The 72,089-nt window shown below is 30.2% G+C and overlaps 4 protein-coding genes and 2 pseudogenes across 4 annotated transcripts; 4 read left to right on the top strand and 2 right to left on the bottom strand.

The window, feature by feature from the left end:
- Positions 1 to 11,010: 11,010 nt before the first annotated feature.
- LOC124931163 lies at positions 11,011 to 12,916 on the top strand (annotated as a pseudogene).
- Positions 12,917 to 18,204: 5,288 nt separating this feature from the next.
- On the top strand, positions 18,205 to 19,002 carry LOC124930299 (zinc finger CCCH domain-containing protein 15 homolog; the record flags this gene model as incomplete). Its single annotated transcript, XM_047470656.1, is given in 3 exon segments — positions 18,205 to 18,297; positions 18,737 to 18,829; positions 18,831 to 19,002. Coding segments are annotated over 3 exon segments (228 nt in total), but the record flags the coding sequence as incomplete, so codon positions are not given.
- LOC124931361 lies at positions 18,952 to 19,635 on the bottom strand (annotated as a pseudogene).
- A 7,882-nt stretch (positions 19,636 to 27,517) lies between these two features.
- Positions 27,518 to 29,506, top strand: LOC124931827 (60S ribosomal protein L30-like). The gene is made up of 5 exons (XM_047472400.1): positions 27,518 to 27,650; positions 27,765 to 27,870; positions 27,978 to 28,079; positions 28,751 to 28,819; positions 29,306 to 29,506. Exons 1-5 carry the CDS (start codon positions 27,630 to 27,632, stop codon positions 29,344 to 29,346), a joined length of 339 nt encoding a protein of 112 aa, XP_047328356.1. The 5' UTR covers positions 27,518 to 27,629; the 3' UTR covers positions 29,347 to 29,506.
- A 27,646-nt stretch (positions 29,507 to 57,152) lies between these two features.
- Positions 57,153 to 61,413, top strand: LOC124930298 (protein Daple-like). Its single transcript, XM_047470655.1, has 6 exons — positions 57,153 to 57,292; positions 57,502 to 57,702; positions 58,368 to 58,490; positions 58,615 to 58,652; positions 58,732 to 58,849; positions 59,151 to 61,413. The coding sequence occupies exons 1-6, from the start codon at positions 57,215 to 57,217 to the stop codon at positions 61,269 to 61,271; spliced, it is 2,679 nt and encodes an 892-aa protein (XP_047326611.1). The 5' UTR covers positions 57,153 to 57,214; the 3' UTR covers positions 61,272 to 61,413.
- A 69-nt stretch (positions 61,414 to 61,482) lies between these two features.
- Positions 61,483 to 63,608, bottom strand: LOC124929303 (pentatricopeptide repeat-containing protein At1g73400, mitochondrial). The gene has a single exon (XM_047469631.1). The coding sequence runs from the start codon at positions 63,291 to 63,293 to the stop codon at positions 61,587 to 61,589; it is 1,707 nt and encodes a 568-aa protein (XP_047325587.1). The 5' UTR covers positions 63,294 to 63,608; the 3' UTR covers positions 61,483 to 61,586.
- Between the last annotated feature and the right edge of the window lie 8,481 nt (positions 63,609 to 72,089).

Raw genomic sequence — 72,089 nt, 5'->3', positions numbered from 1 at the left:
AAAATCTGCCATTAAAACTTGAAGCTTTTAGATTTTTCGTCATTAAGGCTATAAGCTTTTTGTTTGAAGACTCGAAGCTTCAATTTGAGCATCCCGAAAATTTCCCTAATGATCAAGGAGTGTTATCCAATCTTTGGTAATGTTCCAATCTCCCTTTAATTCATATTTATAGTTTGAATTTAGAATTTTTATATTTCAAATTACAAAAGCTTGTATGCATCTTGTTCATGTGGTTTTATGGTTGGATATTGATGATCCTAGGATCAACCGACTTAGGAAGGATCTAAATAGCTTCCCTAAGTCATTATGAAGCCAAGGAACCAACACAAAACCTTCAAATCGAAGAAAATCAAAATCCACCATTAAAACATGAAGCTTTCAGATTTTTCAGAATTTCTATTTGAAGCCTCAAAGCTTGGATCTGAGCATCCCGAAATGTTCCTTAATGATCAAGGAGTATTCTCCAATCCTTGGTAAGGTTCCAATCACTCTTTAATTCATATTTATAGTTTGAATTTTGAATTTTTATATTTCAAATTACAAAAACTTGTATGATTCTTGTTCATGTGGTTTTATGGTTGAATATTTATCATAGGATCTTTTAGAAACTATATGGATGGGATAGAACCAATAAATAAATCTAAATAACAAAAATCCAAATTTGAATTTTCAAAATCAAGAAAGTAGGTTAGCTATTCTGGGATTAATTTTGTTGAATCATAGTATCAAAAGTTTCCCAACATGATTGTAAACATGTTGGGAAACTATTTGGATCATTTTTAATTCATATCTATCATGTTTAATCAAAATCAAATTTTCAATATAAATGAAAATTTTGAGTTCTTGAATTGGTCAAAACGAACAACCAATTTTCTTGTTTTGTTGCCAATCAAGTATATATGTGATATAAAGAAGCTATTGGATAGTTCCTTTCACTTCAAAACATCTTTAAAATTAAAAAACCAAATTTTGATCACAAATTGTTTTGAACAAATTGATCATCATCCGGATCGATTGATACTTTGAGATGATAATCAACATGTTCTAGGAGTTTTTGAAGCTACCCAAGCTATTGGATCAAAGAATTAGAGCTAAAAAATGAATTTAAAAAATAGATCATTGTATTCTTTAGGACTGAGACTTGTTAGCCTAAGACCAATTGATCTGGCCGAGGATCCCTAAGCCGGACCGAGACTAAGGATAGAGAAAAGTAAGCCAAGACCGAGACCTAGAACCGGTATTCTTAAGTTAGGATTGAGGCCTATGACTGATGTTTTTGTGCTAAGATAAAGAGATCCGGCTGATTATTCTTACCAAGAACTGATAAAATTCGGACCTGGGACTGAGACTCCCAAGACCCACGTTCGAGAAACCAAAACCTAGGACCGAGTCTACCAAGATATGGGGCCAAGATGTCTGAATCGGGGATTGAGAATATCAAGACCCATGATTGATAGATCTAACCTTGGGACCGAGAATCCCATACCCAGGATTAAGAGTTCCTAAGTCCAAGCCCCATGACCAATAGGTTTTTACACCTAGACTAGTTAGCACCTTGATCGAGGGACACCGGTACTCAAATCGGGAGTTGTTGAGCCCAAACTGTGGGTTTCTGGATACCAATCGATAAAATCGGACCCAAACCCTAGGACTTTGGTCCTAAGGCATGATTGGTTCCACTTTTTAAAATCCAAAATTATTATTATAATTTGGGACTTAAATCCATTTTCCAAAAATCTCAAGAGATCGGAAAATGATTTCAAAATATTTTCCAGATGTTTCTAAAAAAAATATTTCGACTAACACCATTAATAATGACTGATATTCTTCAGGTGTAATCTTCCTTAGCGGTCATCCACAACTAGTACCAGCATTTTAATATTATTGTTTTAATATTTCAAATAATGTTAAAACCTAGAAGGATGACTAGGACCAGAAGAATAATCTGTTAAAAAACAAAACATTAATCAACCGATTTTCAAAAAGCTAAGTTTATAAAGTAGAGATTGTTTTTTTAACGGATATGGAGGACATAGCACTAACCCGTTCTCGAGTATCACAAAACTTCGAACCAAACGAAACTCTAGTGTAAAATATGTTTGTACACGTACACCATTTTTGTTAATCTTCACAATATCAATTGACGACTCTATTTTTAAATAAATAATCATTTATTAATTATGTTTAATTAATTTAACCGGATTTTATAACAATTAAATCATCATTTTATTTATCGAAAATTCCTAGATTATAATTAAAATTTTAATAAAGTTAATTATTTTTATAATTAATTTTAAAAGTTATCAAGTGATATAAAAAACTTTTAGATAATGTTTTAGATTAAAAAGATGTCTAACACGCAAACTATGGTTGAAATTGTCGAATCTCGAGCCACTTTGAGCCCGCATGACACACACAATGCCTACTGTAGGATTTTCGGGGATTACAATCTCCTTTTCTTATCATGTAAAACTATCATTATTAAGAATTATACACAAAAGTAGAAGTTAACATGTAAAACTAATAATTATTAAGAATTAAATGCGTTAATAAATGAAATTATCATGTAAAACTTAGTTCTAATCATGTTTCATATTTTATTCTCTAGTTCTGTTAAATGAATGTGCAAATATTTTTACATGAAGGTATAAATGCTTTTACATTACTTTTTTAATGGTTTTACATAAAATTTACATACATATATTTCAATAGGGTTGCGCTTGTTTCATTTTCATTAGAGCTATAAATACCTAGTGAAGCAAACTTCACTCGTTAACGCTTGTTTCATTTCTAATAGAACTGTAAATAGAAGTGAAAAATCTTCACGCGTTAGCATTTGTTTTATATTTTATTCTCTAGTTGGGTTTAAATAAAGGTGTAAATACTTTTACATGAAGGTATAAATGCTTTGACATTATTATTTAAATAGTTTTACATAATTTTTACATGGATATATTTAAGCTGACACGTGTAACTCGTATGTAAAAGTTGAGATGAAAAAAGAACAGTAAATGGAGTATCAACGTCTATGCTCAAACTTTTGTTCTAGTGTGGTGACTGTGGAGTTGATAATGCAGTAGTTGTTGGCAATGAATTTGAAGACTGAAATAGTAAAACAATTTAAGAGTTGTTAGTAAATAATAACTTTTAATGAATAACAAAATTATTGTTATCTAGAGTGAAACAATGACATACCTGATTTATTATATCTTGCCTTTTTTTTTTTTTTTGATTTCTTTTTTTTTTAATTCTTCTCTAAGCCAAATTTTATTTTCTTATCAAATTCTATTTTCTTCTTAGATTTAATTTATTTGACTTTAATAGAGGTATAGTTGCTAGAAGCTAATCCAAGTGGTGTATGAGTCTTAATATCATGTTGTAACTTATTATTCACCGACTTAGATTGGCTAAGTAGAATATATTTCAAATCCCTATAAGTGTCATCTCTTTCTGCTTCCTTTGTAAATAATGCACACAAATCTTTGTATCGAATATTTTGAAGTTCTCTTAGATCAACATTATTGTTGTTCCCATTGAATTTGTTATCCAATTTTTTTTTTTTGGCAATTCTAGTTCACATATTATATAAATATTAAAATTACACACATATTTTATCTTTACTTCATTTTATAATTAAAATTTATATAATTAAAATTGGAAATATTAAATTAAATAATTTAAATAAATATATATAAACTACATTGAAATAAAATTATATAAATAAAATTAAACTATATAGATAAAATATACATTTTATTTTAATGTTTACCTAAGATATTTTATTTTAGTTTATAATATTAATTTAAAGTACATTTATAATTTGACTATTAAAGAATTTACAACTATAAATTTAATTTTAATTATATATATTATATTTGTAAAATTAAATAAAAATAAATAAATATAAATTATATGAATATTAAAATAAAATGTACAAAGATAAATTAAGTTGTATAATAAAATTGAATTAATATATTTATAAAAAGAAATCATGTCTTATAATAAAAATAAATATAATATATTGATAAAATTAAGTAAAGATAAAAATGAATAATTCAAATAAATATATTATATATATGGTATAAGAATAAAATAAAATTGTAAGAATAAATAAGATGTATACAGATAAATAAATTTTATTATTTATATAATATATTTTATTTTAATTTATAATATTTATTTGAATTATTTAATTTAATATGTTTAATTTTAATTATATATATTATATTTATAAAATTAAATAAAGATAAAATATGTTAATATTTATTTAATATATTTTATTTTAATATTTATATAATGTATTTTATTTTAATATATAATATTTAAATTTTATTTTAATTATTTAATAAAATGTTATTAATTTTTATTATATATATTAAGATTATAAAATTAAGTAATTATTAAATTTAATAAGAAAATATGTAATTAGTGGGTTAATTAATAAATTTCACCAGAAAGGAGAATGAATGGAAATGGGGTTATTTTAGGAGAATGAATGAAAAGGTGTGTATATGCTTAAAAAAAAAAGTTGGATATACAGGAAATGGTTCAGCTTATTCAACCCTTTATTTTGTAATTTTAGAGCACGCCAACTTTGACTTGTTCATCTCTTCGTAATTATTCATATGATCAATTAAAACACTTGTACCCTCTCCCTTCTTGCAGCTCTATCATTCAATATTCTCTCTAGTTACTAATTAATTAATTATGGGTAAAGGCAGCGGAAGCTCCTCCGGTGGATATTATTATTCTTCAACTCTTTTCATTCTCCTTCTCCTAATTGGATGTCATGCGGATTCGAGCTCTTCCTCCTCGTACTCCTCTTGCGGGGATATTAATAATATCAGTTTCCCATTCCGATTGAAGAGCATCGACAGTAAAGAATGCATACATGACGAATATTTCAGTCTCTCATGCGAGAACAACCAAACATATCTCTCCTTAGGGTCCGCCAATAACAAATTCCAGGTTCGGTCCATCAACATGAGCATGAACTCAATCCGTGTTTCTAAGACTCCGGCCGGCGATGACTGTTCCTCTCTCCTCCACTTTGATCATCAATTCAGATCAGATAATTTTATAGATTTTTACCGCAGAATACAAGTAGAAGTAATGTTGTTGAGGTGTGAAGTTCGGTAAAAGGTCGAAAGGACTACATAGACGTTTCAGCTTCCTGCAATCATGAGTTATCATCATCAATAACACTGGCAGATTTCATGTGTACGCTCTGGTACGCAGCACATGGATAGAGTTGAGCGACATCGAAAACTCTTGTACGGTTGAAAGCCTGAGTTATAGCTCTGATCCCAGATTATTCGACATGGTAACTGGTAGCAGCAACATGACTAGTATTTCCTACCAAGACATACACAACGCTCTGGCCTTTGGATTTCATATTCGTTGGTACTTCTACTGCGGAAATTGTGAGAAAAGGGCGTCTTGTTTGGGTTATCATGATCCTAATATTTGCTCCAACTACAATGACATGTGCCCCGACGACCAACTGTCAAATTCTGGTGAGTACATTTTATTAGACTTATGTATTTTTCTAAAAAGCGATAATTTTTTTCTAGCAATAAATAACAAACAAGTATAATTGGTTTTAAATCATGACAAGAGTCATCAAAAATTAATAAATAACATTTCAAAAGAGCCATAAAATTCGACATTATTCCTTAATTATATATTCTCCAGGTTCTTATGCAAATGTAATATGATTCTGGATACCCATATTTTGATTCTACTTTTACTTTGAGAATTTATCTTCCATTTCTCTTACATAAACCAGTCACCATTTCCCCCTCCCCCTCCCCCTCCCCCTCCCCCTCCCCCTTCCCCTCCCCCTTCCCCTCCCCCTTCCCCTTTTATAATACATACTATATAATAGAGAAATAATAGGGAACAATTAAATATTAAAATATTATTTATTTTAAATCATTTAAAATTAATTTATCACACATAATATTAAAATATTCTATATTTTTAATTAATTCTTTACTAAAAATACTAAAATACTAAATATTTTAAATTATTATATTAATATTTAAATATTTTTATCAAAAACAAACTCAACTCAAAATTATCACTAATGATATAATCTCCATCCGAATAAAGACGTACATACATGTTAGAATCCAAACCACCAATAAAAGAGAATAAAAGCGATAAAGAAGAACGAACACCAAGATTACGTGGAAAACCCTTTACGGGTGAAAACCACGGGCATAAGAGAAGTTTCACTATATCGAAGATTGTACAGATTTTGGTGAACAGCGTAATAAACTGAATGAGAGAAAAGACGGGCAGCATTCTCTATATATTGTCTAACCCTAGAATATGATGTGAATTAAAAGGGGTTAGACCCATTAAGACTACAAGTCCATACAGTGCGGGCAAAGCCCGCTGACCCAACAAGAATTCGGGCCACAAACTCTAACAATCTCCACCTTAAAACGAATTACAATCTTTGATAGCATAACCACAAAAATCAAACCTCTTCCACCAAAGCCCTTAAGGGCATAGCTCAGCAATGAAGACCAACCAAGTTCAAGCAATGCTCAAACTTGGTAATAGGAAGTGACTTGGTCATCATATCTGCAGGATTATTGTGTGTACTCACCTTGCTCACAACAATATCACCACGAGCAATCACATCACGCACAAAATGATATCGTACATCAATGTGCTTAGTCCTCTCGTGAAACATCTGATCCTTTGTCAGAAAAATAGCACTCTGGCTATCACAAAAGATTGTAGAAATCTGCAAATCATCACTAAGTTCGCCAAACAAGCCTTTCATCCAAATTGCTTCTTTGCAAAGCTTCTGTAATCGCCATGTACTCTGCCTCTGTAATAGACAAAGCAACTGTAACCTGCAACATAGCCTTCCAACTAATAGCGCAACCACCAACACAAAAAAATGTAACCAGACAATGATCTTCTCTTATCAAGATCTCCAGCGTAATCTGAATCAACGTAACCGACAACTCCATCTCTACTTTTCCCAAACTGTAAACAAACATCAGTAGAACCACATAAGTATCTGAGAATCCACTAAACTGCTTTCCAATGTTCCTTACTAGGGTTTACCATATATCTACTAACAACACTAACTGCATATGCTAAGTCAGGTCGTGAACAAACCATAGCATACATAAGGGAGCCAACGGCACTAGAGTATGGCACTCGCGACATATAATCATCATCACTATCTGACTGTGGTGACAAAGAAGACGAAAGTCTAAAATGAGCAGCTAGTGGAGTACTTACTGGCTTGGCACTTTGCATGTTAAACCTATTAAGGACTTTCTCGATGTACCTCTTTTAACTTATGTACAATTTACCAGCCGGTCGATCTCTAAGAATCTCCATTCCAAGCATCTTCTTTGCTGCACCTAAATCTTTCATCTCAAACTCGCTACTCATGTGCTTTCACCTTTCTGACCTCTCTTTGATCTTTAGCGGCAATTAGTATATCGTCAACATACAACAACAGGTAAACGAACGACCCATCATCACATACTTTAAAATAGACACAACTATCGTAATTGCTCCTCCTGAAATTATGAGTGGTCATAAATGTATCAAATCTCTTGTACCATTGCCTCGGTGACTGTTTCAAACCATAAAGAGACTTTTTCAGCTGACATACATAGTCCTCCTTTCCTAAGGCTACGAATCCCTCTGGTTGCTGCATGTAGATGTCTTCCTCAAGTTCTCCGTGTAAGAATGCAGTTTTTACATCTAATTGCTCAAGCTCAAGATCGTGGTATGCCACAATACCTAGTAAAGCCCGAATAGAACTATGTTTCACAACTGGAGAAAATACATCAGTAAAATCAACACCTGGAGTTTGAATATATCCTTTGCAACAAGCCTGGCTTTATACCTGGCTTCTTCACTCCCATCGTACCTTCCTTTCTCTTATACACCCATTTACAGCGAACAGCCTTCTTGCTCTTTGGTAACTTCACTAGATCCCATGTAGCGTTCTTGTGAAGCAATTCTATCTTTTCCTGCATAGCGATTATCCACATACCAGAGTTTTTGCAGGTAATCGCCTCTGAATATGTCGCAGGTTCTTCTTCTGAATCAACTCTCTTCAGCCATATTTAATGCATACGCAACTAAATCAGCCTATGCATATCTCTGAGGGCGTCTAATTTCTCTACGAGGCCTATTTTTAGCAATTGAATGTTGTGGAGGTGCTTCTGAGGAGCTAGCATCATCCATTAAAACTGGAATAGGCTCTGGAGTTTTCTCTGGTGTAGGTTTCAACCCAATCTCAAGCTCCACCTCAATACTTGACTTCTGTTGATTTCCCTCGGAGGGAGTTGAAGACGGAGACCCCTGAAGCATGCTAATCTCATCAAAACAACATCTCTACTATGACGACTTTACTAGTCTCAGGACACCACAACTTGTATCCCTTCACACCTTGCTTAAACCCTATGAACACACACTTCACCGAACGAGGCTCTAACTTTCCCATTATCCACATGAGCATACGCAGGACATCCGAAAATTTTTAAATCAGAATAACTAGCCGGAGAACCAGTCCATACCTCTTGTGGAGTTTTCTTATCAATAGCAGTCGAAGGAGAGCGATTAACGAGATGACATGCATACGCAAGCGGTCTCAGCCCAAAACGACATCGGTAGCCCAGCATTAAGGCAGCATACAACGCACCTTCTCCATCAAAGTCCTATTCATCCTCTCTACAACTCCATTCTGTTGAGGATTATGTCCGAACTGTATGATGCCTCACAATACCTTCAGTTCTACATAAAGTATTAACTCATTAGAACAAAACTCCTAAATCGTTATCAGTTCGGAGATGCTTCACTTGCCTCCCTGTCTGCTTCTCAATCATTAACTTCCACTCTTTAAAGGTAGAAAACACGTCACTCTTTTGTTTCAAAAAGAATGCCAAACCTTCCTGAAGAAATCATCTATAATAGTCAACATATAGAACGCACCACCTTAGATGGTACTCTAGAAGGCCCCCACAAATCAGAATGAATGTAGTCTAGTGTCCCCTTCGTATTATGAATACCAACCGAGAACCTAACTCTTTTCTGCTTACCAAAAATGCAGTGTTCACAAAATTCAGCTTCGTAATACCCTGCACATCAAGAAGTCCTCTCTTGTTCAATTCGAACATGCCATTCTCACTCATGTGACCTAGATGCATGTGCCATAATCTTGTTGCATCAGAATCAAACAAAGACGAACTAGCAACAGCAACATCACATGTAATCGTAGAGCCTTGCAGAACATATAAATTGGCAGTTTTCCTGAGTTCCTTCATCACAACAAGAGACCCCTTGCTGACCTTCACAACTCCACCTTCACCGGTATATTTGTACCCTTTAAAATCAAGAATACTCAATGAGATCAAATTTCTCTTCATGTCAGAAACGTGCCTTACATCACCAAGTGTTCGAATAGTGCCATCAAACATCTTAACTCTAACCGTACCAATACCAACAATTCTGCAAGATGCATTATTACCCATCACAACGGTACCTCTAAAGACCACTTCATATGTAGAGAACCAGTCCCGATTAGGACACATATGAAACATGCATCCAGAATCAAGAATCCATTCGTCGCTCTGTTTCGAATCATATCAGACGTAACGAGGAGTTCTCCATCATTGTACTTTTCAGCAACATCAGCTTCGCCATATTTCTCTGGTTGATTGATCTTATGATCCTCACCAGCCCTTTTATTCTTATTCTGTAACTTATAACACTCAACAACAATATGGCCTTTCTTCTTGCAGTACCTACATGTCTTATCCCTGTTCTTGGATTTTGACCTACCACGGTTATTGCTGCTAGAATACCTCTCCTGCTGTCTGCCTCGTGCAACAAGCCTTCAGCCATGTTATCTGAACCAACAGTTTATGCATCTTCTCTTTCGAGAAGAGTGCATCATAAACCTCATCCAGAGTCAAAGTCTCACGACTATAGAGAATGGTATCTCTAAAATTAGCATACGAAGGAGGTAGTGAACACAATAATATCAGCCCTAAATCTTCTTCATCGTACTTAACCTCCATAATTCCAAATCAGAGACTATTTCTTTAAAACAGTTAATGATTTTCTAAAGAGTGTCAGACATACGTTGGGAATACAAGCGTTGCTTCAAGTGTAGCTTGTTAGTCAGCGTTTTCGTCATACATAATTGCTCCAATCTTAGCCAGAGTGCAGCAGCTGTTTTTTCCTTCAAACAGTCTTGAAGAATCTGATTCGACAGATGCAGATAAATCTGCGATAGAGCCTTACGATCTGCTCGTTGCTTTCTCTCATCAGTCCACGAAGACATGCATCTTGTCAGCCGCCATATAGCGCATCTTCCAGATTCCATCTGTGCCAAAATAGCTCGCATCTTCACTTGCCATAACGCAAATCTGGTGTTACGATCCAGCAAGCGGAATATCGTATTTCATCGTGGTCATGACCAAAAAATAAAACAAACAAATTTGGCTTTGATACCAATTTGTTAGAATCAAACCACATAAAAAAGAATAAAAGCGATAAAGAAGAACGAACACCAGATTACGGTGGAAAACACTTTACGGGTGAAAACCACGGGCAGAAGAGAAGTTCACTATATCGAAGATTGTACAGATTTTGGTGAAACAGCGTAATAAACTGAATGAGAGAAAAGACGGCAGCATTCTCTATATATTGTCTAACCCTAGAATATGATGTGAATTAAAAGGGGTTAGACCATTAAGACTATAAGTCCATACAGTGCGGGCAAAGCCCGCTGACCCAAGAAGAATTCGGGCCACAAATTCTAACGATACAGTTTTAGCAATAATGAAAGATCATGTTATACATATAATTCTGGAAAGATCGCAACAAATAAATTGACTTGAAAACTATGCGACATTCAACCCGGCCAAAGCCTTTTTACTCAAATCACACAAATGAGCTTTATTTATTAATAACATTTTACTTCAAGTATTCATTTGTAAATTTAAGGATCATGTTGTTATGGGATTCTTAATTTATTTATTTACTGAAACAACAGAGTTCTTCAGGATTTATATCATTGAGGCCTGGATTTTTTTCATTGAGAGTGTGGTTCTATGTTTTACCGCAGGCAGGCAAGGTTGGAATGGTAAGTGTAATTTTTTTAAATAAAATAATTAAACATCATCTCATCTATTTTATCAATTATATTACATTTAATATTAAAATACTAAATTATCATATATTTTAAAAATATAGATTTTATCATTATATATTAATATTTTTCAAATCTTTTTCATAAAATAATTCAGAGTAACTCAAAATTTTTAATTAAATCAAGGTTTATTTAATTTACTTCAACCCAAACAGAGTTTTATATGAAAAATTAAGTTTGTTAGTGTAATGACATGCTAATTTATAACTTACTCAAATTTTGCAGAATTTCGAAGTAAATGGCAGCAACCTATCAAATATATCATGTGTAAGTCTATTATATATATTTTATCTTAGACTTTAGAGTTTTATGTTTGAGAGAAAGACGACCTGAATTTTTTTAGTCTAATTATATGTTATTCTTCTTCAGATGACTTGTTTATTCTTCTCACAGTTATAATCATGGGTAAGACTTCATTTCCTTTCAAAATTGTTACATGTGAACAATATCATAAAACATGCATAATATATTTTCTCTAACAGGTTTAATCTTACTCAAACTTTTATTACACAGCTCAATTCCTTTTAATGAAATTATGTTGCATGCCCTTTGTCTTCGGTTTTCTAATCTACAAATTCAAGAGAAGACATTTCTCAACATTCGACTGCATCGAAGACTTCTTGAGGGGTCAGAACAATTTGGTGCCTATAAGATACTCTTCTTGGGAGATTAAGAGGATGACTAATGGATATCGCCATAAATTGGGAGAAGGAGGATACGGTTCTGTCTACAAAGGAACTCTTCGTAGTGGAACCCTTGTGGCTGTAAAGATGTTGAGCAAAGCTAAAGCAGATGGACAAGATTTCATTAACGAAGTCTCTACCTTAGGAAGAATTTACCATGTCAACGTGGTTCAACTTATTGGATTTTGTGCGGAGAGGTCTAAACGCGCTCTAGTTTATGACTTCATGCCCAATGGATCTCTCGAGAAGCATATATTTTCAAAAGAAGTGAATGTATCCTTGACAACCGAACAAATTTTCAAGATCGCCGTAGGAGTCGCACGTGGGATCGAGTATCTCCACCGAGGCTGTGATGTGAGAATCTTGCATTTTGACATCAAACCACACAATATCCTTCTCGATAAGGATTTCATCCCAAAGTGTCTGACTTTGGTCTTGCAAAACATTATCCCACACAAGACAGTATCATACCCTTAACTGCAATTAGAGGAACCATGGGTCTACATTGCCCTGAATTATTTTTATAGAAATATTGGAGGGATATCATATAAAGCAGATGTCTATAGTTTCGGAGATGTTGTTAATGTGAAATGGGCTAGTAAAAGAAAGAATATGGAGTCATCAGCCGATTGCTCAAGTCAAATTTACTTCCCCGCTTGGATTACAAGCAATTCAATGATGGAATATTTATAGAAATGAGAGAAGTGAATGAAGAGGGAGGCAGTGATTGTGCGTAAAAATGATGTTGGTGGCCTTATGGTGCATTCAAATGAAGCCAAATGATCGACCATACGATTCAAAAAGTTGTCGGAGATGCTTGAAACTGATATAGAGTTTTATCGTTGTTCCCCCCAAAACCTTTCTTAGTTCGGTGGAAAGATATGTCAACTCAGAATAATATAAATCTATCCGGTGCTGGATGGATGCCATACTATGGATATAGTGCACCGGTTAAATACTTCTTGTCTCAAAATAATTGTAATTTGTGTACTTTGTTGTCATTAATATATCTACTATTATTTTTATTTTTGGATGATCAATTTTATAACTTGATATTTCAAAAACATCTTTGCACTTGTACTGTTATTAATGTCAACATTTCTAATACTCTTTATTACAGAATTGAAATGGGTCTATTTTTCCATAAGAATGACTTATTGTGGCAGATTGGTTTATAATATGTACTAATATAAACTTGCAAAAATTAAATATGGGTCTTCCATGAATTTCAATTTTAGGTGTATATTTAAATGAAATTTCAGCTGACATTTCAGTTTTAAGCATGAAATTTGGATGTAAATTGACTGCCCCATCTGATAAGGTAACATTTTATTTGTAGCATTATAAGCAGTTTCTTCTCTCTCAATCCATATGTCTGTACGTGTAGAAAGAAAACCATTTATTTTTATTTGGTTCTTACTTTAAATAACTGATTTGTACATGTGATAGTTTGTTAGCAACAAAATCAAGATGAGAGAGGAGGAAAAGAGCAAAATTGACATTTGTCTCAATTTTTTAATTGAAATTTTTGTGACATACATCTCTTTCCATAGAATATGATATAGGGGAAAATAGTAAGGTCCTTTCATATTGGGTTATGCTCACCATTCAATCATACATCTCCTTATAACATATAGTTATTTGGATATAAACTAAGGCATGTTCTTTTCATTTTTTAAAAAATTCATCCAAAATCAATTTTCTAATCACTTGTCAACAATCACATCACTCATTTCATTAACCAAAATACTAAAATACCTTCAATTTTAAATTTTTTTTATTTATTCATATATATCAATGCCCTTTAATTCTTTTTACCAAAAATAATCATCACCTTCTCAAAATTATCACCAATCATTACTTTTTTCACTCTCTAGGTTTTTTCAAAAACCCAATCCGAACAAGGCCTAAGTTTGTCCAAATAACCTTAAGACCAAACAAGTCCTAAGTGTATACTTGAATTTTTTAGTTCATATTTTTATGGCCCAAGTTTTGGGTTGCCCTAATCCTAGTAGAACAAAAAGTGATTTTTTTTTCTAGATTTAGTTTAAATTTTAAAATAAAATTGTTTTTTATGAGATTTTATTTAACCTATGACTAAACAAAAATATCTTGAACTATTAAGTTACAACCTTCATATTATGTGCTAATGAAAATATTTTACTTAAATTTTAAAAAAAAACTTTAAATTCTTTTAATAAATTTGCTGCCATGTAGAGTGGGCTGCACTGTGCTTACCTGCATATTATGTGCTAATGGAAATATTTTACTTAATATTCCACTAAAGAATAAATTAGTCCCTCTAAAATGCTTGTCAATTTTCATGGAATCTTTGCATAAAAGATATACAGTTGACTTCAAAGATGTTGAATTTTATGTTTATTATCTTTTACATTGTTTTATGTTTACATATTTCAGCAAAAAATTTAGTAAAATAGATTTGTAACCTTTTAAGACTCACTCTGGTGAGTTTTCTATTTGTTTCATTAAAACATCGTGTTTTGTATTAAATAATTAAGTTTATTGCACTTTATTTAGATTGACATTACAAAAATTATATACAGGCAATAATATTGAAGGTATTTATTTGGGGTGAATATCCCATTTATTGTTTGTTATATGAACAACTGTGATTTTGCCTATTTAGTGTTGAACATAGATATACTAGATGTAATTACCAAGTAAAATTTACAATTAGAAGCTCAAAATATTTTCAAGCTCAATTATTTTTTTTAATACTTTATACCTGTATCTCTTAATCATATACATAGGACAGGGCATGCAACCAAATAACTAATCATTAAGTTAAATTATTTATAGTGAGTTTAAACATTAAACTATTATACATTTTTAAAAAGTGATAAAAATAATATATAATAACATAGGGCACATTGATATCAAACCTTTAAGGTCGGACCTAACCATACACAAGATATATTTTTAATTTAAATTAACTTGCAAATTAATAATTTTACTAGTTATTACGTATTTAAGAGTTGGTGCGTTTCATTCTAGAGGTGCTTTCTCACCCCCTCCCATATTCTCATCCCGCCTCTCACTCCTTAGTTACTCCAAAATTACTTTATTTATCTCTATTATTTTTCTATATTTATTTTTTATTTTTTTTATTTTACTTATTTTATTTTATTTAATTATTAGTTTTTTATTAAATATAATTAATTAATTAATTTTTAATATGTTTTTTTAACTTTTATTATTTAATTAAAAATAGTAAAATATTATTTGTTTTTATATTATAATTATTTAAAATATATAAATATTGAAATGTGTACTAATTTAATAAATAATATTATATATTAAAATTATTAGTTAAAAATATTATGTTTGTCTAGATTATAATATATAATATTATTAAGTTTTTACTAATTATTAATATATAATATTATTAATTAAATATTATGATTAAACTTAATTATTAATTATTATTTAATAGATAATTTTTATTTATAAAAAATTGAATCATTCAAATTTTTATAAGTATTTTAAATATATTAGTATATATATATATATAATTAATATAATAAAATATTAAATATTTATATTTTATTAAATCAAGACACACTTTAATATTTTCTATATTTTAAACAATTATAATATAAAAATAATAATATTTTATATTTTTAATTAAATAAATAAAATAGAAAAAATATTAAAAATAATTATATTTAATGATAAAAAATTTAATAATTAAATAAAATAAAATAAGTAAATTAAGATAAGATAAGAAAGATAAATATATAAAAATGATAGGGATAAATAAGTAATTTTAAAAATTAATTAAAGAGTGGGGCGAGGTAAAAATATGAAAGAGGGTGGGAAAAGCAATTTCCTTATCTATAGTCAAGTTGGCATTATAAATTTCAAACATCTTTATTCAAAGATATTTTTTCTACAACTTGTATTTAACTTCTACAATCAAAGCACAAAGAATTGGAATATTCTTTTATTGCTTAAGCAAATTTTAATAATCACATAAATTCTAAATAAATTGCATATTCTTGTTAATAATTAGCAATGTTAATTTAGTATAAGTAATTTAAAAGAATGAATTAATATTATAATCCTGACCAAAGATCAGATGAGAAAATGCATTCTCTCCTCTCTTTTCAAGATTCTAAACTAATAATACACACGGATAAAAATATAAAAGAAATAAATAAAAAATTAATAATAATATATATTTAATGTTTAAATTTATTAATAAATCATTAATAATATATTAAAACAAAAAATTGAACAATTTCGTTCCATATTTATTCACTTCAATAAAACAAATTATCTTCACACATATTTCATCACATATTTTTTCCGAATAATCTCTCATCGCGTAATATTACACTTTCACTTTGATCAATTAAATATTTGATTCATATTTTTTAACATTTAGCATCGTAAAATCACACTTTGGTCAATCAATTAATTGATTAATATTTTTTAACATTTAGCATCGTAAAATCACACTTTGGTCCAATCGCTTAGTGTGATTAATATTTATTAACCATTTTCAATTGATACAGACATTATTATCCCTCGGCAAACCATATCACAATCACACTTGGTTAAAGGGTTATACTTGTTTTGTTAGGTTGTAAGTTCGAAACATACCTATAACATTTTTTTATTTTAAATTATTTTTAAGTTTCATGAGCGGGTCAACCCACAATCCGACGAAAGGTATTCATTTACTCTTCAATAGATATCTAACTTAACCACAACTCTCGACTCGACACATCCAAAGACCTTGTGAAATTAAGCATCAATATATATAATATATTATATTTTTGAAAGATCAATAACTTAAAAAAAAATTATTCTTTTAATGATTGAGTGTGAAAACTCAAACTAATATATTTATGACATGAGCTAGTGTGCTTCACCACTAAACTATGAGTCTTCACTAGTAACTGCAACTTAGTAGTGTAACCCTAGTGAATTTTGCAAAAAAAGTTGAGGGAAAGAGGTTATTCTGATTATGGTTCTTCTTACAAAAAAAAAACCTATTTAGTGTAACCCTCATGGTTGTAAAGATGTTTAACGAAGCCAAAGTGGACGAACAAGAATTCATTAACGAAGTTTTAACTTATAAATGTTGTGGAGATGCTTGAAACTGATATTGAGTTTATCGAGATTCGTGTATTTTTTGTTTGGTAAAGATATCTCAATTTTAAAATAATATTAATTTATAAATATGATTTATTATCTTTAAAGTTTCTTAAAATTATTTTTTATATTAAGGAATTGCACTGTTGAGAGTTTGAATAGGATTGACAGAAACTTAGCCGATCTGAGAACCGATTGAGGAGAATTTTTTCGCTTTGACTAAGAGTCATAACGAATAGAGGAAAATCCAAAAGACGTGGATTGAGGATCGGGGCTGAAATGGTAATTATTACCCTGTTTCGATCTCATCCCGAAACCGTCGTGAATACATTATATAAATAAATATATTGTTTTATAATTTTCAAAAAAATAAACAAAATTGAAAATATGCATCACAAACTAAATAAATCAATTTACCTATCTTATTTATTTATAAAAAATATAGTATGATTTTTTTATGTCCCTCTTTTCCATAGTCTTTTTTTTAAGTTCAAACATTAAAAATCAAGTAAATATTTGTTGGTTATTCAAAAAAATATTAAAACATATAAATTTATATAATTAAAAAAAATTAATATTTAGTACAACACGAGATACCACGTCCTTGAATCTTGAATGATATATAATAAAAATCTTCGTGGAATCAAGTGTCTAGAGAGAGATTGGGAGCGAGATGGAATATCACTTATAAAAAATTTAAAAGAATTTTTAAGGTTTAAGCGTCATATTGGAGACAATATTAATATGTTAAACACTAAGATTTGATTCACGATCAAATCGAGATATAAGCAATGACTAGAGATATGTGCTTGATCGAATTTTACTTTCTCACTTTTCTAATAAATATTCATCAAATTTTTCAAAAATCATTAATTCATTTTAATTTAATGATTTTAATCTCGCATATGTCGTTATGTACTTATGAAAATATTATGTTTTATGTTAATATTATTACTTTATATATTGATGGTTCATGAATAAGTATCATCAATTTATTGCACTCATATATTTTGTGTAAAATTTTGGGCAAAAATATAACTAAAATAAACTATAAAATCACATCTCTTTATCTATTGTGTAAATTGCATTAATAATGAGGGACTGTAATAGTATTTTGACCATAAACAAAATCTTCCCGGACATTTGGTCAAGGGTAAACCAGGGTCGCGCCAAAGAGAGAGAACAATGGGTTGCTGAAGAAGAATCCTTCATGGAACGAATCAGCGATTGGAGACTAACAACAAAAGCCCCTTGAGTAGAGATCAATTCCTCTCATGGAAACGTCAGAAGGTCCTCCTTTTTATTCATCTAGGGCTTCTTCATTTGTATTTAAACATTCGCTTTGTTTTCATGATCAAGTTGCGATTAACATCCACGTAATCATTTTCTCGATTAAGTAATTGATGGTGGTTATTCTTGTGGTTGCTTTAAGGTGTAATTTGAATTAAATCTGCTACCAAGACAGACATATCTGGATTGACAAGCATCACTAGGGTTTAATTGAGGATTTTCTTTTGTGTAAATTCATGAGAATGTAATTGTAAGTCATATCAATGAAAGAATGTTTTCTATGGGATATATTCTTGTCAATGTTCCTTATGGTGGTAGTAAGCTAATTTGACATGTTTGCATATGTAATTTTGTATAAGCTCGAACCTGTAACTTACTAACTAATTGTATTGAGTTAAACTGTAACAAATAATGGATTCTATTTATCTTCTTACCATAGGATGCTGATGCCTCTTCCAGACAAGCAGAGGCTGCAAGGAAGCGAACAGAGGATATAGCTGCAGGGGTAGTGCAGATGAATGGTCGAGAGCTTTTTCTTGCATGAGCCTTGGGTGTTCGACAATTCCCAGTATTGAGGTTCTTTTATATGTATTTCCATTGATTTAATTTGCATTTGAATGTTTAATGATGTTTCTGATATTGTGTAATTAGTTGTCAAACAAATCAGAACTCCTTATTTATTATGTTTTTCAGTACTTTTCACTACATGATAGAACAAGCGTATGGATTATCATCGCTGAACATTGTAGAAAGTTTCTCCTCCCGAGGGCTTAGGGTGGCAACAGACTCATCCTCAGTTTGCCCTCACAAATCCGGGAGGTGCTTCTTGTCGTAGACTTGAGGCACATACGGATGAGCTATGAGGTTGTGAGGTACATAAGGCCATGGTTCGGCCTTCTTCCCCGTTCCTTGAACTGCCTTCATTGCCTTCTTAGCATCTATAAAACCCGTCACTGTCACCTTTTGTTCCCTCATGTTCACGTCCACTGATTTCACTCCTGTATATATGTAAATCGGTTAGGATTGCAGAGGATAAATGGATTATACCTTTGAGTTTAGCCCCACAATGTGAGGTTTCAAGTTTCTTGTGCTAGCCTCCTACAGGGAATACTTTTGGTCTTAGAAAGAAATTTACCTTTAAGTTTGGAAAGAGCTTTGCGGACTTTGCGTTCACAGCCCTCACAATCCATCCTCACTTTGAGGAATACATTCTGCAATGGCTTCTTTTTCTTTGGCTTCTTCACGCTTAGTTTCTCTGTTAAATAATACTCCAGTGTGTCTCCAATTCCCATGATCTCTTCTTGATGTGAGATAGAAGGTTATTTTAGTTTCTTATTCGGTAACCTGAAGACTGTTGACAAGAACAAAAGTGGTCTAATATAGGAGAAGAATATAATTATTCTAAATGTACTTGTATTACTACTGTGGGTTTCTTAGGTGGAAACTGCAAGAAGCTTCTCCAATCTCCCATTAATGGAACCCACAAAATAGAGAAAAGAGAGAGGTGTGTGGCTAATTCTTTCTTGAGTTTAGAAGATAAGCTAGACAATATATCATTTGTTCTATATGTACAACTGCAAGATCTTCTTCCTCTTTATGATTAGGTATATATCATTTTCTTCTCTTTTATACTCTCTTAAAGTATAAAATGACTAATTTATCCTTGTTCAATCAGATTATACGAGGATGAAATTTAAATAACTGAGGGCACTTGGTATTCCATTATGAATTTATTTGTGAAGGAATGTTATACTAGAATTTTAAAGAAACTAGACTTGGATGTTTTTCTAAAATAAATAGGTTTAATAACACATTATAATCATATAGACTGAAGTGAAAACACTTTAAAAATAATGAACTCAAATATAATTATATGAGTAATATATAAATGTTATAATAGTTTTAAATTATTTTTTCAGATATTAGTTTTAATATTATTAAATTAACTAAAATATTGAATACTTAAATTTTAAATGTTTCAGTTTGTTAATTTAATTTTTTATCATTTTTAAATCATTAAATACTTAAAATTCAATATTCAGATCTTAATTTTAAATTTTATCAAACACAGGTCAATCAATTTTTTCTTATTTTCATATAAAATCTAAAAATTCATTTTAAGTCTAAATCGGAACAACATAAAATCATTCCAAAAGCAAGTCCAATGATCAACTCTTTCTTCGTTCTTCTCGTTTGGGATTTTTCTTACTTTGTATTCCCTCCTCATTATTTTTATTTTCCTGATTTTTTAAATAGTGAATTTCATCCTACTCTTTTCTTCTTTCCCTTTATTCTCTCTTTTTCAAAAAAATGAATAAAAATAACAAAAATTGCAAAGTCCCCAAAAATATTATAATAATGTTTAGTTTGATTAATGGTATTTTTTGAATAAAAAATAATGTGCTACAAAGAAAAAATTTATTTAGACATATGTACAGTAGAATTAGTTCACTCAACCTATGAATTAATAAAAGATATTTAAATATGTACTTTTAAAAATAAGTTCATTTAACTTAGGTTAATAAATAGCCTACCAATCTAGTTAATAAGGACCCCCGGAGACTGTCTGTAACTCACTAGAGGCCCGGGAAACAAAGAGAACTCCTTTGAGTGAGATTTTGAGAAGAGTGCCCGTTGCAAATCTAAGCAACTCTTCTACATTGAAGGGGAGTTAATTTTTATTTTTTTTCATTATATATTTGTTGATTAAATATTAATATATTTTTATTTCTCTTTCTTTTTTTGATGATTAGGTGAGGGAATTTGGTGAGGGAATGACGTGGCATAATCTTTATTCGCTGAAGAAATCAAATAATTCTCTCTTTTCTTTCTTTCTCTTGACTTTTACATTTTACAACCAATGAAGGTGATGACACGTCATTCCCTCACCAAATTCCCTCACTAAATTCCCTCACTCTATCACTCTTCTTCTTTTTTATTAATTAAACCATCTATTTTTATGTCATTCTAATTTTTTTTATTAGTTTTATATTAGTTTATTTTTTTTTCTTTTATTTTAAATTTTTTATCCATTTTTATTTATCTTAATTTTCAAATTCTCATTTTTAAAGAGATTTTAACAACTTATTTTTGAATTTATTTTTACTGTGATATTTTTTTTATTTAATTTAGTATAAACAAAAATAAAATTAAAAGTTTTTATTTAATTTTTATTTCACGAATGAGTTGCTATTATTATTTAATTCTTGATTATTTAATTTTTTATTCATGAACAAAGATTATAAAAATATTATTTTGTCTAATATTTGATTATTATTTATTTTATTTTTTGATGAATGAGATTTTATTATTATCTAATTCTTGATTATTAATTTTTTTGGTTTAAAGGGTTTTTTTTGTTGTTGAAAGCATGACTCACTATTATATGATATTTAACCCGAGATCAAATAATTTTAAAATAATTAATAATTAATACTATATCGAAAAAAAGACATAAAATAAGAAATATAAAATTAAAATAAGTACTGATAATGAAAATTATATATAAAAAAAAACATAAAAATAAAGAGTTGATTATTAATGGAAATTAAGAGAGTCCGGATCTAATGTCCCAGGTGGGACAACAACTTTATGTCCCACAACCAAAACGACATCGTTTATCTGTAATTTTATTTTATTCCTTTTATTTTTTATTTGCATATTTACCTCTCTCTCTCTCCTTTCTCCATCTTCTTCCTCATGTCTCTCCAATAACATATCAGACTCTCTATCTAATCAAGGCATTCCAAACACTGCAAATTTACTTGGAAATTCTTAAAAGGACATGAAGAACTCAACACTCCCGATTCGATGTTTCAGTCTACTACACTAGGCCCAACTTTATGGTTACAGTCATTTGTCTCGACCAATTGGGCTCATCGCTGCTATCCAACTGAATGATTTCAACCCATTCTAATCAAATTATCAAAATTTTAACCTATTCAATTTTCTGCTTCCAACCCAATGTTTCAGAAAATCCAAAAGGGAAATAGTTTAACTCGACTATTGAAAATGGAAGGTTAAACATTAAGCAGAGATTATCCTAATAGTGGAATATCAAGAAGACGTCTTATGATATTAAGTAAAGTGTTTTGTTGAAGTATTACACATTACCCGTTTAACTTTTTGTTTTTGTGCAGAATAAGCAAATATTTATCAAGTCACGTTAATTTGTTTATCTAATAGTTTATCGTAGAAATCACCTTCAAAGTTCTCAAGAGCATGTTTTTCTGGTGTGTTGCATATGAGAGAGGAGAGAACCTTACCTGATATCTTATGAATGAGGCAGTACAAGGAAAATAGATAGAAAAAGATAGATGTAAAAGAAGGAAGCAAGCCCAAGATTAAAAAAAAAAGAAGATTAAAACGATGTCGTTTTGGTTGTGGGACATAAAGTTGATGTCCCACGACAGCAGATCCGGACTCAAATTAAGGACGACAAAAATATTAATTTTTAATTAATAAATATATAAATAAAAAAATAAAACTTAACCTAGTTTATTAGTATAGTTTTTTCATGCATCAGGGATCTATTATAAAAGTAAATGATCTTATTTTGCTAAATGATCTTATTTTGCTAAATGAACTTATTTTTTTTTTTTATAGTATGTATGTTTAAGATCAATCTCAACTTATACCTATATTCTTAAACTCAAAATACATTAAGGACATGCTTGGTACGTGGTTTTGTAGTCAGGAATGGGAAAGGGAATGAAATGAGATGTTTGGTTGATGGTTTTGATTCCAGGATATTGATTTGATTCCCGGATACTCAGGAATCATCCAATCCTCTCTATATTGGGAGGAATGAATCCCATTCCGGAACGATTACACTTTCTCTCCCATTATATCCACTCTCCTATTTTCTCTCTCATAATTATAATTATAATTTTTAATATCATATATATTTTATAATTATATTATACGTTATTTTATAATTAACATAATAATAAATTTTTATTTATTTATGAATAAATAATTTCAATTATTTAAATAATATTAAAGAATTATTTAAAATAAATTTTAGTGATAATTACAATAACTAATAATAATATAATTAATTTTAATATTATATATTAATAATAAAATTAAAATAAATTAATTAAAATATAAAATATAAACTAAAAATAAAATAACAATTTATATAAAAAATATTTAAAAAATTAAATATGAAATATTTTAATTAAAATTATTATTAAAAAAATTACACCATGTTATAATATATTATTAAATAAAATATTATATTTAATTTAAAATATATAATATTTGAAAGACTTTTTCTATATTATTATATTTAATAGATAATTATTTATTTATAATTAGTAGAAAAATTGAAACATTCAACATTTTTTTTTGTTATAAGTATTTTATTTTTATTTTGAAAAAATATAATTAATATGAAAAAATATTAGATGTTTATATTTTATAAAATTATGTCACTTAAATATTTTATATATTTTAAACGTTACAAAATAATAATATTTTATTTTTTTAATTTAATAAAATAAAATTAAAATTAATCATAATTTTAATAACAAAATTATATTTATAACTTTTCTCTTATAAATACAAACGTTATTGGGAATGAGAATGATTAAAACTCTTAACCAAACACTACACTTCTATCAATTATACCCATTCTCATTCCACACATCTATCAATCCCAATCCTATTCCCATTCCCTTATTTGAACCAAGCACCCCCTAAATGTCACAGTAATTTATCTGTATCTCAAAAACTCATTTTCAAACTCAAAATAATATTTTAGGAATATTCTATTTTATACAAACTTTTTATAATTTTCAATAACTACTTATATATTTATCAACTTTACAAATTAAACTTTAATACTTTTTTCAAACACACTCATTAAAAAAAAATTATATGCATAAAAAAATAATAGAAACCAGAAAATGATTCTAATTTATCATATTATTAATCATATTTGTATTGATTATCGATAATTTTTATTATCTATGTTATATTTTTAATTATCGTGGAAAATGTAATTTTTAAGTACGGTAAGAGATGTATTTTTAATTATGATAAGAAATGTAATTTTTATTTTTAAATATTTTAAAAAGATATAATTATTAATATTTAAAAAATATAATTATTGTATTTGGTTGTTTTTAGTTTTTTTTATTAATATTATTTATTATTGTAAATTTATGATATATAAAATATTAATATAAATATATAAGATAAAACAACAAATTAAACTTATAAATAAATTATATACAAAATTAAATATAAAATTTAATTAAATTAAAAATTAAATAACTAAAAATAAATGTTAATAATAAATAATATAAAAATATTAAATATCCAAATCAAAACATTAATAAATTTCAAGTTTTTTTTTGAATTTTCAATTTATTTATGCGTAATGAACAGTATAAACTCATATTTGAGTTTTTTTGGAGAGAAAAAATAGTGTATTCGTATTTTGAGTTTAAGTTTGCCGTTAGTTGGGTTGGAGGAGAAAAATGGGTTTGGATATGTGAATATAGTACCGTCTAAGTCTAAATGAGTTTTTTTTCCTAAAATATATTCATATTCTAATAAAACATAACCATAATAAAGTATAACGATTTATCATCCATTTTTCAAGACAAATGTATTTTATAACATTGACCACCAAAAAATCATATACTTACACAGATCAAGTAAATAAAATATAAATTAGTTAAATGTGAGATAGATACATTTCAAAGCAAATTCAATATAATAAATTAATTAATTTTTTTTTTTGAGACTCACCAGATTTTCTTACAATTTTTTCAACCATATAATATTCTCGCGCTCGTACATTTAATGAAAAGTGTATCGTTTTTTAACCGGATATATACACTTCTTTCAACTTTTCGTTATTTGAAAGTACTAGTGGCAAATTGCAATTATTTTTTACTATTAATTCTCAAGATTAACAATTAATTCTTCCTTCGTCTTTCAAAACTTCAGATTTTTTTCAAGTTGTTGAATCACATTTATTCGAGAATTTTGTGTTATTGTCTTCATTTAACAGAACTATGATCATCATAACTGTTAGTGATTCTTTGATACTCACGTTTCACATTTTTTTGTCATCGATCAATAATATAGTTTTCAGAAATCTCAACCACTCATTCATTATCAACTCAAATATCACATTCATGCATAAAATACTTTGAAACTCAAAAATTCGACAAAAACAACTAACTTGACAAACTAACATAGTATAGCACACCACAAATCAAACTTTTCTTAGCAGCTTTTTTATTTGTTGTAAAATAATCTTCACTATTTCGTTGTCTTTTTTTTGGTTAATGTACACATCTTCAAATTGTCTCTAAATAGGATAACTATTTTTTACGGGTTTACATAATTGAAAGAAACAAAATCTAAAACATTTTCATTTTCAAAATTCCTTTTTAAATCATGATCACATTATTCAACAAATTGATTCAATAATGTTTTAGAATGCACGTAGTCATAAAAAAAATATTTATACTTTTTACTTCTCTGAGATATTGACATATCTTTCCAAAATTTATCATTTACATATATATGAGTTCATTTATCACGTTATTCAATCAAAGACTTCAACTAACTAGACATTGTTCTCAAAGTTCTCTTCAATCATACTTATTTATTCTCATCACACTCATTAACCACCATAAATGAGTTATATATAATGTTATTCATTTGTTTCTTTATAATTTTATACTGCACAAGATTATATAATTTAGTTGAAATCTTTTTTTATGATATGTCAAAGGTTATTTTTGTCTCTTTTAGTAAATTATAGTTAATTTTTTGATAGTAAGTATGTTTACTATGATTTAGTAAAAGAGACTAAATGAACTATTTTTTATAATACATATGTTTAAATTATCTTTTATTAGTACATACAGCTAAATGAGCTAGTTGTACAAGTACGTATGAACTTATTTTTTTCTAAATATAAATAAAAAATAAAAAAAATTGATTAATGTGGTGAAAATTAACAACAAATATCATATTCTTATGGGATTTTAAATTTTAACATTGTTTGGGATGAGCCTAAATTTAAATATGTAGATTGTGCAGAAGGAACAAATATTAACCTTTTCTCAGGCTTGTTTATCATTAAATATTACCTTCTTTTTAGTTGGGCATTGGAAGCACAAGTTGAATCCTTTGTTTCGATTTGAGTCCATTGAGACACTTCCGCCTCCCTAGCTTGGCATTCGATCAAGTATCCTAGCCCCGTGACCGGTGCCCTACGCGCTTACTATCTGTCCTTCTATTTGCATGGCTCAATGGTCGGACCCTGCACTTTTAGCTAAGGGCCTGTCCTAAATTGGGTTTATTAGTTTATTTTAGCTAAAATAACAAAAAAAACCTGTATGAAACCATAATTTTGGTTCCACTCGTTTACGGAATTCAAGAGAAGGTAAACACATGAAGTTTGGAAAAAATCGACATTTCTTTTCTATTTTAGTCGCGCCTACCATCTTGATTTTTCGTTTATTTTTTACGCAATTTGTAAAAGGTTAAGAGATATTGACTCTCGAGTCACAAAATTCTCATTTTTGAAAGGACCAATTTATAAACGTTTGAATTATAAATAAGTAATTTATAGAAGTTTCATTCGTAATCTCTTAACTGACATAAAATTTATTACAAAATTTAGTAATTTAATTAGTCTGAAGGCATAATATAATATATATGAAAACATGTTTTTAGTCTGGTTGAGTTTCATTTATACTATTAAATTTATTAAAAAATAATTATTCAACTTTTTTTAAAAATTTTAAAGTTAAAATTTATATATATTATATTAATTTAATTTTTTTAAAAATTAATAATGAATAAAACTTGCATAGAAACCCAACCCAAGATGAAATAATACAAATACTATTCTTTATTTGTGATTTATTTATCTTTAAATATTAAAATATGCATAAATAGATATATATTGAAAAAGAATTTTAATAATACAAACAAAATGCATAAACTATTTGTTGAAAAAATGATTGAAACACCTTTTAGCAATTTTTTACAAATATTAAATTTGTATTAATACTATTATTATTTTTTTCTAAGCAAATTTTATACTAATTGTGGATTATTTTAATGAGATTTAGAATTTAGTCTTGTTTGGGATGGGCCTGTATTTAAATATATTGATTGGGCCTAAAGAACAAATACTAATCTTTCCCGGGCTTCGAAACTGCCCATATTTCCTTTAAATCTATTAAAATTGAAAACCCTAGGTTTACCATTAAATATTACCTTCTTTCTAGTTGGTCGCCGGAAGAACAATCTGAATCCCTTGCTTCGATTTGAGTTCCACTGCGAAGGCGAAAATGGTGGCCGCAAAGAAGACGGTATTTCATCTTTTTCCTACTCGATAGTTATATCTATAGATTCATGTATTATGTTTGATCTCTTTCATTCGTTAATGCGGCGCTAATGATTCTGCTGCTATATTTGTTTCACAGAAGAAGACTCATGAGAGCATTAACAACAGACTTGCTCTTGTGATGAAGAGCGGAAAGTACACGCTTGGATACAAGACCGTTCTCAAAACCCTCAGAAACTCCAAAGGTGAGTAGATGATTAACTTACCTTTCTTTCAGTTCTGCTGATTTGTGAACTTATGAAATTAATTCGATTCGTATGTTTGATCTCATATATTTGTTTATTGTTCATAGGTAAGCTGATAATTATTTCAAACAATTGTCCACCGTTGAGGAAGTCTGAGATTGAGTACTATGCCATGCTTTCCAAGGTCGGCGTTCACCATTTCAATGGAAGTAAGTGTTGTTTCTCACCAACATTTGCATCTCTTCTTTGCTATAAGAATGTTGATACAGTTCCTTTATTTGGGTTGTGATGATTGTGAACTGCTGCTTCACCAATTTTTAGAATCTTATTAGTGGAAATATGATATTTATTTTACCATTTGAAAAAAGTCTTAGTTTTATGCTATGAAGGAAATTGGATTGTTTTCTTGTACATTCTTTACCTGATTTCCTTTCATGTGATTGCAACTTGCATCTTTTTTCATTATTGTTGTTTATCGCCTTCTTCCATTGCAAATGTGCATATTGGGACAGATGTGTAGATTCATATTATCTATCTTGGCAATATTTATCCTGGATCATGTAGAACTCTATGCTGTGTTCTTCAATCTTTAATTCTCTGTCCAATATCCATTCTTTTTTAAGTTGGGTTTGTAAGAATAATGTTATTTTGAAGAACACTGTAATCAATGATAAAGTAAAATAACATTGAGATAATCTTCATTTACAGATATGAAACTTTCTTTCTCTAATTCTTATGATTCAACTTCAAACCTTTTCTTCTTAATTTAGACTTGTGTACTTTCATACCTATGTTTGTTAATCTTAATTCAAAATTTTCCTTCAAAGTATGATGATTGTTGCAAAAATTTGTTTATCTAATGTTGTTTTGGTGTGGACAGACAATGTTGACCTAGGAACAGCATGTGGAAAGTACTTCCGGGTTTCTTGCCTAAGCATTGTTGATCCTGGTATGTTATTTATTAAGTTTTCTATATTCCTCAACTTTCTGTCTGTCTAGCATTTGGATTATATTCTGATTTTGATATATAGGTCCATTTTGAAACACTTCTTCATTCATCTTTATATGAAAAAATCAATAATTATTTTTAATGTGTCTACCTAGGCCTTTTGTTCAAGATTCGGTTACTCAAATAATCATGTCCCTTTTGAGTTATGCAAAAGTTAGTTATTTGTGTAAAAATATTTTAAAAAGTATAAATATACAATTCTTCAAAAACCCAAAATCCTAATCAAACTTCTTGATGAAGTGTATATGATATGTGAGTCATTTGAGATTATTTTCAAATAACCCAAATTGAACAAGTCCTGTTCTAAATCCAAATAAGACAGTTGATTGGAAAAATATTGTTTATAAAGAAAATTAACTGTTTTTCATCTAGAATTTGATCTATATCCATATTTAATACTAAATTGATGTTATAACACTATTACAGGTGATTCGGATATCATTAAGACACTTCCTGGGAATCAGTAGTTGATATCAATATCACTGTTGCACTATTTGTTGAAGGGAGAAATCTAGTTCTTTTTTTAGGACCTAATCTTTGATGTATGGTTTTACTCTTTTTGAAAATATTGTTATTCAAATATGGTTTTGTTCCAAACTTATTATCTTACCTGATTTTGGTTTGACATGTCTTTGATCTTATATTTTTCATTTTCATGTTTTGTCATTTTCTTCAATTATCAAAAAAATTTAAATTCTTACTTTATAAACAGTAGTGTGTTTTTCATTAAAATCGAATTTCTACTATTAATCTTAAAGAATTGTATCTCCTATTTTTATAAGTTAAAATAAAGAGAGCTATGGAAAATTAATGGTTAAATTGGGTTTGTGAATTATGTGCTTAATTTGTCCTATTTTAAAAAAAAAATTAACTAGTTTTTTTTAGGTTAATACCTTGTTTATGAAAAAAAATTAATAATATTGTTTCTGGTTGCAAACCTTAAAATTTAAATTTAAGGTAAATATTATCCATTGATATTTCTATAAAAGAAAAATAATATAATTTAATGTAAGAATAGTTTTTCCAATATATGTTATATATTTGAAAGCTTTTATATGACTTCAAGGTCATGATCCTAACTGGTCACCTTACATTCTTAAATTGTAAAACATTTGGAAGCAATGTTTACTAGTTAAGAAAGGAATAAAAGATATCTAGAAGTAAAATCAAATCAACAAAGGTTGCCAAGTGCGTATGTAATATCGGCTTATAATCAAAGACAATTTCAAACACGCCTTTATAATTTCAGACTCCACAAATTTTACAAAGCATCTCAACAAAGAAATTTCAAATGAAGCAACAATTTACACTAATAAAAAAAAATGAGTAAAAAAGAGTCAATATATTTTATATACCTATCAAAAGTTGGGACCTATAAAAAATTTGGTGGGTATTGTCTAATAAATAACCAACCATCCAAATAAATTTGGGTGGGAATACGGTAGATGAATACCTTTAAAGTTTAAATTTGTTTTTATTTGCTTAGAAAAAAAATATAACTTTTAATATATTTTGAATATAATATACTATGAGCTTATTTATTAGAATAATTCTGGCCACTTGATCTAACAATATATGTTTTTATATTATAATCAAGATTTATTAATTTTAATTTATATTATGATCTTTAAAGTTAAAGAAGGTATGTTACATTTATAAATGATTTAATTATATTATATATTAGTTATAATTAATCTAAATTTAATTAAAATTAAAATGTTTTAAAAACAATAACTATAACCACTATTTATGAAATTTACAGTTTTCTTTTTTTTAAAGTTTGAATAGCTATTTATGCTATTTGATAAATTGAAACTTTGTGATATTTTAATATGAAATGAGAAGCTCAGGAATATGATTGAGAGAAAGGAACATGGAAAAGATTAGTTTCCTCTTATCATACCTAATTCTAGTTTATAAACAAGAAGACAATATTGAAATGAGTATACCCATTCTCATTCTAGCATATTGTCAAACTCATTCTTAGTCCGATTCTAACGACCAAACCAAACATCCCCTTAAGGATTTTGGGCTCATTCTGTTATGCACCTAACATTCTACATATTTTTAAGATATCCTAAATATCAAAAAGGATATATATTATTAGAACCTGAAGAAGTTTTAGTGTCTACAGTTGTTTTCTATGAACATATATTGTCTTATAAATATAATAACAATGGTTCTAAGATTAATCAACCTCTTGGCTCTTGTTGAACCTCAAGCAATATTTGAATAAAATGTTTTTCAAAATCATGAGGGAGAAGAAACAACAAATACAACTTCAATTGATACAACTGCCTAGCAAGATGAAAACCGACAAAGCGGCGATATAAACATCAACACAACCACAGTCGATGAAAATACATAAAGTAAATCAAGCCAATCTAGAAAAGAGTCCTAGAAACAAAAGTGGAGCGATATGGAAAGAAATTTGGGAGAGAATGACATATCATCACCTTAAAAGTAAAGTGGGAAGAAAGAAAAAAAAAGATAAATTATTTAATTTTTTCACCCAATTCATTCAATATCTTTATCATTTCTCAAACAAAAACATTCTAAAATGAATGGAAGACTATGTTGTTAACAACATAGAAATAGAAAGATAAAAAACAAAACTTATAACTATATTCCACAAAAATTCCCTTTTAAAACTAATTCAACAAATAAGGAATATATCAATTTCCTATCAAACATAAATCTTCATACAAATCCTTCTAGTTTCAAACATGCAAATGTACATCCATAATGGATTATAGACATGGAAGCAGGGTCGTCCTTAGGGTAAGCCCGACAAGACTAGGGCAGCTCATTTATTAAAATTAGTTAGGTGTAAAGTAAATATATTGTAATTTTGAACTTGAGGTATGGTAGTCTAGTGGTTCTAGATAAAAACTTAAATTTTTTGTTTTGGTTATGGGTTCAAACCTCACTAAAAACCATTTTTTTATTAAATTTTTTAACTCGACCTAGGGCAACAATAAAATATCGAGCATTTTTCTAACATGGCTGGGGCAGCCCAAAACTCGGGGCCGAATCTGCATAGAAGAGAATTAAATAATACTTTGAATTAACCAAGCTGCCCAAAGAAAAAGAAAGCCTTAGAATGTAAATAGATATATAAGCCAAAGTTATATCAAAATGGGCAATCTAAAACATAAAACTATACTAGTAGATACAGAAGATCAACGAATTGATGATATAGATTTTCATCAATGTTTTACACCATGGAAAAATTGTATCAATTAGAATCTTATTAACCATAAAAGCTTAACAAAATTGGCATTTACATTTAAATAGATATGAATAATGTTTTCTTATATGATGCCTTATATGGCTAGTGTCGGTCCTAGGATAAGCCCAACAAACTCTAGGACAGCCTATTTATTTAAAAAAAATAAAAATTATAGATAAATTTAATATTTATTTTTACAAGAAAATGTTTAGTTCAGTCGTGAAAGATGAAAACAAAAAAAAAATTAATTATGAGTTCAAACATCACTAGAAACATATGTTTTAACAATTTTTTAAACTAAATTTAGTGTAAAAAAACAAATTTTACATTTTTCTATGTAGACTTGGGCAATCAAATTCTCAGAGCGACACTTTCTATGTGTTATAAGAAAGCTAAACCAATGTAAACTAAATTGAACTGTGTTGACAAACAACTTCTATCAAAAGGTATTCCTCAAACTTGCACCAAAATGGAAATAAAATCCTGATGTAGCATAAAGCTGATTTCTACTGCTACCGGAATTGTATTTGTATTTTGAGAGGCAGTAAAACTGATTTCATCTGCTAACAGATGCACTTCCTAGAAACTGAAATCTGCTACCGATCTGAGAAACCGATATCTGCTACCAATCTGAGAAACCGAAATCTTCTACCGATCTGGGAAACCGATGTTTGCTACCGGTCTGGGAAATCGATATCTACTACCGGTCTGAGAAACCGATGTTCACTACTAGTCTCGCTTCTTGCCGAACCAATATTTTCTACTACCGGTTACGTTTCTTGTCGAACCGATATTTTCCGCTACCGGTTCTACTGAGACCGATGTGTAGAGTACAAATAATTTAGATAACCGAATTCCTTAAGTGTTGAAGTAGAAAACTAAGCCGGTTTTATAAAGTACTGATCGACTTTCCTTCCGGTTTCTGTAATCTGCACAAAATTAACTTAATTAAGTTCTTATTTAATAGTTAATTAAAACTAATAATTAATTACCTATTTTTACCTAACAACCTAAGTTTTTTTTTTCCATTTTTGAGATCGAAGTTTTCCTTGAATCCAGGTATTTAAACTTAAATTCTTAGGTCATAGTTGAAATTGCTAATAAAAGATTATGTGCATGATTTGATGTTGGAATTTGGTTTTGATAGATATTGATTTATGACGTTTTGATATGATATTGATTTAGGTTTTAATTTTGATTTAGGTCTTGAAATTGATTTAGGTTTAGATGTGGACATCCTTAATAAAAAATTGATGATGTATACGGAAAAAGATCGACATCTTTCGGAATACATTCAAGGAGTCGATTCTTTTCTTAGTTTTGTTGTGAGTTCTGGCTGAATTACCAACATTGCATGTCCATGCATTAAATATGGTAATAGAGTATATTTAGACAAACAAGACGTAAGTAAACATTTGATTTTGTATGGAATAAGGAAAAGCTACACATTTTGGAATTGTCATAGAGAAAAAGGGCGACGCAATGATAGGATTGCTACACAGATTGATAGTAATTCTAATGTACCAACTGATGAAGATAATTTGGGAAAACTTCATATCGATGCTACAGTGGATGTAAACTTGGAGCGTAATGATTTTGATGGGGTGTTTGTATGAGAAATATAATAAACGATTTATATTCACGTGGTGTTGATGCATCAAATGAGCAAGGGACAAATGAGGAAGGGGCAAATGATGAAGGGACAAATGAGGAAGGGCAAATGAGGATGCTAAAAAATTCTACAGACTCTTAAACGAATCAAATGAAGCATTGTATGAGGGCTCCCGAGATTATAAGGGGTCAACATTACTAAAATTACTCCACCGCAAGAATGTTGGACAATGGACAAATTCTACTTTTAACATGTTAAAATTGTTAAAAGGAAGAAATATTGTCGGTGAATTATAATCTTCCCGATTCTTATTATCATTGTAAGAAATTTCTTACAGATGATGGTCTTTCTTATGAGAAGATAGATGCTTGTAAAAATAGTTGTATGTTGTATCGAAAAGATGAAAAGATTTTGAATTCTTGTAAGTGTGTGGAATTTCTCGGTGGAAAACTGAAGAATCGAGTGGAGAAATTAAGAATAAAGCGAATGGAAAAACTATCCCCAATAAGGTGTTACGTTACTTTCCACTAATACCGAGATTGCAAAGATTATATATGTGTTCTAAAAATGCTCCTTTAATGACGTGGCACAAAGATACAAGGGTTGATGATGAAGTTTTGTGATATCCCGTTGATTCTTTGGCATGGAAATCATTCAATGAAGATTATCCAAATTTTGCAATTGAGCCTCGTAATGTAAGACTTGGTCTCGCAAGTGATGAATTTCATCCGTTTACAAATTGAAAGATGTCGTATAGAATTTAACCAGTGATCCTCATTCCTTATAACGTTCCATCGACACTTTGCATGAACTCTTCCAATTTTATACTATCCATGTTAATTCCGGGTCTAGAGAGTCCAGGCGATGCAATTGATGTATTTTTACATCCATTAATTGGCGAATTAAGTGAGTTGTGGAGTACCAACGTAGAAACTTATGACGTCTCAACTTCTCAGAACTTTAAATTGTGTGCTAGTTTAATATGGACAATAAATGACTTTCCTAATTATGCAAATTTGTCTAGATGGAGTACGAATGAAAAATTGGAATGCCCATCTTGTAATAAGAACACTTGCTTCATGAGATTGACAAATGATAATAAAGAGTGTTACATGTGTCATCGACAATTTCTCCCACAAAATCATAAATTTCGTAGACAAAAGGAATTGTTCGATGGCACTATCTAATCGATAAGTGCGCCTCAATTATTATCGGGATGTGAGATTCTTAGACATGTACGCAATTTGAAAGGTAGAGTTCTCACTCAAGATGCCACTAGAAAGGATATTATGAATCATCAAAATCGGGGTGACAATTAGAATAAGATGAGTATATTTTTGAATTACCTTATTGGAAAGATTTATTGCTGAGACATAATTTAGACGTGATACATATTGAAAAAAATATAAGAGATAGTATTCTTGGAACCATCATGGATCTAAAAGGAAAGACCAAAGATAATTTAAAAGCACGTTAAGATTTGGAGCTCATGAATATACGTACAACAGTTGATGTGAGGGGTGTTCTTAAATATCCAGTCGGTCCTTATACATTGTCTAATGAAAAAAATTGAAGTTGTGTCTATTTTTAAAATACATAAGAACGCTATAAGAGTTTTGCTCAAACATTGAAGAATGTATAAATGTCAAAGATTTAAAGATTTCCGGATTAAAAAGTCACGATTGCCATATTTTACTAGAGTATCTTATTCCGCTTGCGACACGTGGTTTACTTGAGGATGAGGTATATGAAGCTATTGTGGGCATTTCAAAATTCTTTCAGAAGTTGTGTTCAAAATCACTATTGAAAGCTGACTTAGAACAACTTTAGAATGATATTGTTGTAACATTGTGCAAGTTAGAAAAAATATTTTTGTCCGGATTTTTTGACATTATGATACATTTGCCTATTCATTTAGCAATGGAGGCTTTGATTGGAGGGCCGGTTCAATATAGATGGATGTATTCAATATAACAATATATGAGAACTTTGAAATGATATGTTCGAAATAAATATCATCTTGAAGCATCAATTAGTGAGAGTTATCTGGTAAGTGAAAGTATTAGCTTGTGTTCTACGTATTTTCAAGATTCCTCGGTCCACAAGTCACCCTAACCACCGAGTTCTCTTTCCATATTTTCATCTGTTGAGGAATTATCATCAGGGAGAACATACATTTACGAATAAGATGAACAAGAATTGGCTCATTTATATGTGTTAAAAAATTGTGAAGAAGCGGAGCCATTTTAACGGTATGAATGTTCTCAAGTATTTTTATATGTATGAATGTTATCAAAAAATTGATTTTGTGTTTAAAATGCAGCGAGTATATCCAAGAATGCTCAAGTGGTCGATGCGATGAACAATATAACACATTGTTCAAAAATAGAGTTCAACAACTTTCTGACAAAAGCGAAAGAAGTTTTGAGCTACAAATGTTAGGAATTGGTCCCACACAATATGCGTCAACTTTTATTTGGTGTAAAGTAAATGGATATAAATTCACCACTACAAGACATGACCTTAAATTGAAGACTCGGAATAGTGTAATACTCGTGATTGGTTGTCATGGAACAGAAACATGAAATTATTATGGTGTGCTTATAGATATAATTGAAATGCAATACCTTAGTGGTAAACAAATTGTTGTATTTAAGTGCATTTGGTATGATGTGCATTCCGGAGCTACACGACTTCAAACTTATAAATACGGATTTGTTAGCCTAAATCGTCACTGGAAGTCTCAATATCAAAATGAGCCGTTTATATTGGCAACCTAAGAAAAACAAATATTTTATGCCAAAGATATTAGTAATAAACCGGGTTGGGATATTGTAACAAAGACAAATCCTAAACAGTCAAATGTATGATATTACTATTGCTACTTTTCTTCATTATTCTTCGTTATTGTTTACATGTTGATGTTAAATATTTCTTTCAGGTATAAATGGAACCTCCAAAGAGTTTTCAGCCTGAATTTTTACAATCACAACTCAATGCCCTCAAAAGAAAAAAGGAATTCGGGTGAGTCTTCATCACATACTCGAGTGGAGGATATCCCTAAGGAGCAAAATCTTGAAGAACCTACACGGCCATCCACTGATGATGATGTGCAAAATCTAGATGAACCCACACAATTGACGGATGAAGGCACAAATACAGAGTCTTCAAACTCCTAGAGAAGGCGAGGTAGCAAAAGAAACTTTGAATTTGCCAAATTGACGGCTAATGGAGAAAAGATGCATGTCACATTTAGCCCAATTGAAAGAAAGTCGTTCTGCAAAAATATGGGCATGTGGAGTCGGCATTTAGGGGCCATTGTTCGAGAGAATAATATTATTCCACATTGCATGCTCCATTGGCGCCACCTCACCCCCACCACCTTAGATACTCTATGACAATCCGTTATTGTAAGTTAATCGTTTTTAATACATTTCTATTTGAAATTCATCATTTTTTTCTTATAAAATGTTTTATTTTAAGATAAATTTGATTCAGATGATATTGAGAGTTATCGAGACGACGCCTTGAGACACATTAAGGCGAGGTGAGAGGATTGGAGGTACGACATAAATCTCACTAGGATAAGGAAGCACGAAGGAAATGTGGAAGCAATCAGGGCGGATAAGCCTGATGAAATGACCCAACAAGATTGGGAGTGGCTTCTTGAAAACCATTACTTTACCGAAAAATTACAGGTTCTTCTTTGTTATTTTGTACTTAATATAACATTTTGAATCTAACATTATATATTAATTGCATAAATTAAGTGCTACCAGCATAGAAAACAAAGAAAATCAAAATATGTACATTGTTCTGGTAGTAAATCTTTTACACAGCTACAACGAGAAAAGATGAGACTTATTTTTAACTTTGTTTTCAAATGAATTGAAATTTAACTTATATTCTCAGGAAGTTCATGAAGGATCAGTTCCAACCTATAAAGATATATTTTTGGCGACTAGGACCAAAAAGGCTAAAACTATTGATCCGCACATACTAGAGAAAGTGGTAAGTATATAAAATATGTTTACTTTACATTTGATCTATTATTGGTATTATCATATTTTGTTGTAGGATGAATTAAGACAGTTGCGAGTTGAACGTCCCGACATTTCTGATGTCGATTTGACTGAAGGAGTTTTTGGTCCTTAATACAAGGGAAATATTATAGGAATGTGATCAGTTTTAGCTTCCAAAGTTAGAGGGTCTGTAATGTCCAAAAAAGAACTACGTAGAGAGAATGTGATAATACAAAGAAAATTCGATGATATTGAAAACAAAATGGAAGAGAGGTTGAGGATGGAGAAAGCTCAAATGGAAGAGAGGTTGAGGATGGAGAGAGCTGAGATGATGCGTTTTATGTCATAGTTTATACCCAGCGGTGCATCAATAGATCCTACATTATTTGCCTAGTTTACTAATCTTGACGGTCAATCATCAAGTCAAGGGTCATCAACCGCAATTCCACCAGTGCAGCCCCAACAACAAGACGACGATGATTATAGGGAAGACGCGAATTAAGTAAGAACTTTTGTTATATAATTTTGGTTAGATTTGAAATGTTGGTGTAATACTACTTTAATTTCAAATGTTGATGTTTGTGTTAAGAACTTCTTTTGTTATGATCTTGGTAATATTTTGGTTGTGCGTTTGTTTAATAACATTGGTTATGATGATATTGGTTCAATTGAGTATTTTGTGTTTATGGTTTAATTATGGTAGTAGTTAAATTTTCGATTTTATAGGTATTATTGTAATATTATTAAATTTAATACTTTTATTTATATTGCATATAGTTCATAATGAGTTTATGGTAATTGTTGTTATACCAATCGTTATAGATTCATTAGGAAATTATGATTGGTCCAATAACCAATCTCTATACACTCATAAGGAAACTACGATTGATTTAATAACCAATCACCATAGACTAAATGTAAACTGCGATTGGTTTAAAGACTAGTCGTCGTAGACTACATGGAAATTGTGATTGGTTTAATAACCAATCGCTACAAGACTATAGTGATTGGTCATTTACCAATCGTCGTTGCCAATTAAGGCAATAACGAGAAGACTTCTATCGATTGAAGGCGGTTGGTTTATGACCAATCGCTATAGGCTTATAACGATTTGTTTGGAGGTTAATAGCGATTGTAAACCAATCGCTATGAGGTCTTTTTTACTAGTGTAGACCATCTATTTTTATAGAGATCTGTAGTTTCCTTAGTTTGTCAGGTTATTATAAGAAATTTATTAAAGGGCATCACCACTGACCAGACTAACTCAAAAATGCGTGAAATTTGAATGGTCAGTAGAATGTGAAGAAAGTTTTGAAGAACTCAAAAGGTGATTGATCACGGAACTAGTGCTAACCATATCATCGGAAAGTAAATACTATATTGTATATTGTAATGCTTCATATAAAGAGCTCGATTGTGTAGTGGTGCAAAATAATAATGTTATCGCTTATGCTTCTCGATAATTGAAAACACATGAATAAAATTATCCAACCCATGATTTGGAGCTTGCAACGACATTTTTTCTTTGAAAATTTGGCGTCATTTTTTATATGGGCCAAAAGTTGAGATTTTTATTAATTACAAGAGTTTGAAATATATCTTCAGTCAAAGTGAGTTGAATATGCATCAAATAAGATGGTTGGAACTAATTCAAGATTATAACCTAACTATAAATTATCATCCTAGAAAACCAAATATCCAATTTTTGATTACAAACTATTTTGAACGATTTGATCATCAGCCAGGTCGATTAATACCTTGAGATGATTATCAACATGTTTCTGGGAGCTTTGTGAAACTACCAAAACTCTTGGACCAAAAAATTTAAGCTTTAATCAAAATTGCAAAACTTGTAGCTTTTGTGTTCTTGAGACTAAGAGGTCCGACCTAGGACCAAGAGGTCCAACTGACAATCGTCGGTCCGGACCGAAAACTAGGACCGAGAGGTCTGACTGAGAATTTTATAGAACCGACAGGTCCGACAGATGTTCTTGATCTAGGACTGAGAGGTCCAACCACTGTTCTTCACCTAGAACCAAGAGGTCCGACCGAGGATTTTTACATCCGACCAAGACATCAGACCTAGGACCAAGAACTTCCGAACCTAGGACCGATGGCTTCCACCAAGGACTGAGAGGTCTGACCTAGGACCGAGGAATCTCAACCCCGACAAAGAATTTTCTAACCTAGGACTGATGGCTTCCACCTAGGACCGAGAGTTCTAACATAGGACCGAGAAATCTCGAGCCCCGACCAAGAACTCCCTAACCTAGGATTGAGAGGTTTAATCCAGGATCGAGGGTTTTTACACCTTGACCAAGGATTTCAGCCAAGGACCGAGGGCCCTTAGCACCTCGGCTGAGGGACTTCGGCACTCCAACTGAAGATCCCGAGACTCAACTAAGAGGCTCCTCGACCCGAATCGAGGGTTTTTCGACCACGACCGAGAAAAACGAACCTGAGGCCTAGGACTTTGGTCCTAAAGTCTATTTGCTTATTATTTTCAAAATTAAAAATTGTTTTTGTAAAAATTGTTTTGGAACCTCAAACCATTTTTTAAAAATCCCCAAAAAAAAATAGAAAATGTTTCCAAAATATTACTGTGATATTTTCACAAAAAATATTTTGACGATGGCTCATTTGGGATATATGTTTAAACTTTAATGCGTTAAAAACTTATATTATTAAAGTATTTTCTTCTTAAGTCAACGTCATTTGTAACAAGTACCATTATTTAAATATTCTTGTTACAATATTTTAAATAACGCAAAAAAATTATGCATTCTTAGGACTGGAAGAATAATCGGTTAAAATAAAACGTTAAAGAACTGATTTTCAAAAGCCAAATTTATGAAATAGAGATTGTTTTTAAAACGGGTACGGAGGATGAAGCGTAAAAGCCTTTTCTTGTGTATTACTAAACTACGAACTAAAAAAAACTCTAGCTAGTACGTTTATACACGTATGTCACTTCTATTGATTTTTAAAAATCAATTGGCGACTTTATTTCAAAACAAATAATCTTTTAAATTAATTATGTTTAATTAATTTAAATAAACGGATTTCTAAACATCAAATTTTAATTTGATTATCACAAATATCCGAATTATTTAAAATTCCTCACACATATTATATTATTTCTCACACGTATGGTCTAGTTCGTCAAAAAAATTCCAATGTAAATTACAAAGACTAATTTATTTACAATATATCATTACAAACCTGTAAATAATGTATTTATAGTATATGAATAAAAGAATAATGTATTTATAGTATATCAGATAAGACTAATGTATTTATAGTATATTAATAAATAACAATTCACTTATGGTTTTATAATTTGGTGGAATAACCTTATTCCCCACTTCTTTCTCATAAAAAGCATGTGATCTGATATCACATTTAATACATCACAGTTAGTAGTCAGGTACTCTAGATACATAAGTAAAAAAAACACCACAGTCTTCACGTGATTTTGTTTTTGGGACTTCTAAGTGTGAGAAACTATTACATTTAAAATTGGTCAAGCTCATCTTAGGATGCCTAACTTTTTCCACATCAGACATTGACTTATCAAATAAATAGGGAAGTATTTCACAAGAGAAATTTGACCATCCTAATAATAGGTCAAATTATAAAAATGACCCAAGGTTGATGATGTTTGCCAAATGACCTTTTGGGCTTATAAAATGTCTATAATGCCTCGTGAGTGACGAGTAATATGTATTTCTCATCACGAATAATACATATTAGTCGTCATGAGTAATATATATTACTTGTGACAAGTTATACGTATAGAGTGTGTGTCTGCACGCGCCAAAGTCTAATATATAAGTGGTTGGCGAGGGAAATTTGACAAGAAACCCTACCTCATTTCATTTCAAATTTATAATGTGGTTGTTAAGGGTGTTCAATATTTGGTCTGAACCGAATATCATACCAAATTTGAATAAACCGAATTCGAATTATATTTTCGGTTTTTGAATCAAATTTTATAAATATCATCCTGAAGCATCAATTAGTGAGAGTTATCTAGTAAGTGAAAGTATTAGCTTGTGTTCTACGTATTTTCAAGATTCCTCGGTCCACAAGTCACCCTAATCACCGAGTTCTCTTGCCATATTTTCATCTGTTGAGGAATTATCATAAGGGAGAACATACATTTACGAATAAGATGAACAAGAATTGGCTCATTTATATGTGTTAAAAAATTGTGAAGCGGAGCCATTTTATCGGTATGAATGTTCTCAAGTATTTTTATATGTATGAATGTTATCAAAAAATTGATTTTGTGTTTAATATGCAGCGAGTATATCCAAGAATGCTCAAGTGGTCGATGCGATGAACAATATAACACATTGTTCAAAAATAGAGTTCAACAACTTTCTGACAAAAGCGAAAGAAGTTTTGAGCTACAAATGTTAGGAATTAGTCCCACACAATATGCGTCAACTTTTATTTGGTGTAAAATAAATGGATATAAATTCACCACTAGAAGACATGACCTTAAATTGAAGACTCGGAATAGTGTAATACTCGTGATTGGTTGTCATGGAACAGAAACATGAAATTATTATGGTGTTCTTATAGATATACTTGAAATACAATACCTTAGTGGTAAACAAATTGTTGTATTTAAGTGCATTTGGTATGATGTGCATTTCGGAGCTACACGACTTCAAACTTATAAATACGGATTTGTTAGCCTAAATCGTCACTGGAAGTCTCAATATCAAAATGAGCCGTTTATATTGGCAACCTAAGCAAAATAAATATTTTATGCCAAAGATATTAGTAATAAACCGGGTTAGGATATTGTAACAAAGACAAATCCTAAACAGTCAAATGTATGATATTACTATTGCTACTTTTCTTCATTATTCTTCGTTATTGTTTACATGTTGATGTTAAATATTTCTTTCAGGTATAAATGGCACCTCCAAAGAGTTTTCAGCCTGAATTTTTACAATCATAACTCAATGCCCTTAAAAAGAAAAAAGGAATTCGGGTGAGTCTTCGTCGCATACTCGAGTGGAGGATATCGCTAAGGAGAAAAATCTTGTAGAACCTACACGGCTATCCACTGATGATGTTGTGCAAAATCTAGATGAACCCACACAATTGACGGATGAAGGCACAAATACAGAGTCTTCAAACTCCTAGAGAAGGCGAGGTAGCAACAAAAACTTTGAATTGGAGAAATTGGCGGCTAATGGAGAAAAGATGCATGTCACATTTAGCCCAATTGAAAGAAAGTCATGCTGCAAAAATATGGGCATGTGAAGTCGGCATGTGGGGGCCATTGTTCGAGAGAATAATATTATTCCACATTGCATGGTCCATTGGCGCAACCTCACCCCCTCCACCTTAGATACTCTATGGCAATCCGTTATTGTAAGTTAATCGTTTTTAATACATTTTTGTTTGAAATTCATCATTTTTTTCTTATAAAATGTTTTATTTCAAGATAAATTTGATTTAGATGATATTGAGTGTTATCGAGACGACGCCTTGAGACACATTAAGGCGAGGTGGGAGGATTGGAGGTATGACATAAATCTCACTAGGATAAGGAAGCACGAAGGAAATGTGGAAGCAATTAGGGCGGATAAGCCTGATGAAATGACCCAACAAGATTGGGAGTGGCTTCTTGAAAACCATTACTTTACCGAAAAATTATAGGTTCTTCTTTCATATTTTGTACTTAATATAACATTTTTAATCTAACATTATATATTAATTGCATAAATTAAGTGCTACCAGCATAGAAAACAAAGAAAATCAAAATATGTACATCGTTCTGGTAGTAAATCTTTTACACAGCTACAGTGAGAAAAGATAAGACTTATTTTTAACTTTGTTTTCAAATGAATTGAAATTTAACTTATATTCTCGGGAAGTTCATGAAGGATCAGTTCTAACCTATAAAGATTTGTTTTTGGCGACTAGGACCAAAAAGGATAAAACTATTGATCCACACATACTAGAGAAAGTGGTAAGTATATAAATATGTTTACTTTACATTTGATTTATTATTGGTATTATCATATTTTGTTGTAGGATGAATTAAGACAGTTGCGAGCTGAACGTCCCGACATTTCTGATGTCGATTTGACTGAAGGAGTTTTTGGTCCTCAATACAAGGGAAATATTATAGGAATGTGATCAGTTTTACCTTCCAAAGTTAGAGGGCCTGTAATGTCCAAAAAAGAACTACGTAGAGAGAATGTGACAATACAAAGAAAATTCGATGATATGGAAAACAGAATGGAAGAGAGGTTGAGGATGGAGAAAGCTCAAATAGAAGAGAGGTTGAGGATGGAGAGAGCTGAGATTATGCGTTTTATGTCATAGTTTATACCTGGCGGTGCATCAATAGATCCTATATTATTTGCCTAGTTTACTAATCTTGACGGTCAATCATCAAGTCAGGGGTCATCAACCGCAATTCCACCCGTGCAGCCCCAACAACAAGACGACGATGATTATAGGGAAGACGCGAATTAAGTAAGAACTTTTGTTATATAATTTTGGTTAGATTTCAAATGTTGGTGTAATACTACTTTAATTTCAAATGTTGGTGTTTGTGTTAAGAACTTCTTTTGTTATGATCTTGGTAATATTTTGGTTGTGTGTTTGTTTAATAACATTGGTTATGATGATATTGGTTCAATTGAGTATTTGGTGTTTATGCTTTAATTATGGTAGTAGTTAAATTTTCGGTTTTATAGGTATTATTGTAATATTATTAAATTTAATACTTTTATTTATATTGCATATAGTTCATAATGAGTTTATGGTGATTGTTGTTATACCAATCGTTATAGATTCATTAGGAAATTACGATTGGTCCAATAACCAATCGCTATACACTCATAAGGAAACTACGATTGATTTAATAACCAATCACCATAGACTAAATGTAAACTGCGAGTGGTTTAAAGACCAATCGTCGTAGACTACATGGAAACTACGATTGGTTTAATAACCAAGCGCTACAAGACTATAGTGATTGGTCATTTACCAATCGTCGTTGCCAATTAAGGCAATAACGAGAAGACTTTTACCGATTGAAGGCGGTTGGTTTATGACCAATCGCTATAGGCCTATAACGATTTGTTTGGAGGTTAATAGCGATTGTAAACCAATCGCTATAAGGTCTTTTTTACTAGTGTAGACCATCTATTTTATAGAGATCTGTAGTTTCCTTGGTTTGTCAGGTTATTATAAGAAATTTATTAAAGGGCATCACCACTGACCAGACTAACTCAAAAATGCGTGAAATTTGAATGGTCAGTAGAATGTGAAGAAAGTTTTGAAGAACTCAAAAGGTGATTGATCATGGAACTAGTGCTAACCATATCATCGGAAAGTAAAGACTATATTGTATATTGTAATGCTTCATATAAAGAGCTCGATTGTGTATTGGTGCAAAATAATCATGTTATTGCTTATGCTTCTCGACAATTGAAAACACATGAACAAAATTATCCAACCATGATTTGGAGCTTGCAACGACAGTGTTTGCTTTGAAAATTTGGCGTCATTTTTTATATGGGCCAAAAGTTGAGATTTTTACTAATTACAAGAGTTTGAAATATATCTTCAGTCAAAGTGAGTTGAATATGCATCAAAGAAGATGGTTGGAACTAATTCAAGATTATAACCTAACTATAAATTATCATCCTGAAAAGACTAATGTCGTGGCTGACGCTTTGAGTAGTAAGCCAACAAGAGATGAACCTGCTTTGATTTCAATTCTGGTGATCCGTTCTACTCTAGATGAAAGAATCAAAAGTTATCAACAAGATGACTTATCTTTCAAAGACTAAGAGAGAGTTGACAACGAGAGTAATAACATAATTTTAACTTGATAAAGATGGAAATTATTTGTGAAATAACATGAAAAGAGAGATAGATGAATTTGTGTCTCAATGTCTAACATGTGAACAAGTGGAAGCAGAACATCAAAGAACAAGAACTTTTCTACATCTTTTACCCATTCCACAATAGAAATGGGAAGACATCTAATGGATTTTGTGTCGGGGCTACCGAAGACAAGAAGAGGTAATACAGTTTTGTGGGTGATCATGGATAGATTAACAAAATTTGCTCACTTCTTGGCAATTCCAATTGGATTCTTGTTGGAAAATTTAGCATGACTGCATATCAAAGAAATAGTGTGGATACATGGGGTACCAAGGACTATTGTTTCAGATAGAGATATTACATTTGTCTCACATTTCTGGAAGAGTTTATATCGATGTTTGAGTACCAAACTGAATTTTAACACTGCATTTCATCCTAAAACAGATGGACAAACAGAAAGGGTCAACCAAATTATGGAGGATATGTTGCAAGTATATATGTATTATAGATGTAAACATATCATGGGATGAACATTTACCTTTAATAGAATTGGCGTATAATAACAACTATTAGTCCAACATACAAATGGAACATTATGAAGCTTTATATGGTCGTAAATATCGTTCTCCAATATGTTGGCATGAGGTAGGAGAGAGGGACTAGAGATAATAAAAGAAACTGTTGATAAAATCTGTTTGATCCGAGAAAAATGCTCAATCTAGAAAAAAGAGTTATGTCGATAATCGTAGACGGAAATTAGAGTTTAATGTTGGAGAGCACATATTTCTCAAAGTGTTTACTATGCGAGATGTGAAAAGATTTAGGAAATGTGGAAAATTAAGTCCCCGATTTGTAGAACTATTTGAAATACTAAAGAAGCTTGGGATGTGGCATATGAAATTTCTCTACCACCATCATTGGTAGGAATATATAATGTCTTTCATATTTCTATGTTAAGGAAGTATGTTCTTAATGCTGATCACGTAATCAATTATATACGATTAGAGCTCGGGACAAAATTAACAAATGAAGAAGTTCCAATACGGGTTGTAGATAGAAATGAACAAGTACTTTGATGACGAACAATTCTCTATGTCAAAGTTCAATGGAGCAATCACTTCGAAAGAGAAGTTACATAAGAATTGGAAGAGAATATAAAGTCGAGGTATTCCCAATTATTTAAGGAGTTTTCCTTGTAAAGTTTGAAGGACCAAACATTTTGTAAGGAGGTGAGTATTGTAATAATTAGATATTATTATAGGAGGTGAGTATTATAGAAATTTTCTCTCTTCTACACACGACATGCCACGTCGATTTGTGAACTTACTTTCTCTAATATTTTTGCTGAGTTTATCATTTTTCTTAAATAAATACTACCTCCACAACTTCATTTTTTCACTGATTCATTTCTTCCTCTGCTTCAATTGCTCTCTGTCCCATTTCTTTACGTATTAGAGCAAGCTAAAATGAAGGTTATTTGGAATACTAACCAGGTAATAAACTGGAATGATTGGTAAGAAATCCTTATCTATTTACGGTTCAACTATATATATATTTATTTATTTATATAAGGTGGATTTAATAAAAAAATCATTTTGTTTAAAAAGGATGATGATTGAAAATATGGATCAAGAATACATGTTTAGTTGTTTTATTGATTTGAAAAAATTATATGATAATTATGTTGAAATAGAGAAAGATTATTTTTAAACAAAGAATATTTATTTGAAGATAGAGTTGTCAATTGATTTTCGAAAATTCAATACAAAAATGTACGTGTACAGACGTATTTTACACTAAAGTTTCGTTTTTTACTCGATGTTTGGTGATACACGGGAAATGACTTTTACGTTATATCCTCCGTACCCATTTTAAAATGATCTCTACTTATAAACTTGGTTTTTAAAAATCAGACGTATAACGTTATAGTTTTAACCGATTATTATTCTGGTCCTAGGAATTCATAGGTTTTAAAATTATTAAAATGTTGTAACAACAATATTTAAATGCTAGTACATGTTGTTGATGACAACTAGGGAGGAAAATACCTAAAAAATATTAGTCATTCAAAGACATTAGGGTTTAAACATAAATCTCAAAAATGTCTTTATCAAAATATTTTTTGTGGAAATATCCCAAAATTATTTTGAAATCTTTTTCTAATTTTTTGGGATTTTTAGAAAATGTTTTGATGTTCCAAAATTACAAAATTAATTTTTTATTTTGAAAATGGAAACCAACAAGCCTTAAGACTGATGTCCTAGTCCATGAGTTCATTTTCATTGGTCGGGCTTGGGATCCTCGGTCGAACCCATCAGTCCTAGCTGAAAAGCCTTGGTCGAGGTGCTAAAGATTCTTGGTCTTTGGCTGAAATTCTCAATCGGGGTGTAGAAACCACTAGTCTTAGGTTAGCCCAGGATAACTTCATCGGTCCCAGATTTGGGAATTCTTAGTCGGGGTTGAGATTCCTCGGTCTTGTGTTAGATTTCTTGGTCAGTTGTAAAAATCATCGGTCAGACCTCTTGTTTTCTAGGTGAAGAACATCGGTCGGACCTCTCCGTCCTAGGTTAAGATTTTTTAGTCGGACCCCTTGGTCCTAGGTCGGGCTTCTCGTTCTCAAGAACATCAAAATTGTAGGTTTTTCAATTTTAATGGAGGCTTGGATTTCTCGATCCAAGAGCTTGTGTAGCTTCACAAAGTTCTCAATAACATGTAGAACATCCCCCAAGGTATCAATCAACCTGAGTGATGATCAATTCATTCAAAATAGTTTGTAGCCAAAATTGGGTTTTTGGTTGAAGTGTAAAGAGCTAGCCAATAGCTTCCTCATACCTTATATACTTGATTGGTACCAAAACATTAACACTAGCTATTCAGTTTGACCAATTCAAGTGCTCAAAATTTTCCATTTATTTGAAAATTTTTATTTGATCAAACATGATCTAGATGGACTAAACATGATCCAAATAGTTTTCAAACATCATTAGAAACATGTTGGGAAGCTTTATAGGTGGCTGTTCTTGAGGATTATCCCAAGAACAACAAACACGATTATTTAATTTTTAAAATTCAAATTTGGGTTTTCTGTTTATGGTTGATTGATTGATTCTAACATAAATAGAAAGCTTGGATATGATCATAGGATCGATTTCCAATCATAAAATCCAACAAACAAAGTAGTATACAAATTTGTGAAAAATGAAATATAAAAATTTCAAATTCAAATTGGAAGTATGAATTAAAGAGTGATTGGAATCTTACTAAGAATTAGAGAACACTCTTTAGACCTTAGGGAAGTTTTGAGGATGCTTAGATCCAAGCTTTAAGGCCTTAAGCAACAATTTCAAAAATACGAAAACTTGAAGATTTATTGGCGGATTTTCTAAAAATTCCAATTCGAAGCTTGAGAGTGGATCTTTTGGCTTTAGAATTGTTAATAGATACTATTCATTGCCACTCGAAGTCAGTTGTGGGCTTTCAATGGATCAAATCAGCCAATTAAAAGTCATTAATTGTGTTTTATCTGTTCTTGGATCAACTTGTCGGAATAGGCAGTGATTGTGCCTAAACTTATAGGGGAAATGATCATTGTCGTAGTGTAATCATTCCACCTTTAGAATCATCCAATTTGGTTGACTATCGGCTGAATTCTATCTTTGAAAAATAAAAGATGGGATTTGATCTTATCCCTCCGGTGATCGCAACGAAGAAGACGACCACAAGTTGAAATGACGTTGTTTTAAAGGTATTTGGCGAACGCGGATTGCATCGTTGGTGCTCTGTTGCATTCCGTCTACGATCAGGTGCTCCATAAGCGCTTCGGCTAACGGGAGTTAGTCGATCGCCTGCTTCACGAATGCGCGCTCCTTTGGCTGTAGCGGGCTACACGGACGCGTCTAGGGCGTTGGATGATATTCCAACATCTATCCGATGGACACAGTTCCGACTGTAGCTTTCCTTCTAGGTTTCGGCTACACCGGATTGCAAATTTATTTTTTATTTAAACCCTGTTTGTTTGAAATCGATTTTTTTCACCCTTTTACCTTTAATTTTGATCTTTTTGAAAACACAAAATATTAAAATAAATATGAAAAATATTTTTCTAATTTTATTTTTTATTGTATATTTTAAGGTTAAATAAATAATTTTTGGGGATAAAATTGGTACCACATTTCATCCTAAATTATTTATTTTGATCCCTTGATTTTTCTAAAATTATTTTAAGATAAAATTAGTACAACATTTATTCCAAATTTTTTTTTTGTTTTATTTTCGCCATTACCTTTAACTAATTAGATTAATTATTACAATAGTTAATCTTAATTAATTGATTATATTGAGTTTTTAGTCTTGGGTTAGTTATTTTAATTTTATTTATTAAAATTAAATCAAAATAATTATTTTAATTTTATAAATTGGTGTTTACAATTACTTTACCTGGTCAATAAATTATTTAATCGACATCTTTATGTGTATATTGTAAAATATTTTAAGAGACCGTTATCAAACTTTCAAGTTGAGCTGCAGTATGATAATTATATATATGATAATTATATATATATATTTTTGATTTAAAAAGCTCATTATAAAGTGAAACATAAATATTTTAACATCAATTATCAAACTTTCAAGTTGAGCCGCATTGTCTTTATGTACAAGATATTATTAGATATTATTATGTACACCTTCCATTTTGTTTATATGATGAAAACTTTATAATTAAATTATTAGATATTGCCTTATAAAATTATAAACTCCTAATCAATAGTCTTTAGGTTTTCACATCATTATCATTTTTCGACCGAAAAATATTTTAGTTTTTACGAATATAACGAAGAGAAGAGACGATTAAATAACTCTAATTATTCATATATATATATATATATATATATATATATATATATATATATATATAAAAATAAAGTAATATCACCTTGAGTGCTAGTTTATGAAAGTGGCTCGCCAGCACAACTAATATTCATCATTCTTAATAATATATATAACTCTTACTTATGACCCTTTATTGTTATCATTTTTTAGTTCCACAAATTTTGCACTTAATATTAGATTAAGTGAATTAAACAATTTCAAAATAAGAATGCTAATTATATAATTTGAGACCCCAAAATATATTATCATGTTTATCAATGAAATCATGTTTTTAATATTAAACCTAACTACAAAAACTTGCAGGTTTTCATGTGAATTAAAGTTTTATTCAATTAGATATATTTTATAAAATCATATTAAAATTATCGAACTTCGAGTCACTTCGGGCCCACACCACGCGCTTCGACGCGCGTGCGGGTTTCCAGGGGTTACCGGGTTAAATTTGGGTTGGGTTAAATTTAGATTAAATTTAATTGGTTATGTTATGGTTACCCAAATTACACAAATAAAATAATTTTAATTTTAAACTATCATGTTACTCCCTTCCTTTGTTTAAGCTTTATCATTTTTTCTCTCATCTCTCTTTCTTATTTCTCTTACACACAAATATAATATTAATTTTTTAATTAATTTTGAAATAGAAAGAAGAATATTAAAGTTAAATGTGATTAAGTAAAAAAAAAATTAAACGATTAAAAATTTTTAAATAGATAAAAACATATAAAAACATGTCAAAAACGTATTAAATGAAATTAATGGGTCACATACTTATTAAATAGACTAAAATATGTTAAATGAGTTTAAATGTGTTAAATGACTAAAAGACATGTTAAACATAATAAAAACGAGTAAGATATTTGTTAAACGGACTAAAAATGTATTCAATGAGTCAAAATATGTTAAACGATACAAATATGTGTTAAATTGATCAAAGACGTGTTTAACGGGATATAACATGTCAAATATTTGTTAAACGGGTTAAAAATGTGTTGATCGAGACAAAAATGTGTTAAACAGGTTTAAAATGTGTTAAGTGAGACAAATATGTGTTAAACGAGTCAAAACGTGTTAAATTGGTAAAAAAAACATTTAAATAGGGTATAATGGGTCAAACATTTGTTAAACGGATTAAAAAATATTAATTGAGATAAAAATGTGTTTTTTCCAGCAATGGGGCTTAGGGACCGATATGATGATTGGTTTAGATAGGGCGGTCGGCCTACCATAGGGAACTTGTAGGGATTAATGCAACTAATTCTTGTGTTTGCAGCCCTGTCTACCTAGGAGAATGTTTTTTTGGGCATAACGAATAAAACGTGATAAACGAGTTAAATATGTGTTAAACGAGACAAAAAAAATATATAAAAAATTAGTTTTGGTTACCCAATTCATACTCGGCTCAACCCATACTCAACTCATATTAGTGAATAATATGAGTTGAATTATGAGTTCAAAAATTTAATTTGAGTTGAATATGAGTTAAGTTTACCCGTTTTGCTCACCGCAACTTTATTGTTAATGAATGAAAAAAATATATTTTAAAACAATAGATTCTTTGTGGACATAAATTTTATAAGCATTTTTTAATATATTTTATTAGAAAATTTCATATATTATTTACCTCCAGCTATAACCACAATATGACCCATATATGCATTAACTGTGTGGATGTATGATGGAGCTAGAGTAGGTTGCTACAAAACAAAGGAATTAAAATAAGAAACTTGACAATCATGTCTCATTGTGAAGTTTTTCAATGATGATGAAAGTCACGTGTGAACTGAATTTGGCCATCATAATTCATAATAACAAGTTTTCATATTCCTAATTCCCATGCAGAATCACTTCATTGATGAGTTTAATTTGATGTTGATTTATTCATGTACTTTATATTATGATAAATGATAAAATGAAGGAATTTGCAAACATGAAAAATGAAATGAAAGTGTTTTAATTTGATTGATTATAACAAAAAAAAATTCAGTCATTCCTCTTCCGTTCTTTTCTCCCAATTTATTTCCTAAATCACTCCTTGTATTATATTTTTAAAATTTATTTTAATCATGTTACATATTTTACTTTAGTTTATTTGTTAAACATTTAAATGTGTTTTATAATCTTTAATTTATTTGAATAACTAATGTTGAATATATTAATTAATATGCTAAATCACTCTAATTTATATAACATGTATATTTGATTTTATTTATTCACGTTAACTTATTCATTCAGATTATTGTAACTAGAGACAGGTCCAAGACTCTTAGCTGGGTGTTTAAAAAATTTTTGAGACGAGCTTAAAAAAATAATAAAAAAATTATAGATAAAGATAAATTTTGTCATTTTTATAAATTAGATAAACAAACTATAAATTAAATTAAAAAATTTAAGAAATTAAGAGGTAATTTCATACTTTTACCGTTATCCACCCGAGCCCTTATTATAGATTCGCCTATGATAATAACTCGGTATTTAAATAGTCGTAAACAATTGAAAGTGATGATAAACGTGAATCTTGGTGTAGAAGACAAAAGAAGATTTCAAATGCACCCATTTGTGACTTATATGTAATTATGTACTTATAATTTAATAAATCACCAATAGTAAAGTCTTGAGTCAAACATGTGAGGATGCGACATGAATATAATTGTTTGTTGAGATTTGAGGAATGCAGATTGAGATTATAAAATAGAGTAAGAGTAGTCAAAAGGAAACTCATAATAGAATCAAAATTTTAAAATTATAGGTCTTGTATATTTTGTTGTTTATTACTGTAATCTTTGTTAGTTGGTTTCTAATCAAATACTTTAAAGTTGTTGATTGTTATCATTTAATCAAAGTTAAGGACTATTTAGTTTTAATTTTGACAATTTCTCACTTTTGTTTTTTTTAATAAAATGTTGCTAATTTGTTTTTCAAATAAGAAAATTTATTTTGTGCTTCTTAATAGAAAAAATTATTATTCTTCAAAATAAACTTGTTTGGGTGTGTTGTTTTTTTTCATTATTATTATCTGTTTTTTTAAAATAAATTTTGAAAAACAATTTTGATGTAAAAAGTAACTTATTTAGTAAAATAGTTAAATATTTGAAATATTTAAAATTTTAGAATTTAAAAATCTTAAATATAAAAAATAGAAGTATTTTAATTAATAATATAATAAAAAAGAGCCATTAATATATTATGATAAAGTGTTAATTTATTTGAATTAAATCACATCAAATAAGTCGTAATGAATTTAAATTTGAATTCTAATTTTACAAAATTTAAAATTAAATAATAATTTAATGAATTAGGTTTGAAAAAAATATATAATAAAAATAATTTAAATATATATAATTTATATTATTAAAATATTAATTTGACCTAACCTATTATAATAATATGTAATAAAAATTGTATATAGTTTGATTCTTATTAAAAAATAATATATATATATATATATATATTTAAAAATTAATATATTAATTCAAACAGTAAACTTTTGAAACTAAAAAAATATTGATATTTAATTTTTAAATTAAAATAAATATTTTTTCAACACTTAATTTGTGTTATAAATAATAAAATAATAAGAATTGCTTAAATTTTTTTTATATTTAAATTATAATTCTAAACTCAAAATAATTAAATTTTAAAATTATAAATTCACATTTGTTTGAATTTATTAAAATTTTAATTATAATTATAATTCTTAATTTTAAATGGTTACAAAACCTAAGAATTAAAATTGTATCTATTTTAATTCTAATTTCATAATTAACAAAGCATCCATATTTAATATTAATTAATTAATAAATTAAATATTTTTTATTTAATTTTTTTAACAAATACTTTTTTATTAAATGTTTATATATTTTTTAAATCTTATCATTAATAACTCAATTTAATATAATTTAAATTCGAACAATGTCATTATTAATATAAAGTTATTTAATATATTAGTCTGAAGTTTATTTATATATTTGAAAAAAAAATCTATGTTTTTGTCCTAAATAATTTAACAAGTGCTCGTGAGAGTGTTAGACTGATCAGGGGACTGGGAGTGTCCACGTAACTGTCAACATTTGACCACTGACACACTGAAATAAATTGGGATAAAGTTCTTTATTCTTTTGTTTATTAAACCATTTTTTTTAACGTAAATAAAATAATTAATTCCGTTTTCCACAGTACACTCTGAAAAAACTGACTCCTTCTATGAGGGTCATAATTGAGTTTAAAAAAATTATTGAACTTTCCTAGTATTTTTAAGTAATGGAAATGGTCTAAATTGATTGTATAAATAATTGTTTTGTGTTTAATGCCAAAAATAAAATTGAGAAAGGACTGGGAGGAAATTGGGGAGAGGGAATGATGTGGCCCAATCTGATTCGTTAAAAAAAAAAAAATTTTCTTTTTTCACTCTTTCCTCACATTTTATCTTTTTTTCATTGATGCCATGATATGTCATTCTTTCTCAAATTCTCTCTCCTATCGCTTCTCAATAGAATTGATGTGTTTTTCAATTATTTGAGTTAAAAAAAAATCATTTTTTTATTGTTATATGAATATAATTTTTAAATCATTTTATAAATATATTCTTTACAAATATTGTAAAATTATAATAAAAATCCAACCAAACTTATTCAATCAAGTTATGATTAAAAATAATCATTAGTATCTAACAAAGTCAAAATCTATGTTTAAGTGAAATTGAGACTATATTTACAAAACATGGATGTGTTCGGATTAGATTGTTACGTGGATAATAATATTTTTGTGTTCGGATTCAAAAATATTTTTGTAATTAATAAAATAGTAAAAAGATAATAATAAAGTTGATTTAGAATGATATCCTTGTATTACTAACTTATTTATATATACCAACTATGAAAAATTTATATTAATGTATATATTAAAAATTAGTTCTTTCAACATTTTATCTATATATATATATATATAAATGGTTTAATATAAGATTGGAACCATTACAATTTTAATATTTTTTTATTGAACCAAACATTGTTTACTTTTATGGCAGTATTTTCTCTTTTCTTAATTATTTTATAAAAATATAGTAATTTTTTTTTCTATTTTTCCCAATTATTCCACACATTACAAATTTGTTAGTTTTTTGAAAAATAAACAACAAATTTATATATTTTTGAATTTCTCAACTTTTTTCACATAATAACATTTCTTTAGTCACCCAAATCATTTTTTGACAACTTAGAAGGTGTAGATCTAAAAAAAACTAAATTAAAAAAAAAATGTCAAATATTTGTAAATATAATGTATTTACAACCACAATAAATTAATTAGAAAAACGATAGTATAAGAATGCAAACGTTTTATCAGAAAAAGTTTCAAATAATTAAAATTGTGATATTTCAATCCTTATACAACACAATTTAAAATACAGATTAATTTTATCAAATGCATTCGAGCTCAAATAACAATTAGGTCATAGTATAAGTATATAAAATTTTAATAATTCATATATCTACATGAAATGAAATAGTAATAAAATAAAAACAAAGTGGTCACATTTAATGTCATGTTATAAAATACATTATTCTCCCATAAGGGCATTAAGCTCATTTGACATGAGTTTTAATGGTATATTTTTGAAAATTTACTCAAATGTTTTTTACATTAATTAAAAAATTTCTACTTTAATTTATTAAATTTAAATAAATAAATAAAATTATTTAATAATTAAACTAATTAAAAATTCAAATAATATTTTTACTTTTCATTTAAAAAAAAAAACAACTAAATTTTGAATAATTCCAAATAAATTCCCTATATAAACAAGTTTAAGGACATTAGATAAATAAACATGGGACAGAGGTGGGGACCGTCAAATCAGAGTTACTTCCAAACAAGACAGAGGGTAGGGGACCGTCAAGTCTAGTCACTCTCACATTAACGGCGTCCAAACTAATCTAATTGCATGCAAATTAAACGCCTGACCTCTCTTGACTAAACTGATCATCATTTCAATGGCAATAACTCCATATTCTTCTTCTTCTTCTTCCCTTTCTCCATCTTCTACGTTTCTCTCCTTAGATCCTTCAAACTTAAGCTTTCCAAAATCCGAAATTAGGTATGTATATCTGTTAATTATGCTTATACAAGTTATATGCTTATTTTGTTGTCTTATAATGTCACTTGGATTCAATAATGTGACTGTATCTGCACTGGCTTCTGAATTCTTTTTGACGTTTAGTGGTAATTAGGAAATAGTAATGTACAGGATACAGTGTGGGTTTTAGTCGGCTAGGCTAACAAACGACAATTTCATTTCTGCTTCAGCTACTATGGAATCTTTGGTTGGGAATTGTATTTCAGAATTCCTTGGATACCGCTTTTTATACTCTCTTTCTCTTCAACGCAGGATTTGAGGGTTCCAGCTTGTTGTTTGTTATATATGTGAGACCTTTGCAGCATTCTACTTTATGGGTAATGTTGCTTTTTAATTCTCTGGTTAGATTCCGATTGCTGAAATTGATAAGATTTGAGGTCGAGGTCTGCTGGTTTAAATTAAGCTTTTCATGTGAATGAACCTTCACTCTCACTTGTCAATTTATTTGAAATTGAAGGTACTATTTTCTTTAATTGTTTGGTTCTTTTGCACTCTTGAAGGTTTTATGTATTCATGGCAATTAATACATTCTTCTTGATTCTTAGGGATTACAGCAGATAGTAGACTTGTTTGTGCAGAAATGTCGAGGTTGAATAAGTCGAAGTTTGAGAAAGAAAAACTAAAAGTTGTTTTCAGGCTGCAATTTCACGCAACTCATGTATGTATTGTTTCGCTATTGTTTTCCTTTGAAGCAATATTTAATGGTGTCATTATGCAGAAGGCCTTTTTTTGGGTCTTATCAGAAATTCAAATAGAACTATTCCTATTGTTCATAATCATGTTACTATAGCCTGTGATTTTTATATCTGTAAGACTATGATTTCTATGTGATTGATTTAGTTTGACATTTGTTTTTTCAATGTTCAGGTTCTACAAGCTGGATGGGATAAGCTATTTATATATTTCATTCCTGTTGATTCAGGAAAGCCAAAAGCAAAGACAACCAAAGTGAATGTGAGAAATGGGCAATGCAAATGGGCAGATCCTATTTATGAAACTACAAGACTTATTCAGAATAGCAAAAGCAAACAATATGATGAAAAGATTTACAAGTTTGTTGTCGCTATGGTATCTTGTCTATTTCTTCCTACTGTTCTAGATGTTATACATTGTTCTAGTAAAAGTTCTACTAACACAATTGCATGATATTTTTTCCCTAAACACCTTGGTTTCTCATCCATGTGTGGATTCAAATGAGGTGTTTCTGAATTGAGTATGGCACATATTCAAAAACTAGTTCACTATTTCTCTGTCAGGTCCGTATTTAGAAACAAAAGTGTTGCCAAATAGAGACTAATATAGTGATAAAAGTCAAGTCAGAAGCCAAAGAATAGACTTCTTTCAATATGCATTGTACTAACACTTTTTATTCCTACTTCTTTATTTGTTATGATAGTGAACTGTCATAAAGCTGAGGTTATAGTTAAAGCAGCTAGTAAGAAACCGAAATAACTAGCTAGAGTGGTAGGCATGAACGAACTAAATGAGATAAATTCTTTTTATCCATATGTTGACAAAGCGCTTACCTAATTTTTCATTTTTGCAAGTTAGGAAGATAAGCAAAAAGTACCAATTCAAAGAAGTAAATATCGCTTATTGTGCTGTTTATTAGTGGTGGTAAACAATAGGTTTTGGCACTAATGAAGAACTTTACTTGAGTCCTTTCCCCATTTTATGCCAAAATTTTCTGTTTTTAGAATTCTGTGCATTTTCATGGAATCTCATTCTTTCAGGGTTCTTCTCGATCTAGTATCCTTGGTGAAGCCACAATAAATCTTGCGGATTATGCCAACGCATTTAAACCTGTAGTTATTCCACTTCCTCTTGATGGGTGCAACTGCGGAGCTGTTTTATATGTAATGTCTCAAAATTCAACTCTTTGCTTCTTCAAGGCATACTAATATTTCAACATGAATTTCTTTCTGAAAATCTTTATAGTTCCAATATGATAATAAATTTGGCTTTGCTTCTGGTTTACAGGTAACCATTCAGCTGCTAAATTCAAAAACTGGATTCAGGTATCTCAAACTTGTGTCCTCTACTAAACGTTCTTCTATAGATGTAAGACAGTACATAATTATGTTAATGTATTCACAGAGAATTTGAGCAGCAGAGTGAAATAAGAGAGACCGGTTTGCAGAACAACGATCTAACTGAACATGATACGCTTTGTTATGGAAATGTATCGACTTCAGAAACTCCCATGATTCATCAGGTTTTGTTTCTGTCATCTTATTATTTTGTGAAGTTCAAGCCAAAATATCCTAGGCTATGGTTGAATTTGTATAATTGGCTAGGAATTGAAACTTACAAAAATCATATACATTTTGGAATTATAATTCTAAGTCCAATTCTGTCCAAAGAAAACATAGCCTTACTGTATTGGACAAGATCTTCAATTAAAATTGTTTCTTTTTACTATCTGCTATCTTCATAAAGAATGCAGCAATTGTTCCTTTTAATAATTCAAATTTGTAACTTATTTTACAATTCTTTTCTTGAAAAAAAAATAACAGGATCATGCAAATGTTAGGATTGGATCAGAGTTAGAAGATCTTGTTTCTCACGAGGAAGAGGCGGAAGAAATCTGCTCTAGTGCAAAAAATACAGCAATTGAAGTGGCAGATTCATTCAATCATCTAATTTTGGATGAGGAAAGAAATGATTGGATGGATAAATGGGATTCTGAATACTCCTCTAATAGTGATCCATTGCCCGTGATCAAAGATAATGGCAGACATAGATATGAGTTGGAGGAATCTGAATCTGTATTTCTGCAGCAGCTTAAGATGGAGGTTAGTTCTTTGCAAATGTATGCAGATGAAATCAGTAATGAAGGACAGAGGTTCTCCCAGCTTCTTATTGCTGAGATTTCTTCTGTCGAAGAACTGGCAAACGAAATTTCCCTTGTGAAATTAGAATTTTCTCAGTTGAAAGGAAGAATAGAAATGGATTCACAATATTCTTTAAGGAATGGCTTAAATCTTGACTTCATCACTCAAGAACAGGATACTCTAGATGCTACAGGATTCCTTAAAGGGAAAATCTTTGATCTTTTGAAGGAATTGGACGAGGTAAAATCCGATAGGGAAACCCTCAGAAGAAGAATGGATCAGATGGAATTCTATTACGAAACACTCATTCAAGAGCTCGAAGAAAATCAGAAGAAAATAATCGGAGAGTTTATGACCTTGAGAAACGAGCATTCTGGCTGCCTACACGATATTGCATCTACCAAAGCCGAGATGGAATCAATGCAGCATTGTTTTAATGATGAATACTTAAAGCTCGATTCTATTAACAAGGAACTCAATAAGAAAGCTGCTAATTCAGAAGCAGCATTGATAAGGGCTCATCTGAATTACTCTAGAAATGAGGTGGATGCCAAGTTTAACGACAAGTTTCATAAAAATCAGTTTCTCGAAACAGAGGTGGAAAGACTCTCAAAAGAAAACCGTTTCCTTTGTGAGAAGATCAATGAGTATGAAGATTTACTTTCCGAGAAAATGGAGTTGGAAAGGTTGTTAGATCTGGAAACTCTGAAGAACAACGATCTTCAAGGTGAGATACGTAGTTTGAGAGATGAGTTCAGAATTTCCAAAAATGAACACGACAAGTTTACTGAGAAATTGAGATCAGTGTTGGTATTCTATAACAGACAATTCAATCAATACTTTCCATCTGATGATATTCGTCAGGATTACGATTCAATCATCCAATTGGAGAATTTCTTGTCTAATGTATATGAAGGATTTTATCATCTGTCGGAGGAGAAGAAAAGAATACTCGATGACAAGGAATCAGAGATTACGATAATGAGAGAGGTCTTCAAGGATGAGATAAACGACTTATTTCATAAGCTTCACACTTCTGATGCCCTCTTTGACAAATTTCAGTTGAAAATGGATACTCTCGAGGAAAGACTACAGATCGAAATCTGCACTGAATCTGAACTTCAACAGAGGTATGTTAATCAGAACAAAGAAATTCTAGATAATCTGGAACATTTTCGCATAGACCTACAACAACTCACGTCTGAAAATATGGAATTAGCTGCTGAAATTTTAGAATTAGGCAGTTTATCTGAGGAACTTGATAGATGTAAGATGATCATGAGCAAATTGGCACAGGAGATACAGAATCTAAGGATGGATTTAAAGAGCAAAAATGAGGAATATGTGAAATTAGAATCAGAAGTTGAAAGATTGAATCAATATAAACTAGAGGAATCCATATTCGAAGAAGCTATGGATCGCGTCTTACTTCAGAATGAGGAATCAGAAACAACTGTTTTAATACTGAAATCCAGATTAGAAGAGCTGCATGAACATGTAATCTTATCTAGGGAAGGGGAGAAAGGTAAAATGATCTTGCTAGAGAAAAAATGCAATGAGCTTAACCAAAAGCTTTCTGAACAGACAGTGAAAGCAGAGGAGTTTAGAAATCTTTCAATTCACTTAAAGGCGATTATAGACAGTTCAGAAAGGAAACCCGAGGGAAGATCATCGTTGAGAGTTGTCTTTATGAAGGAACAGTATGAAACGAAGATTGAAGAACTGAATCAACAACTATTGAAATTGCAGAAAGCAATAAACGGAAAAGAAACTCTAGTTAATATTTCAGGTAATTCTTTGTAGTGAATCTCAATGTCAATTAGCAGCCAAACTCTTTGCTTTTTTTTTTTTTCTTTTCTGCTGCAGATCGAGACTTAGAATCAATGCATTTACGGATAATGTCGAATAAAAAGAACGTATTGTGCATTGTGCCTTCTCCGTATAACTTTGAGTGAATTCATAATTTCTAAACCACACCTTTTCTATCAAAAAAAAATCATTCATAATTTCTAAATTACAGTAAATAAATAAAACCTGTATTAAATATAACCAATTATCTCACAAAACTTGCATTATTAGCTTGTTTGAAACAAGATAATTTACATAACCTTCAATTATTCACTTCCCTCTCAAACTAATACTCTTCCTTTTCTGACTCAAAGCAAATCGCCTCGCCATAGACGGATTATAAAACTTCCTCATCAACTCCGACAATCTCTGAATTCCACGAATATCCCCAATTCGCGATAAATGCATCAACAAGGAATCAAATCTAGGATAAGGCAATTTCATACCCTTATCCATAACCTCCTCCAAAACAACACGAGCATCGTCTACATTCCCACACGCGAAAAGCCCATCCATCATAACACAATAAGTATTAACATCGCGATCACAACCCTGTTTCTCCATCTCAAACCAAGCCTCAAAAGCTCCATCAACGTCATCAATCTTAAAAAACATCGAAATCAACATATTATAAGTATGAACACTAGGAATACAACCAACCTCAATCATTCTCTTATAAAGCCTCATTGCTTCTTCTCCTTGTTTATTCTCACATAAAACCTTAAGAAAACAATTGTATGTCACGATATCGGGTGGATACCCTTTATCACCCATCACGACTATAAATCGATAAGCCGCATCGAATTTCCCCGATAAGCACATGCTCTCGATCATTTCCTTATAAGTCGAAACGTCAGGAAGACAACCACTACTTATCATTTCTCCTATAAGTTTAAAGCTTTCCTCCATTCTATCGTTTTCGATTAAAACCGATATCATGGTTACGTAGGTTTTCGCAGTAGGAGATGACATTGTCGAACCGTTTTTCCTCATGAAGTCGAGTAATTCAGTTGCCTCCGCTAACATGCCCGATTTGCAATAAGAATCGATGGCCGTGTTATAAGTGAAGTTCTCGGGTTTGTGACCTGTTTCAATCATTTCTCGTAGAAGCGACATTCCACGAGTAGGGTTTCGGACACGACACCATCCGAAGAACAATATGTTATAGGTGGTTTCATTCGGTTCGATCTTGTTCTTGATTTTCTTAAACATGGTTTCTGCGTCCGAAACTAAACCGCACTTGCAGAAGGAATCGAGTAAAATGTTGAGAGAATGGACCTCAGGTTGTGTCTTTGGCTTGATTTTCTTCTTCTTTGCGAATTTATCGAGATGGGTAAGATGTCTTTCTGTATATTGCTTGAGAATAGTTAGTAACGATTGAATTGGAACTGATTTTCTGTCGTTTCTCTTCATGTAATCCAAAAGGTCGCAAAGAACACCGAATTGTTTCGTCTTGTATTGTGTGCTTGATAGTATGTCGATAATGGTGTTGAATGCTTGAGGTTCGTGATCGTAGCAGTCCTTATGCCCGGCCCAGGTGAAGAATCTAAATGCTAATTTCTCCTCATAATGAAGTTTGTGAAGAACTTGAAGAACTAAATCTGTGGTTAGATCAATGTCAGTAAGGTCAAGACATTTCTCCATATTGCTATAGGGAGCAGGGTTTTCTGTAATAACTGTGTAAAGCTTGTCACAGTTGGTTGTACTGCTTTCATGGACTATCGGGTCTGTTTCAGAAGAACTAGATTCGTTACCAGCTTCGTTTGAATAGCTTAAGAAGGTGGAAATGGCAGGCAAGTTAAATATAATTGACGACCCTCGTAGTGGGACTGTATAGGAAGATCGATAACTAGCGGAGATTCTGTAGAAGCGGCGAATACCGGCGATTGTAGGTGAAATCGCTGGTTTGAAGAGGGTTAAGTAATGAATATTGGAGGAGGCATTTCGTCGAACAGCTGTAATGCATTGGAAATACATGATTGTTCCTATGTGTGAATGGAGAATCAACCAGTGTTTCTACTAATTGGAAATTGGAATTGACAAGAAAAGAAGGTAAAAATGGAACCGGGAGGGGAAAGGGAAAAGAGAAAGAGAATTATAAAGATTTGAACCTTTGTTTGCGTTCGTAATGGCAGTAACTAGAGTGGCATGGAAAAATTATGACTTTGCAGAATGAATTTTATACTCATGAATTGATCATGGTCAACAGATCGCACACAGGCGGCAAACGCCGATTGAAAATTGCTGAGAGTGTTGAAGCAGCGATGGCCGCTCCAATAACGGCCATAAGTGGTGAGGTGCTAGGTCTGTCAAGTGTATTTTTTTAAATATATATATATATATATTAAAATATAATTAATTAAATTTATCTACAAGAAATATATTAAAAAAAAGGAGATAAATTATTATTTTATATATTATAAGAGTATTAGTTTGATTCTTTTCCATAAGTATATATATATGTAAATAAAATGTATATATGTAAATACAATTTTAAATTATGTATATAAAATTTAGATAGGTATTAATTAAACTCTAAAATAAAATTAAAGTATTAATAATTACAAAATGTTATTGTAAAGAGAAATTTGACCAAATAATTCTAATAATATGTCTAATTAGAAAAATGGCCAAAAACTTTATAATTTTGTGTGGAAATCACATTTAGGCTTGTCAAATGTCCATAGTATCCTTAATGAGCCTTATACCCCTCAATCTTGGGAATAATTTCCTTTCTTTCGGTTCATCTCTCCATCTTCTTCCTCCTATTCCCTACAAAATCTTAAACTCTCCAACTCAACATTAGCAACTCTCCCTCTCCCTCTCCCTCTCCCTAAACCTTAATCCCTCTTCCCTATCCCCACGACTATTCGATCAACATCAGCAGCTAGCAGCGGTTGAAAAAGACCCACGACTCTGCAATCAACATCAGCAGCGGTTGACGAAGACCAATGACACTATGTTCAATATCAGCAGCCAACATCGGTTGAAGAAGACCCACGACTCTCCGTTCAACATCAGCAACCAACAGCGGTTGAAGAAGACACACGACTCTCCATTCAATATCAGTAACCAACAGCGGTTGAAGAAGACAACCATCGCATTCTCAAATGGGTATGTGTTAAATATGCATTTTATAATTATGTTATAGTTAGATGGTTTGATGATTTATTAGTGACCTGATTTTGTGAAGAAAATTATAGTTATTTCTTGTCAAAATTATGTATTGATTTGTCACGAGTATTGTCTAATTCGTCACGAGTATTGTCTAGTTCGTCACGAGTATTGTGTAGTTCGTCACGCGAATTGTATACTTCGTGTGACGCATATTGTACTAAATGGGAGGCATGTTTTTTTATATATTATTTGAATCATATGGAAGGACGAGAAAACATGAAGATGAGTAGTTCCTCCCAAACCTTAAGAGAAACTATATATCTTCATGTTTTCTCTTACTCGAATCTAGTTCAAATAATGTATCATAAATATTGTCTCCCATTTTTTTAATACGCGTCACGCGAATTGTATAGTTCACGTGACACGTATTGTATTAAATGAGAGGCATGTTTTTGATCCATTTCTTTGAACTAGATGAGAGCAAGAGAAAATATGAATATGTACTTCCTCCCAAACATTAGTTGGAAAGAGCTACCTCCCATCCGGTTTGGGTGGAACTATATATTCATTTTTTCTTTTTCTTCCATCTATTTCAAAGTAATATATCATAAATATTACTCTCATTTTTTCAATATGCGTCACGTGAATTGTATAGTTCGTGTGACGCGTATTGTACTAAATAGGAGACATGTTTTTGATACATTCATTTGAACTAGATGGGAGCAAGAGAAAATATGAATGTGTACTTCCTCCCAAACCTTGGTTGGAAGGAGCTACCTCCCATCTAATTTGGGTGGAGCTACATTTTCATGCTTTCTTTTTCTCTCATCTATTTTAAAGTAATGTATCATAAATATTGCCTCCCATTTTTTCAATACGCATCACGCAAATTGTATAGTTTGTGATGAAACATTACAGTAACTAAGTAAAGATTGTGACGAACATTACAGTAAAAATCCTAACTTACTGTAATGTTCGTCAAGATGACAGTAAAGATCAATTCCCGTGACGCACTATACAATACAGCTAATGTAGTGGTCAAGGTTACAACAGAGTAACATGCTCAACAGTGATGCCTGCATTATCTACTACAAGAGTATCATCATCTCAGCAGCATGCGTCTTTAGCTTGAACTTGAATTTGTGGTTTTATGTGTTACATTCCTTAAATTTATGTTTTTTTATCTGAATACATGAAATCTAATTTTTTTAGTAACGTTGAATAATTTTCTGAATAATTGTGCAATTGAGGAAAACCATTTTAATGGTTGATCGATACTAATATGTAATAGTTGTGCTTCTTCATGTTCAAATTTTATAAATAATATACCACTTTACTTACTCTCTTTAATATTTACTTATTGTTTCTATACCATTTTCAATAAATAAAGTTCTTCACGAGTATAGTATTGTATTGTTCCTCACGAGTATTGTATTGTTCCTCACGAGTATGGTATAATTCTTCACGAGTATTGTATTTGTAAGCACTAAAAATTTATACACCAATTTATAAAACTAAAATAATTATTTTGATTTATTTAATAAATAAAATCAAAATAATTAAACCCAAGGCCAAAACCTAATTAAATCAATTAATTAGATTATTTATTTTGATAATTAAACATAATTAATTAAGGTAAATGTCCAAAATAAAAAATAAATTATTTAGGATAAATGTTGTGCTCATTTTATTTTAAAATAATTTTAGAAAAAAAAAGCAAGAGATTAAAATAAATAATTTAAGGTGAAATGAGGTACTCAATTCATCCCTCAAAATTATTTATTTAACCCTAAAAATAAAAAATAAAAAAAGTTGGCAAAATATTTGTCATATTTATTAACATTTTGTGTATTTAAAAAGATCAAAATTAGAGTCAAAAGGGTGAAAGAAAAATCAATTTCAAACAAACCATTAAGGTTCTAATTAAAAAAATAAATTATTAATCTGTAGCTGAAATTCGGAAAGAAATCTACAGCTGAAATTGCGTCCATCGAATGAGCGCTAGATTTTCTTCTAACGCTCTAGACGCATCCGCGTAGCCGGTTGTAACTGAGGAAGCGCGTGTGTGCATCGCAACGGATCAATAAACTGAGCGTTAACTCTGTCATTCAAAATGCGACGGAACAATTGAAACGTGGACGGAACGCTAACGGACCACTCATCGTCCACGTTCTCGCCCAAAACAATGTCGTTTTGACCGCCACTATCGTCTTCAACGTGTCGCCAGAAGGATAAGAATGATGTCTCATCCTTTGATTTTCCAAAAGTGAAACTTTCTCCAAAGTCAACCAAATTGGCTGATTCAAAAGCTAAAATAATCACCATACTTCGGTGACCATTTCTCCTACTTCAATAGGGATGATTCATCCTTATTCCGGCAAGTAGGATAAAGAACAACCAAAATTCCATTAATGGCTTTTGGCTGATTCGATCCATTTGAAGCCTCCACTGACTGAGGGAGGCTATAAATAGTCTCCCTCAACATTTCTGAAGCCAATAAATCAACTCCCAAGCTTCAAAATTAGAAGAAAAAAATCGTCATTAAAGCTTCAAGCTTTCGGATTTTTTAAAAAATTTTGTTTAATGCTCTAAAGCTTAGATCCAGGCATTCTAAAGAGCTTCTTTAAGGTCTAAGAAGTGTTATCAAATTCCTGATAAATTTCCAATCATACTTTAATTCATACTTCTAGTTTGAAATTGAAATTTTTATATTTCAGTTTTCATAAGTTTGTATGATGCCTGGTTCTTGAATTTGATGGTGGAAATCGATCTTACGATCATTTTATAACCTTTCTGTATATGTTAGAGACAATCAATCAACATTAAATAGAAAACCCCATATTTAAATTTTAAAAATCAAAAAAATATGTTTGTTGTTCTTGGGCTAATCTTTGAAGATCACAGCCCAAAACATTTCCAACATGATTGTAATCATGTTGGGCAACTATTTGGATTATGTTTGATCCATCCTGATCATGTTTGATCAAAATCAAAAATTTCAAAATAATTGAAAATTTTGAGTTCTTGATTTGGTCAAAATGAACAGTTGGTGTTCTTGTTTTGGCAATAATCAAGTATATGAGATATAAGGAAGCTATTGGAGAAATGGATAGCTCATTTCTCCTCAAAAGAGTTTAAAAACTAAAAATCTATTTTTTGATAAAAAAAAATGTTTTGAACGATTTGATTATCATCTAGGTCGATTATTACCCTGAGATGATGATCAACATGTTTTTGAGAGCTTTGTGAAGCTACCAAAGCTCTCCGATCAAAGAATCCAGGCTTTAATAAAAATTGCAAAACCTACAACTTTTGTGTTCTTGAGGATCAAGATGTTCGAACTAGGACTGAGAGGTTCGAACTAGAACCAAGAGGTCCGACCGACGACCATCGGTTCGGACTAAGAAATTCAAACTCAGGACCGAAAATTCGATAGGACCGATAGGTCCAACCGATATTCTTGAGCTATGACCGAGAGGTCTGACTAGTGTTCTACACCTAGGACCGAGAGGTCCGACCGATAATTTTTATATTCGATCGAGACATTAGACCTAGGACCGAGAGCTTCTGAACCTAGAACCGAAGGCTTCCACCAATAACCAAAAAATTCAACCGAGAGGTCTAACTTAGGACCGAAGAATCTCGACCCCGACCAAAAATTCCATAACCTATGACTGATGGCTTCCACCTAGGACCGAGAGGTCTAACCTAGGACCGAAGGTTTTTACACACCGACCGAGAATTTCAACCAAGGATCGAGGGCCCTTAGCACCTCGACCAAGAGACTTTAGCACCCCGACCGAGAGGCTCCTTACCTGGATCGAGGATTTTTTGACCACGACCGAGAAAAATGAACTCGAGGCCTAAAACTCTGAACAGTTTCCCAAACTAACCTTGTTTGGCGTTCACTTTCCCAAACTAACATAGTTTGTTCATTTATTCCCAAACTAATCTAGTTTACTATTCAAACTCATTTTTTTTTTATTTTTTTTTTACATTTCAAATTTATTATACATATATAGATATATATATTTAAATTATTATTTATATAAACTAAATTATTTATATTTTGATATATATTTTAAATTATTATTTTTATAAATTTAATTATTTATATTTTAATATATAATTTAAATTATTTTTTTATAAATTTAATTATTTATATTTTAATATAAATATTTAATGGTTCATTAACTTAAGACATATTTTTTTACGACCCTTAAGTTAGGAAGACATCACATTAAAAATTGATAAATTTTTTATTGTGAAATTATATCACAATAAAAAGTTGTCAAAATTATTTTAATAAAAGATAACCCAATAAATATAAATAATAATTTGAAAGAAAATTTGTCAAAATTATTTTAATAAAAAACAACCCAATAAATATAAATAATAATTTGAATGAAAAATTGTCAAAATTATTTTAATAAAAAACAACCCAATAAATATAAATAATAATTTGAATAGTAAAATAAATAAATTTATGGGAATGAAAATCATACTGCCACATATATATGTAAATATATATATATATATATATATATATATATAATAAATTTGAAATGTAAATATATATATATATATTAAAATATAAATAATTAAATTTATAAAAAAAAATAATTTAAATTATATATCAAAATATAAATAATTAAATTTATAAAAATAATAATTTAAATATATATATATATATATAATAAATTTGAAATGTTAAAAAAAAAAAAATGAGTTTGAATAGTAAACTAGGTTAGTTTGGGAATAAATGAACAAACTAGGTTAGTTTGGGAAAGTGAACGCCAAACAAGGTTAGTTTGGGAAACTGTTCCTAGAACTCTGGTCCTGAGGTATGTTTGATTCTCATTTTCAAAATAAAAAATTATGTTTATAATTTTGGAACCTCAAACCATTTTCTAAAAATCCCGAAAAAATAGAAAATTCTTTAAAAATATTTTTGGGATATTTCCAAAAAAATATTTTTACAAAGGCTCGTTTAGGATTTATGTTTAAACCCTAATGCCTTTAATAACTTATGTTCTTCAGGTATTTTCTCCCTCAGTCAACGTCATCCGCAACAAGTATCAACATTTAAATATTGCTCTTACAATATCTTAAATAACACACAAACCTTATGCATGCTTAGGACCGGAAGAATAATTGGTAAAAATAAAATGTTATAGAACCAATTTGCAAGAGCCAAATTTATAAAATAGATACCGTTTTTAAAATAGGTACGGAGTATAAAGCGTGAAAGCTCATTCCCGAGTATCACCAAACTACGAACTAAAAGAAACTCTAGCAGTACATTTATATACTTAAGTCACTTTAATTGATTTTCAAAAATCAATTTGGCAACTCTGTTTTAAAACAAATAATCTTTTAAATTAGTTATGTTTAATTTATTTAAATAAAGGATTTCCAAAAATCAAATTGTAATTTGATTATCACAAATCTCCATTTTATTTAAAATTGAACCCCAAATTAATTATTTTTAATTAATTTCAAAAGTTGTCAAGGATCGTTTAAAATCTTTTAAAATTAATATTTTATTTTAAAAAAAAATTCCTAACACACGAACTGAGGTTAAAATTCTCGAACCTCGAGCTTTTCCGTAAAAACCGAACAAAGAGTTATTCCGGGGGTTATAGTATTATTCCTCACGAGTATTATAAAATTCATCACGAGTATTGTAAAGTTCCTCCATGCTGTGAAACTTTGCCTCTCTATATTATTTTTGCACATTTGTAATAGCTCCAACAAACCTTGATATCAATATTTCATCTCAAATGGTTCATTGGGAGTTGGTGTAAATCGTTGGGACCCTCCATGCTCAAACTTTGCCTCTCTATAATAATTTTTACACGTATGTACCAGTTCCAACAAACCTTAATATCCAGATTTCGTCTCGAATGGTTTGTTGGGAGTTGATACAGATGTGTAAAAGTCTTATAATAGTATATTCCTCCATGCTCAAACTTTGTCTCTCTCTATATAGAAGTGTGACATAAAAAGAAGTGTACATAAAAAAGAAGTGACATAAAAAGAAGTGTGAGTGACATAAAAAAAATATACCACTTTACTTACTCTCAATAAATAAACTTTATATTTACAATACGCGTATTGTAAAGTTCCTCATGCTATTGTAAGGTTCCTCACGTTTATTGTCTAGTTCCTCACGCGTATTGTCTAATTCCTCATGTGTATTATAAAGTTCCTAACGCGTATTGTATTGTTCATTACGCGTATTGTCTAATTCGTCAAATTTTTTCCAATGTAAATTACAAACACTAATTTATTTACAGTATATCTTACAAACCTGTAAATAATATATTTACAATATATGAATAAAAAATAATGTATTTACAGTATATCAAAGAAGACTAATGTATTTACATTATATTAATAAATAATAATTCACCTATGGTTTTATAATTTGGTGGAATAATCTAATTGCCCACTTCTTTCTCATAAAAAGCATGTGATCTGATATCACATTTGATGCATCACGGTTAGTAGTTAGGTACTCTAGATACATAAGTAAGAAAACACCATAGTTCCCATATGATTTTGTTTTTGGAACTTCTAGGTGTGGGAGTCTAAAGATGATAATTTGAGACCGTCCCGCGGTAACCAAACCGAATTTCCCCGTTTGGAGCGGTTTTTCCCTAAAACCGAACGGGGATGGGCCGGGGATGGTATTTGTGTCCCCCGACCTACCCCGATATCACCCCGATTCTGCCCTGAATACACTAAACATAATTAAATATATAAAATCAAAAATATATTTATTTATTCATTATATTTTATAAGAATTGTAAAGTTTATTTCTAATATAAAATTTTAATATATTACAATATATATTATATTAAAAAATCGTTTATATAATTTTATCGTATAATTTTTTTTATTTTTTTTAAAATATTTTATGTACGGTGTCCCATGGGGATTCCCCGAAACCGAACAGGACGGGGATGGTATTAAAATAATCCCCGAAATAAAAATAGGGCAAGAATGATAAATATATTCTCCTCCTTGAACCGCATCATTGTCATCCTTACGAGAGTCTAATACATTTAAACTTGGTCAAGCTCATCTTATGATACCTAACTTTTTTCACATCAGACATTGACTTATCAAGTAAGTAAGGAAGTATTTCACAGCTAATAATAGGTCAAGTTATATGTATAAAGCGCGTGTCTGCACGCGCCAAAGTTTAATATATAAGTGTTTGGGGAAATTTGACGAGAAACCTACCCCATTTCATTTAAAATTAATTAGGCATCTGTTAGGGTGTTAATTATTTGGTCTGAACCAAATATCCCACAAAATTCGAATTTCATTTTTAGTTTTAGAATCGAATTTCAAACCAATTCGAATTCAAATACGGTTTTCGAAATGGTTTTTGAGTTTGAGTTTTAACTCGAAAACCAAACCGAAAACCGAATTCATTTTTTATTTTATTATATATTATATTATTTATTATATATAATATATCTAATATATTATATATAATATATAATATATTATTTATTTTTATTATATATAATATATAATAATTTATTTATTTATAATATATAATAATTCTTTATTCATCTCATCTATATTCTCTAAACATAGTTCATCCCCCCACCTCATATATATTATCTGAACATAATCTCT

Source organism: Impatiens glandulifera, chromosome 3 (assembly GCF_907164915.1).
Source record: "Impatiens glandulifera chromosome 3, dImpGla2.1, whole genome shotgun sequence".
Taxonomy (NCBI): domain Eukaryota; kingdom Viridiplantae; phylum Streptophyta; class Magnoliopsida; order Ericales; family Balsaminaceae; genus Impatiens; species Impatiens glandulifera.
The sequence above is the reverse complement of the archived record's forward strand: the minus strand, read 5'-3'. Positions and strand labels throughout refer to the sequence as shown.

Coding starts and splice junctions, on each gene's coding strand:
- LOC124929303 (XM_047469631.1), bottom strand. CDS start 63,293: ATGTATTTCCAATGCATTACAGCTGTTCGACGAAATGCCTCCTCCAAT.
- LOC124931827 (XM_047472400.1), top strand. CDS start 27,630: ATGGTGGCCGCAAAGAAGACG. Junction 27,871..27,977: donor AACCCTCAGAAACTCCAAAG/GTGAGTAGATGA, acceptor TATTGTTCATAG/GTAAGCTGATAATTATTTCA. Junction 28,080..28,750: donor CGTTCACCATTTCAATGGAA/GTAAGTGTTGTT, acceptor TGGTGTGGACAG/ACAATGTTGACCTAGGAACA.
- LOC124930298 (XM_047470655.1), top strand. CDS start 57,215: ATGTCGAGGTTGAATAAGTCGAAGTTTGAGAAAGAAAAACTAAAAGTT. Junction 57,293..57,501: donor TGCAATTTCACGCAACTCAT/GTATGTATTGTT, acceptor TTCAATGTTCAG/GTTCTACAAGCTGGATGGGA. Junction 58,850..59,150: donor AAACTCCCATGATTCATCAG/GTTTTGTTTCTG, acceptor AAAAAATAACAG/GATCATGCAAATGTTAGGAT.